The sequence below is a fragment of the Heptranchias perlo genome, unplaced genomic scaffold (assembly GCF_035084215.1).
Source record: "Heptranchias perlo isolate sHepPer1 unplaced genomic scaffold, sHepPer1.hap1 HAP1_SCAFFOLD_402, whole genome shotgun sequence".
NCBI lineage: Eukaryota > Metazoa > Chordata > Chondrichthyes > Hexanchiformes > Hexanchidae > Heptranchias > Heptranchias perlo.
In genome coordinates, this window is record NW_027139414.1 from 12,499 (window position 1) to 84,587 (window position 72,089).

At 44.7% G+C, this 72,089-nt stretch overlaps 4 non-coding genes across 4 annotated transcripts; 1 reads left to right on the forward strand and 3 right to left on the reverse strand.

The window, feature by feature from the left end:
- The first annotated feature begins 2,980 nt into the window (after positions 1-2,980).
- Positions 2,981-3,052, forward strand: trnaw-cca (transfer RNA tryptophan (anticodon CCA)). Its single transcript has one exon. It is a non-coding gene; the product is annotated as a tRNA-Trp (tRNA).
- A 21,390-nt stretch (positions 3,053-24,442) lies between these two features.
- On the reverse strand, positions 24,443-24,536 carry trnay-gua (transfer RNA tyrosine (anticodon GUA)). The gene is made up of 2 exons: positions 24,500-24,536; positions 24,443-24,478 (listed from the first exon to the last, which is right to left on the reverse strand). It is a non-coding gene; the product is annotated as a tRNA-Tyr (tRNA).
- Positions 24,537-50,422: 25,886 nt separating this feature from the next.
- Positions 50,423-50,516, reverse strand: trnay-gua (transfer RNA tyrosine (anticodon GUA)). The gene is made up of 2 exons: positions 50,480-50,516; positions 50,423-50,458 (listed from the first exon to the last, which is right to left on the reverse strand). It is a non-coding gene; the product is annotated as a tRNA-Tyr (tRNA).
- Positions 50,517-66,797: 16,281 nt separating this feature from the next.
- trnay-gua (transfer RNA tyrosine (anticodon GUA)) lies at positions 66,798-66,891 on the reverse strand. The gene is made up of 2 exons: positions 66,855-66,891; positions 66,798-66,833 (listed from the first exon to the last, which is right to left on the reverse strand). It is a non-coding gene; the product is annotated as a tRNA-Tyr (tRNA).
- Positions 66,892-72,089: the final 5,198 nt, after the last annotated feature.

Here is a 72,089-nt window from a genome sequence, read left to right on the forward strand (position 1 = left end):
CTCAATCTCCCGAGTCATCCAAGGTTCCCTACTTCTACCAGCCTTGCCCTTCACTTTATAAGGAATGTGCTTACCCTGAACCCTGGTTAACACACTTTTGAAAGCCTCCCACTTACCAGACGTCCCTTTTCCTGCCAACAGACTCTCCCAATCAACTTCTGAAAGTTCCTGTCTTATACCATCAAAATTGGCCTTTCCCCAATTTAGAATTTTAACTTTTGGGCCAGACCTATCCTTCTCCATAGCTATCTTAAAACTAATGGAATTATGATCACTGGTCCCAAAGTGATCCCTCACTAACACTTCTGTCACCTGCCCTTCCTTATTTCCCAAGAGGAGGTCAAGTTTTGCCCCCTCTCTAGTCGGGCCATCCACATACTGATTGAGAAATTCCTCCTGAATACACTCAACAAATTTCTCTCCATCCAAGCCCCTAATGCTATGGCTGTCCCAGTCAATGTTGGGAAAGTTAAAGTCCCCTACTATTACCACTCTATTTTTCTTGCAGCTGTCTGTAATCTCCTTACATATTTGCTCCTCAATTTCCCGTTGACTATTTGGGGGTCTGTAGTACAATCCTATCAAAGTGATCTCTCCCTTCTTATTTTTCAGTTCTACCCATATAGACTCAGTGGGCGAACCCTCGGATATATCCCCTCTCACGACTGCCGTGATGTTCTCCCTAATCAAGAACGCAACTCCCCCTCCTCTCTTACCTCCTGCTCTATCTTTCCTATAGCATCTGTACCCTGGAACATTGAGCTGCCAGTCCTGCCCCACCTCACTGTTCTCTACCCTTCCAAGTTTTGTGTCATCTGCAAATTTTGATATTGTACCCTTTACTCCCAAGTCCAAGTCATTAATATATATCAAGAAAAGTAGTGGTTCCAGCACCGACCCCTATGGAACACCATTGGCCACCTCCCTCCTGTCCGAAAAACAACCATTCACCACAACTCTCTGTTTCCTGTCATTTAGCCAGTGCTGCATCCATATTGCTATTGCCCCCTTTATTCCATGGGCTGCAATCTTGATAGCAAGCCTACCACGTGGCACTTTATCAAACGCTTTTTGAAAGTCCATATACACCACGTCAACTGCATTGACCTCATCTACCCTCTCTGTTACCTCATCAAACTACTCTATCAAGTTGGTTAAACACGATTTGCCTTTAACAAATCCGTGCTGGAATTCCCTGATCAATCCACACTCGTCCAAGTGACTGTTAATTCTGTCCCGGATTATCATTTCCAAAACTTTCCCCATCACCGAGGTTAAACTGACTGGCCTATAGTTGCTGGGTTTAACTTTATACCCTTTTTTTGAACAAGGTTGTAACATTTGCAATTCTCCAGTCTTCCGGCACCATCCCCATATCGAAGGATGTCTGGAAGATTATGGCCAGTACCTGTGCAATCTCCCCCTTTACTTCCCTCAGCATCCTCGGGTGCATCCCATCTGGATCAGGTGACTTATCTATTTTAAGTACAGCAAGCCTTTCTAGTACCTCTTCTTTCTCATTTTTTAGCCCATCCAGTATCTTAACTATATCTTCCTTTATCGAGAATCTGGCAGCATCTTCTTCCTTGGTAAAGAACAATGCAAAGTTCTCATTTAGTACCTCAGGCCATGCCCACTGCATCCATGAGTAGATCTCCTTTATGGTCCCTAATCGTCCCCGCCCCTCCTCTTACTACCCGTTTACTGTTAACATGTCTGCAGAAGACTTTTTGATTCCCTTTTATGTTTTCCGCGATTCTTATACTCTCTCTTTGCCCCTCTTATTTCCTTTTTCACTTCCCCTCTGAACTTTCTATAGTCTCTCTGGTTGGTACTTGTGTTATCAACCTGACACCTGTCATAGGCCACTTTTCCCAGCTTCATCTTACTCTCTATCTCTCTTATTATCCAGGGAGCTCTGGCTTTAGTTGCCCTACCTTTCTACCTCGTTGGAATGTACCTTGTCTGTACCCGAATCATCTTTTTAAAAGCCGCCCACTGCTCAATTATAATTTTGCCTGACAATCTTTAATTCCAATTTACCGGGGCCAGATCTGTTCTCATCCCACTGAAATTGACCCTCCTCCAATTGAGTACTTTTACTTTAGAGTGGACAGTGTCCATTTCCATAGCTATTCCATTCCTTATGATACTGATCGCTGCTCCCTAAATGCTCCCCCACTGACACTTGCTCCACTTGGCCCGCCTCATTCCCTTGCACCAAGTCCAGCAATGCCTCCTTCCTCAGTGGGCCAGAAACGTACTGGTCGAGAAAGTTATCCTGAACACATTTCAAAAATTCCTCCCCTTCTTTGTGCCTTATATTATTGTTATCCCAGTCTATATTAGGATAGTTGAAATTCCCGGTTATTACTATTTTATGGCTTTTGCACCTCTCTGTAATTTCCCTGCAAATTTGCTCCTCTGTATCCGTCCCCCGAGCTGTTGGCCTATAGAATACACCAAGTAGTGTAATCGCATCTCTATTGTTCCTTAACTCGAACTCAGTACCCAGGAGAAATTGCCTAGTTCCTGGGAACTTTGTATTAAGCAGAAGTTAGCAGCAAAAAGTGTTCGTGGTGGGACTGAGAAATGCTTTAACAGCCGGCACCCTGTGAAACAGAGCTCCAAGTGTCGGTTTAAATAAAGTCCTGAACTGACAGAGCGGAGGGCAGATGAGGATTGAATTAAATCCCAATTCACTGAATCTAAACAAGGTTTAAATAAGTGAACCTGTCAGGAGTGGGATTCCTGAGCTTGTGTGTGAGCTGAAACTGGATCGGTCCCGTTCTGTAAAGACTGAATGGCAGGCGGCTCCCAGACAGGGCTCAGGCCGGGACTGGCAGCTCTCCGCTGGGAACGGCTGGATTGGAGAGCGGGGCTCCTGCGCTGTTGCTGCTGCTGCTTCCGCCTCTTCGAGACCCTGTGGCGGTCGGTACCGATCTCCCTCCTATGGATCCGGCTCCAGGTGGGCGCTGTGGACCTCGTGGCGCAACGGTAGCGCGTCTGACTCCAGATCAGAAGGATGCGTGTTCGAATCACGTCGGGGTCATTGCATTTTCACAACGTTTCAGTGTCGCTCTGTTTTATCGCGGGGCAGTCTTTCAGGGATGGTCTGTTCACTGTGTGTAAAATAATATTTATCACAGAATGAACACACCACAGAAGGAGGCCATTCAACCCATCAATCCCTTACCTGCCTTTTGTAAGATTAGTCCCATTCCCCGTCCCTTTCCCCGTGGCCCTGCATTTTCCCCTTCAAGTATTTATCAAATTCCTTTTTGAAAGCCACGATTGAATCTGCTTCCACCGCCCTTTCAGGCAGCGCATTCCAGATCATAACTATTGGCTGCGTAAAAAAGATTTTCCTCATGTCGCCTTTGGTTCTTTTGCAATCACCTCAAATCTGTGTCCTCTGGTTCTCGACACCTCCGCCAATGAGAACAGCTTCTCTTTATTAACTTTATCTGAACCCTTCATGACTTTGAACACTTCTATCAAATCTCCTCTGAACCTTCTCTGCTCTAAGAAGAACAACCCCAGCACGGCGTAAATGCGGTCAATTAGCTCCAATTTATTTATTTGGGCATTAAACAAAATGTGAAAGACTGGCGAGGCGTTGTGTGAACGGAGCTCACTGCTTTAAGACAATAAATCCAATCACTGTGTGGGCGCTGGGTTCAAATGTCACTGTTGAGAGAATTTCTGACAATGTTCATTTTGATCTGTTCGCAGAAAACCCGATTGTCGTGCGATGGAGCAGAGGATGTGAAAGAAGCTGAAAGTGGAAGTGCAGATATTAGTTTCATCACAGTGACTGGACACGTTTCCACAGGTTCGGGCCTCTCACCTTAAGATTCTTTCCAGCAGAGCGGGACAGGTGATCAGAGTGACCGGGCTCCAGCGGCGCAATCGGTCAGTGCGCGGTCCTTATCTGACAGGACAGGGTCGGGAAATACCGAGGTTGTTAATTCGAGTCTCACCGAGATCAAACCATCCTTTTGCTTGTAAACATTTCGACCGGAGTTGAAGGTATAATTAGTTTGTTCCAAAATGCATCTTATTTGTAATGCCATGTGGTTCCTCCGGACTGCGCTGTTGCAATAGCAGATGAGATGTTCAGTATTACTTGTTTACAGGAGAGAGGCTGCAGTTTTGGAGACACAAACTATGATTTTGATCCATCTACAAATCGTGGGATTTAACTGGAGTTTTAAACCAGCGCCTTAGACCGCTCAGCCAGGATACTTTCCATCCGACACGTCAGGAGCTAGTTTTACAGGAATAGAATTACTACAAGCAAGAATTCTACCCCTCCAGCACCAATGCTCACACGGCAGCAGGATGCATGTGTCCAGTGAGAAACCTGTCTGAAGGAACATTCAGACTGACAGAGCCGGAAGTCCAGCAGATTGACTTTCGGTCTGAGCAGATGATGAGTCTCCTCCTTGAGAGAGTTTCTCCAATCCAGCTCAGAGTGGATTTAGAATCATAAATCCGGGTGTGACTGGAGCCACTTGTGTAAGATGAAGTGTCGGGGGCAGTTTCCCGTCCTTGACGGACATTCATGATCCGGTTGCAGTTTTGCTGCAAAATTTCACTTCCCAGCTCCCGATCCGTGAACTAAAATCCAACTCTGGTGGGACCCACAACCTTTGAATGTCTCTGCCAACCACGAAGTAGAATCCAACACGCTATCCATTGCGCCACAGAGTCAGTTATACAATGTGAGGGAGAGCGGGGATCCTGTGCTGTGGTTGAGGCGGTCAGGCTGCTCCTGCTTCCGCCTCTCACATTCCGAGAGCCGCGGCGGCAGTCTGCACCGATCGCCCTCCAATGGATCCGGCTCCAGCCGCTTGTTGTGGGCCTGGTGCAAGAACAGTCGCGTCTGACTCCACATCAGAAGGCTGCGTGTTTTGAACCAGGTTGAAATCACAACATTTTCACTGTGGCTCAGGGTCCTGCCGCCGTGTTTACCGATACTCTGCAACTCTCCCTGTGTTTATCTCTGTGTCAATCCGTGGGCAGATTCTGAATGAACAATGAAATAAATGAAGGGTTCAGACAATTCTCCCATCTGACACTTAGGAACCAATGAGCGAAACTTTATAATAAGATATTGCTTATTGTGATGCAGCAAAGAAAACATTGCATTTTGAATGTTTTAGGTTCAGTTATGAACAAAAAGAAACTGTGACCACAACGTGTTTACAACACGCCGCCTTTTAATTTGATGTCAGGCTCGCTAACATTATATCACGAGGTGTGGGCACCGCACTGATAACCTTCATGTTTATCCGGGCCTTTCAGACACTTCGTGTGACACAAGAGCTTTCCAATCCCCGCCAGCTCCTGGACACCGAGACTTCCGTTCGAAGCAGCATTCACCGGCAGGACCGATATCGCGCCCCCTTTGCCGGACTTCAGCAAATTTAACGCTGAAAATACAAAACAGGATGGACAGTATCTGGAAAACAGTTAAACGTTCAGTGTTCAGACTTTAGTGAGAACAATAAACAGGACTTTGGGTAGATATTAAGTGGATGTGCAGTAAGAGTGCGCTCTTGTTTTGTAAACTGTGGGAGTGTAGATATGAGTGTGATGTTTTTCTATGAACTATGAATGTGTATATATGAGTGTGATGTTTATATATGAACTGTGGGTGTGTATATATGAGTGTGATGTTTATATATGAACTGTGGGTGTGTATATATGAGTGCGGTGTTTATATATGAACTGTGGGTGTGTATATATGAGTGTGATGTTTATATATGAACTGTGGGTGTGTATATATGAGTGTGATGTTTATATATGAACTGTGGGTGTGTATATATGAGTGCGATGTTTATATATGAACTGTGGGTGTGTATATATGAGTGTGATGTTTATATATGAACTGTGGGTGTGTATATATGAGTGTGATGTTTATATATGAACTGTGGGTGTGTATATATGAGTGTGATGTTTATATATGAACTGTGGGTCTGTATATATGAGGTTTTTTTTTATTCGTTCACGGGATGTGGGCGTCGCTGGCAAGGCCGGCATTTATTGCCCATCCCTAATTGCCCTTGAGAAGGTGGTGGTGAGCCGCCTTCTTGAACCGCTGCAGTCCGTGTGGTGAAGGTTCTCCCACAGTACTGTTCGGAAGGGAGTTCCAGGATTTTGACCCAGCGACAATGAAGGAACGGCGATATATTTCCAAGTCGGGATGGTGTGTGACTTGGAGGGGAACGTGCAGGTGGTGTTGTTCCCATGCGCCTGCTGCTCTTGTCCTTCTAGGTGGTAGAGGTCGCGGGTTTGGGAGGTGCTGTCGAAGAAGCCTTAGCGAGTTGCTGCAGTGCATCCTGTGGATGGTGCACACTGCAGCCACAGTGCGCCGGTGGTGAAGGGAGTGAATGTTTAGGGTGGTGGATGGGGTGCCAATCAAGCGGGTTGCTTTATCTTGGATGGTGTCGAGCTTCTTGAGTGTTGTTGGAGCTGCACTCATCCAGGCAAGTGGAGAGTATTCCATCACACTCCTGACTTGTGCCTTGTAGATGGTGGAAAGGCTTTGGGGAGTCAGGAGGTGAGTCACTCGCCGCAGAATACCCAGCCTCTGACCTGCTCTCATAGCCACAGTATTTATATGGCTGGTCCAGTTAAGTTTCTGATCAATGGTGACCCCCAGGATGTTGATGGTGGGGGATTTGGCGATGGTAATGCCGTTGAATGTCAAGGGGAGGTGGTTAGACTCTCTCTTGTTGGAGATGGTCATTGCCTGGCACTTATCTGGCGCGAATGTTACTTGCCACTTATGAGCCCAAGCCTGGATGTTGTCCAGGTCTTGCTGCATGCAGGCTCGGACTGCTTCATTATCTGAGGGGTTGCGAATGGAACTGAACATTGTGCAGTCATCTGCGAACATCCCCATTTCTGACCTTATGATGGAGGGAAGGTCATTGATGAAGCAGCTGAAGATGGTTGGGCCTCCGACACTGCCCTGAGGAACTCCTGCAGCAATGCCCTGGGGCTGAGATGATTGGCCTCCAACAACCACTACCATCTTCCTTTGTGCTCGGTATGACTCCAGCCACTGGAGAGTTTTCCCCCTGATTCCCATTGACTTCAATTTTACTCGGGCTCCTTGGTGCCACACTCGGTCAAATGCTGCCTTGATGTCAAGGGCAGTCACTCTCACCTCACCTCTGGAATTCAGCTCTTTTGTCCATGTTTGGACCAAGGCTGAATGAGGTCTGGAGCCGAGTGGTCCTGGCGGAACCCAAACTGAGCATCGGTGAACAGGTTATTGGTGAGTAAGTGCCGCTTGATAGCACTGTCGACGACACCTTCCATCACTTTGCTGATGATTGAGAGTAGACTGATGGGGCGGTAATTGGCCGGATTGGATTTGTCCTGCTTTTTGTGGACAGGACATACCATACCTGGGCAATTTTCCACATTGTCGGGTGGATGCCAGTGTTGTAGCTGTACTGGAACAGCTTGGCTAGAGGCGCAGCTAGTTCTGGAGCACAAGGCTTCAGCACTACAGCTGGGATGTTGTCAGGGCCCATAGCCTTTGCTGTATCAAGTGCGACATGAGTGCGATGTTTATATATGAACTGTGGGGTGTATATATGAGTGCGATGTTTATTCATGAAGTGCGGATTGACCGGGAGGGGCAATTCCTCCTGGGGTTTTATTTTCTTCCAACATAATGACACAAAGTTCAATTTGCAGTGGGACGGAAATCGCTCAGTTGGGAGGGCGTTAGAATAAAGATCTAAAGGTCTCGGGTTTCACAAGTTTGAGTTATTTAGTTTCTGCCTCTTTGAATCCCAGAATCATTGAATGGTGACAGCACGGAGGGAGACCGTTCGGCACGTCGAGTCCGTGCTGGCACTCTGCAAGAGCAATCCAGCTTGTCACAACCCCCCGCCCCACTCCCCCAGTTTACCCGTAGCCCTGCATTTTTTCCCTTCAAGTACTTATCCAATTCTCTTTTGAAAGCCACGATTGAATCTGCCTACAGCACTCACTTAGGCAGTGAATTCCAGATCTTAACCACTCGCTGTGTAAAAGCGTTTTTCCTCATGTTGACTTTGATTCTTTTGCAATCTCCATAAATCTTTGTCCTCTGGTTCTTGACCCTTCCGCCCATGGGAGCAGTTTCTCTCGATCCACTCTGTCTGGAATCTTCATGTTTTTAAAAACATCGACGAAATATCCTCTCAACATTCTCTGCTCTGAGGAGAACAACCCCAGCTTCTCCAGTCTATCCACGTTACTGAAGTCCTTCATTCCTGGAACCTTTCTAATAAATCTGTTCTGCACCTTCTCAAAGGCCTTCACATCCTTCCTAAAGTGCGGTGCCAAGAACTGGACACAATACTCCAGTTGTGGCCGAACAAGTGTTTTATAAAGGTTCATCATAACTTCCTTCCTTATGTACTCTATGCCTCTATTTGTAAAGCCCGCGATCCTGTATGCTTCTTTAACCGCTTTCTCAATCTGCCCGGCCATCTTTAAAGATTTGTTCACATGAACCCCCAGATTTCTCGGTTCCTGCAGCTCCTTTCGAATTGTGCCCTTCAGTTTATTTCTCCTCTCCTCGTTCTTCCACCAAAATGTATCGCTTCGCACTTCTCTGCGTTAAATTTCATCTGCCATGTTTCTGCCCATTCCACCAACCTGTCTTTGTCCTGTCACTCTCCTCCTCACTGTTGTTGGACTGGAAAAATACGCTTGTGAACACAGATCCAAAACCTCCAGCCTCCCCTCACCTAACCTGATATATATATAATAAAGAATGATTAGCCACTCCTATCCTCACAAAAATTCGATAGTTAAATCGCACATGTCGCATTGAGGTAGCAGCAAAGTATGATGGGATACTTGACCATTATGGGAGCAGTTCGTAACCCACACTGTAAGAGCTGACAAAGGCAGGTTTGTTGGATTTATGGCCACCCCCTCGATTATCTCCAGAACACACTAAGGAATGTTTACCCAAGGACATTGTTTATCCGAACTAACTCACTTGGGATGATTAAGGGAGAAGCGGTGGATATCTCCAAGGTCATCCCAGCACAAAAGGGAGTGAGGGATGAGCTGCTCAGGACTTGTGAAGACCCCCGCCCAGTCTCAATGTTTGGGACTTATGTGTTCACTGATAAGGGTCCTCCTCAGGAATGTGAGATGTTTAATGTCATGGGACGATCCAAGGTAGCACCTGACAAGTGAGTGGCAGACTATACCACCCAATGAAACCCACTGTAGTTATGTAAACATGTACCCTCACCTTTCACAGCAGGTGGGTGTTGCTTATTGAAAGGTATTAACATGCTTGTAGTGCTGATGTTCCTTTGAGAGTTAGTCACGAGCTTGAGGAAGCTGACCACTCTCCCTTTGTGCACAAAGCTTTCGAATAAACTTTAACTTTGTCAGCAGTTCCGTCTCCGTCTGGTTTTGCTCCAAAAATTCGAGTCTAACAGTTGATGTCAGAAGTGGGATACTGCGCTGCAGGTCGGCTAACGGATCCTGTATTGGAGGGTACATGGTATAGTGAAACAGGATAGCCCTGTACTCGAGATGGGGGCTGCCCCTGTATAAAGCCCTCGAGGGTGAGGCCGGTAGCCTATGGTAGGGGCTCGGCTCATCATTGGAGACAGGATTGGCAGTGGCACTTGCCGCAGTATTAAAATTATCCACGTAGTAAAATTCCTCACGGAGACCAGGGATTGACGGAATTGACTTGACCTGTAGGTATATAAGATATAGTGTAAGTGTTTGTTTGCTTAGAGTATAAGTTTATGCCGCTATTCCGATACAGTATAAGGTTGGATTTTGAGAGTCACGTGGTGATCGACACGGACAAGGGTGGTGGTTTATCTCAAACACCGAGCCTGAGCCTGAATTAAGAGGACCAAGTCCCACGTGACGGCCAGGATTAAGTAGGCGAAGGGAACGACAACCACCACAGGATCGTGATCCGGGGACCAGTGAGTGTGTATAAATTAGACTATAAGATGATACGTTTGTGCCGATTAAAGTATAAGATCAGAGTAAAATAAATTAAAGTATAAAATAGAGCATAAGGATATACATAACGATTGACATGAGTAACGAGGGGAAACCCCTTCCTCCGGACGTCCCGGCTCTGCCCACCAGTGTCTCTGTTGTAAAACGAGTCCAAGAGGCTAATTTAAAATATCAAAGTGAAATGATCAGGAACGGATGGAAGGAAACGAGTCCAGTCGTCGATCAAATAAAGTGGTGGGCGGGACACAAGGCTGCTAAACAAATTAATTATGGCACCGTTCTGCTCGCTCGTTGGGCAGATCACACAGGATATTTAATCGTGGACAAATGGGGGAGACCGTCTCCTCTGCAGGACTTTTTGAGATCTGTACAAGAGGTTAAAGTTCGAGTTTTCAGTCTGTTGGATCTGGAAGTGCCAGCAACGGAGGAGTTAGACGATTTACAGGAATGTGGGGGGAATGGTTAAGGCAATGGAGGCTCTGCAGCACAAAACGCCGCAGACCGAGGGCCTGCCCGAATACAACCGTATCTGCCCTTCGGCACCGGGACAACCTGGAAATGGGGAGCCGAAGTCCATGGCCCCTGTCCGAGTAAACCCAGCCGGAGGGGCAGCAAATGGGGAAATGGGAGGCATGGGGCACACTGGGGGGAATCTCAACCTTTAACACCACAGGAGAGATCCAGCCTGATCCTTCTCATTACTGACCTGAAGTGATATAATCCCAATGTCGATGTATGGGCAAAGATACAAAGCGCCGCCCGACATTATAATCTGTCCATGTAGGACATAAAATATATCATTGAGGTTAAGTGCCCCTCCGCTGTCCATGGGGCATTGCCCCCTTGGGATTTGCAGGTCCCAGCTACTATGGTCGAGTATGACACCCAATTTGAAGCTCTAAAGACCTGGGTTCAAGATGGATTGGGTAACGGCACTGCCACCTGGACAGAACTCACGGCCCCACGACAAAACCCGGGGGAAGACCCCAGTGCGTATATTGACCGGATAATTGAACGGTATGAACATTGGGGACTGAATATACAGATCCATCCTTGGATTAGATGAATTTCACATGTATTAGTCGTAGTGCAGTTTGTTGTAATGTGCTTCTTGATTTTCATGGCATGTAATAAATGTAAGCAGAGGATGAAGGGTTTGGCAAAGGTAGTAAAACAGAGCCTGGGTGAGAATGTCCCCATTGTCTCTGTGATTTCAACTAAGAAAACATCTTAATGGTACCGGGACTAGCACCCGCTGGGGTAAGGTGCATGTAAAAGGGGAGACAATCATAGTTTGATAGGATTATCAGATGCTCTGCCTCTCTTCCACCCGGACTGGTGGCCAACACGAAGGGAACCTGGTTAAGATGAGGTCCAGCATCTTGCATATGTCAATATCCAGGGGATGCCTCGGTGCTTGCAAGAGGGCAACACTGAGCGGGGCATACCTATGGGCAACCATGGGTGACGGATAAAGGTTGGATATCTTGGGCTTAGCCAAGAGCCCAAGGGGGGATATTGTAGGGATAAAATTTGGATTAAGGGCTGTAAAGGGGTGGGCCCCAATTCACCGGTATAAAACGGTCTGAAAGGTACCATTCAGTCTAGTTAGGCTGGAAACAAAACACAAAGCACCATGGGATACTTGACTATGTTAGCCCTTTTCAAACTAACATGGATAGGTTTAGCTGACCAAGGACATTCCCAGCTTACTTGAGAAATGTTTAGAAGGAGTCTGTTCTAGAGAAGAGATAAGAGTTCAAATGCGTATTGATGAAACATCTGCTGATGGCATGGGAAAGAAGTCAGTTTGGCTGCATAACTCAATAAAACTTTGTATTCCAGCAGACCATGTTCCCACTGAAGATCCCTCCCGATAGTGATAACAAGGGGAAGAGATAGCTCAAGAATGCGAAGTTAGAGTGAAGCTTCTGCAGCCCATCAGCTTCTCACAGGGAGGTATTCGAGTTCAAAGGGCAGGCCTAGTAGTTGATTGATTGATTAACCCTATAAACCAATGATGTGTTAATATTACCATGTATACACCCCCATTAGTAATTAGTGGGTGTTGTCTAATAAACTGTATAAACTAAGTTGTATTGTCACTTTTCCTTCGAGAACGAGGTCTCCAGCTGGGGTGGTTGAGACTGTTCTCCTGTGTGCACTCGTAATAAACTATTGATCTGGGTAACACCTGAGTCTGTTAGTTCTGTTTTACCTTCCGGATTTTCCTCGCTTACGGTTTGGTGTCAGAAGAGGGCTCCTCGGGTTGGTACTAATAATACCCGGTGATGGCACCCGGGGAAGGGAGTTCCCCTAATCCCTGAAAGAAAACCTTTCAGCTCTCTTGTTTTTCCAGGACCAAGGTCAGAAGATCGAGTCAATTGTTTCGGGTGTTATGTATCTCTCTCTCTTCCTTACAGGTACACGGGCCGGCCCCGGTACTGTCACCACTACCGGACATATTGACTCTCCAACGCTCCATGCTATTGGTCACCCAGACTGGAATATAACTAACCTCGTCCCGGGACATGCATCTTAAATTTTGAGCTCACGTCATTTTTTTTCTTTCTCCTTCCCCTCCTCTCTATTTCTTTCCCCCTTTTCCCAGGTCTATCGGACCCCTCTCCGCCGACCCCGGCCCAGCACTGGTCCCTGAACCTGAGACAGTAACGACTTGAACACTATGAAATGGTCTGTATCAGGGACGATAGGATTGTTGGGACTGCTGGTTGAAAGACATACTTGCTCTCGAGGCAGTACAAAGAAGGTTCACTCGGTTAATCCCGGGGATGAGGGGGCGGACATATGAGGAGAGGTTGAGTAGATTGGGACTCTACTCATTGGAGTTCAGAAGAATGAGAGGTGATCTTATTGAAACATATAAGATTGTGAAGGGTCTTGATCGGGTGGATGCAGTAAGGATGTTCCCAAGGATGGGTGAAACTAGAACTAGGGGGCATAATCTTAGAATAAGGGGCTGCTCTTTCAAAACTGAGATGAGGAGAAACTTCTTCACTCAGAGGGTAGTAGGTCTGTGGAATTTGCTGCCCCAGGAAGCTGTGGAAGCTACATCATTAAATAAATTTAAAACAGAAATAGACAGTTTCCTCGAAGTAAAGGGAATTAGGGGTTACGGGGAGCGGGCAGGAAATTGGACATGAATTTAAATTTGAGGTTAGGATCAGATCAGCCATGATCTTATTGAATGGCGGAGCAGGCTCGAGGGGCCGATTGGCCTACTCCTGCTCCTATTTCTTATGTTCTTAAAGCTGCTGACTCGGAGTTGGGATGGTGTAGGGATGGGTTTGGTACACACACAGGCTATATGGATGATAACCGAGGCGGGGTGGGTATGCGTTAGTTGTGATACCGGGGAGCGGAGGGCCATGTGCTGCCAAAACAATCAAGGGATTTGGCATCCCTCCTGTACCCCCACCAGGGTTGAGTGTTAAGAATACGGAAAAATAGTGGAGCTTAACGGTCCTACCCCACCCAAGTGGAGTGCAAACCGGATGGGGGAGGGCTCCTGGGTCTGTTTCTGGTCATCCCAGTCCTGACCCCGGAGACTCAGGAGCGAGAGGTGTATCGGGTGCAGAATATTGGTGTAATAAAAGACGGCATGCATGTATCTCATCACAATGTGTTACCTTTTGCAGTGATAATAAACGAAAATTTGGTCGGAACCAAATTGGAAGGATGTGTCACTCGACATGCCATCATAGTCTGTCCACAGACGATCAGCCGAAGCCCACAAGCCCAATGCGGATTTAACAACACTGACCTGGAAATTAATTGCACCATGGAGGCACTGGACGCCGACACAAAACCCACTCAAGTGGCTTACACCGGAAAAGGCAAATATTGTGTGACGACTCATTTAAGCTCGTTCGAGTCGGCCTACTTAATGTGTGCCAGCCCCAGTCCGGAGTTTAGCTTCACCCCGGAAATTCCCGTACGAATTGGACACGAGGAGCTGGTGGACATACACCAGGACAACACGACCTTTCTTCAAGTGTCTGAAGACATTAGGAACGACGTATGGAACTACATCAACACGTTTGGATATCCAATACCTCCATTGCCCGAACACCTGAGACAGTTACGAGAGAAGGTTGAACATTCCCAGCAGGTGTATTATACCATGGAACAGGGGAGCAAGGAGTTGAGGAAAGACATAGACGCGATCAAGGTGACCATGTGGTGGGATCACTTATGGGACTGGGAACTAAATGGATCCGACTAATTTCCCATGTTTTGGTCATGGTGCAGTTAATACTGGTCTTTATTCTGCTACGTGTGGCATGCAAGAAATGTAAACGGGCTGCGGCAAAACATCTGGCTGGACAAGTGGTTAAAACAGCTGGTGTATGCGCCCCTCCCCCACCCGTGATTCAGATGATTTCAGCCGCTTGTGGGAAAAATCAAGTGTGTGGGTGAGGAGAGCAGCAGGAGATTGAATCGGGAATGGTTTTAATGTAAATAACTAATTACCCTCTTTTGATGCAGACCCGGTGCCTCGACGGGCGGCCGCCTCGACAGGACTCATGTCGGATCATATGGGACCAATAGAGGATCCCCCTGGAATAGCCAGTGGGCTGGGGAGGGGAGAGGGGGAGTAAATTAGGTTGATTATTATACAAAACCTCAGTCACTTGCGCTCTAGCTTTTCCCTGAATAATCCAATTTCCAACCCCACTGTAAAGGTGTTTTTCGGGGGTTGGAGGGGGGACTGTTGGACTGGAAAATAGGCTTGTGAACAGAAATCCAAAACCTCCAGCCCCCCCTCACCTAACCTGATATGTATATATATATATATTAAAGAATGATTAGCCACTCTTATCCTCACACACATAAGTAGTTAAATCGCACATGCAGCATTTAGGTAGCAGCAAAGCATGATGGGATACTTGACCATTATGGGAGCAGCTCGTAACCCACACTGTAAAAGCTGACAAAGGCAGGTTTGTTGGATTTGTGTCCACCACCTCGCTTATCTCCAGAACACACGAGGGAATGTTTATCCAAGGCCGAAGCCGACATTGTTTATCCTAACTAGCTCACTTCAGATGATTAAGGGAGGAGCGGTGGATATCTCCAAGGTTACCCCAGCTCAAAAGGGAGTCAGATAGGAAGCAGCTGCTCAGGGCTTTGTGAAGACCCTTTGTGTAGTTTCAATGTCTGGGACTTGTGTTTATTGATAAGTGTCCTCCTCAGGAATGTGAGATGTTTAAAGTCATGGGACGACCCAAGGTAGCACCTGACAAATGAGTGGCAGAGACCACCCAATGAAACCCACTGTAGTTACGGAGACCTGTACCACATTCTACGGCAGGTGGGTGTTGCTTATTGAAAGGTATAAACATGCTTGTAGTGCTGACGTTCCTTTGAGAGTTAGTCACGAGCTTGAGGAAGCTGACCACTCTCCCTTTGTGCACAAGGTTTTCTAATAAACTTTAACTTGGTCAGCAGTTCCGTCTCCGTCTGGTTTTGCTCCAAAAATTCGAGTCTAATAAGGCTGAGGATTGATTTAATTGAGGTGTACAAAACTATGTGTGGCCTAGATAGGCTGGATAGGAAGAATCGATTTTCCTTAGCAGAGAGGTCAATAAACAAGGGGCACGGCATTGATTTAAAGTGATTGGTAGAAGGATTATTGAGGAGTTGAGGAAAACATTTTTCATCCAGAGGCTGGTAGGTGTCTGGAACTCACTGCCTGAAAGGGTGGTAGAGGCAGAAACCCTCAACTCATTTAAAAGACACCCGAATATGCACCTGAAGTGCCGTGACCTACAAGGCTATGGACCAAGTGCTGGAAAGTGGGATTAGGCTGGGTGGCTCATTTTCGGCTGGCGCGGACACGATGGCATGAATGGCCTCCTTCTGTGCTGTAAATTTTCTATGATTCTATGATTCTAATTAACAGTAAGCAGGGTAGTTCAGGGATCATGAGAACACTACTGAAGAAAAGTAACTGCTGGGAACCAAGCAATGTGTCCTTGTAAACCACAGATTAGGGAAGTTCCAGCTCCAGTGACAGAGATGGATCACAACAGGGTATAAAAGTGAGGGGATACTGATGTAAGTGGCAGTTGGGACTGGAGACACCGGAGATCAAGCTCAGGGAGTCCGTGGTTCTATCCAGAGGGCTGATCTCGTCTACACGGGGGATTTGCATGTTTAGTCTGGTATGGGAGAGGAAAGAGAATTTGCTCATATATTTCTTCATGAGGTATTAAAGTTGCTGACTCTCAGACTTGTTAAATAATAAGACAATGCATTATTTCGAACCTTCCATCCCTAAGTCTCTCTGCTTCTCTACTTTTAAACTTTGACCATTTAGTTTACATTTCATCTCATTTTTCTTCCTCTCAAAATGCATCACGTCACATTTCTCTGCATTAAATTTCACCTGGCCCATTTACGAACCCGTGGACGCCACAGTGAAGTCTCTGACACTCCTCTTCACAGTTGCCCCGGTGCCAATTTTGGCGTCATCTAGAAATTTTCACCCTGTGTCCCACATACCCACGGTCAGATCATTCTCTATATTGAGGTTAGTAATGGTTCCAACACTGACCCTGGGGCACACCAATGTTTACATCCCTCCAGTCTGGAGAACATCCATTAACCACTACTTTCTGTTTTCTGCCCTTTGCACAACTTCCGATACACACTGCCTCATTCCTTTTAATACGGTAAGTACTAATTTTATCAACAAGCCTCCTGTCCGGCATCTTACCAAACACCCTTTCACAATCAATGTACACAACATCCACTACATTCCCTTTATCAGGAGACGTGAGTTATCTCAAATGATCCATGTTGGCTGTTGTTAATGAATGTGTTTTTCTAACAAATGTTGAAATGTTTGCTCCACCTCATCTGGTTTGATCTGTTTCAAGACGCAACAGAAAGGTCGAGTTGTCTCCTGGAGTTTAAGATAAATTAGGATTTAAAAATTATGTTTCAGACAATGAGGGGCATCTGGGCTGAGACCCGCCCATTGTGTGCTGCAACTCCCGCCCCTCACACACTCCGATTGGTTGGAGGACCAACTCACCCTGTCACCCCTCCAGTCAATTTCCGCTCCTCCTATTGGTCCGGAACTCTCCTTAATCACCAGGGTGGGATTAGTGGTGAGACTGACATCCTGAGGTGCAGTTCGAAAATGAACATAAATTGACCCCGTCAGTTGCAACATTTAATAAAACGAAATTAATAAAAGTTACCAAAAATATTTTTTGGAGTACATCAAAGTGGCGGAGCGTCTGCGCTGTGTGTTTGTGCCGGTTGAAATGGCACGAAGAGCTGGGGTTTCAGTTTATTTTATTTTCCTTTCTCCAAACGCGCTCTTCCTGCTTCCAATGTCTTTGTTTTTCGGCCTGATATGAAGGATCATCAATGGCGGCGGCATCACCCAGCATGCAGCGCGGTACAGATTGTGCCCTATCTGAATCAGTGGAGCCCAGTGCGCAGGCGCAGTAGTGACTCATTATCGGTCAGTGTGTCCTGAGCATGCGCGGCCAGTCGAGGCTGCGGGAGGAGCGCGTTCGGTGCAGGTCAGAGGATCGGAGCAAGAGGCTCAATAAACCCCGGGGCCCGGGTCCGGGCTCAGGCCCAGGCTCAGGCTTTACAAACCCCGAGTGCGGCCCCAGACCCGAATATAAAACAGTGAACATTATCCCCCCCTCACTACCCGCCGGGAAATGAAGGGGAAATGGGGATCGGTCAGGGAGCGTCTGTAAATGAAGGGGAAATGGTGATCGGTCAGGGAGCGTCTGTAAATGAAGGAGAAATGGTGATCGGTCAGGGAGCGTCTGTAAATGAAGGAGAAATGGCGATCGGTCAGGGAGCGTCTGTAAATGAAGTAGAAATGGCGATCGGTCGGGGAGCGTCTGTAAATGAAGGAGAAATGGCGATCGGTCAGGGAGCGTTTGTAAATGAAGGAAAAATGCTGATCGGTCGGGGAGCGTCTGCAAATGAAGGAGAAATGGTGATCGGTCGGGGAGCGTCTGTAAATGAAGGGGAAATGATGATCGGTCGGGGAGCGTCTGTAAATGAAGGAGAATTGGAGATCGGTCAGGGAGCGTCTGTAAATGAAGGAGAAATGGAGATCGGTCAGGGAGTGTCTGTAAATGAAGGAAAAATGCTGATCGGTCGGGGAGCGTCTGTAAATGAAGGAGAAATGGTGATCGGTCGGGGAGCGTCTGGAAATGAAGGGGAAATGGTGATCGGTCGGGGAGTGTCTGTAAATGAAAGAGAAATGGAGATCGGTCAAGGAGCGTCTGTAAATGAAGGAGAAATGGCGATTGGTCAGGGAACGTCTGTAAATGGAGGAGAAATGGCGATTGGTCAGGGAACGTCTGTAAATGGAGGAGAAATGGTTATCGGTCGTGGAGCGTCTGTAAATGAAGGAGAAATGGTGATCGGTCGGGGAGCGTTTGTAAACGAAGGAGAAATGGAGATCGGTCAGGGAGCATCTGTAAATGACGGAAAAATGGCGATCGGTCAGGGAGCGTCTGCAAATGGACGAGAAATGTTGATCGGTCAGGGAGCGTTTGTAAACGACGGAGAAATGGTGATCGGTCAGGGAGCGTCTGGAAATGAAGGAAAAATGGTGATCGGCCAGGGAGCGTCTGTAAATGAAGGAAAAATGGTGATCTCGATATCTTCAGTCATCCAGAGAGCTCTAGCTTTGGATGCCGTTCCTTTCCTCCTCGTGGGAATCTGTCTACTCTGTACCCGAACCAACTCCTCCTTGAAGGCCTCCCACTGTTCAATTACTGTTCTGCCTGCCAATTTTTGATTCCAATCCACCTGGACAAGATCCCTTTTTAACTCACTGGAATTAGCCCTCCTCCAGTTAAGAATTTTCACATTTGACTGTCCCCTGTCCTTTTCCATAACTCTTCTAAACCGAATGAGATTATGATCACTGCTGCCCCACTGAAACATGCTCCACCTGCCCCACTTCATTCTCCACACCGAGCCCACTGCTGTACTCACACTCTCTCACACTCTCTCTCACATTCACTCTCACATTCTTCTCTCACCCTTTCACTCATGGTTTAGGGCCACTGAAAGGTGATGCGATGGGTTTGGATTTCAGCACAGGGAGGAGGGAGAATGTGCGGGACGGGGATTTACAGCTTTGAGGAATGAGAGAGGAAATAATGTTCCATAGAAAGTAGAGTTATCTGATCTGAATTTCTATCCTGTTCTTACAGTGATAACTTTGATAAACTCCTTTTACAGGGGAGGATTTGCAGAGGGAAACTCAAACCAAAGATCACGTCAAGATCTGACAGAGTCACTCGATTCATCAGGACCTGAATATCATCGGCCTTTGAATGTGGAAGGAGAAATGTTTGTCTGTTCTGTCTGTGGAAGAAGATTTCAAACATCAGTGTGAGTGGAAAAGCACCGAGACACACACACCCGAGTGAGAGTGTTCCAGTGCACTGACTGTGGAAAGAGCTTTAACCAGTTACACAGCCAGAAAAAACATCGCACCATTCACAGCGGGGAGAAACCGTACACGTGTTCTGTGTGTGGACGAGGCTTCAACTGATCGTCCAACCTGGAGACACACAAGGACACCCGGACCATGGAGAAACCGTGGAAATGTGGGGACTGTGGGAAGGGATTCAATTGCCCGGCACAGCTGGAAACTCATCGACACACTCACACTGGGGAGAGGCCGTTCTCCTGCTCCGTGTGTGGGAAGGGATTCACTCAGTCATCCAACCTGCTGAGACACCAGCGAGTTCACACTGATGAGAGACCTTTTAAATGTTCTGACTGTGAGAAGAGGTTTAAAAGCAAAATTGATCTGATGAGACACCAACGTACCCACACTGGGGAGAGGCTGTTCACCTGCTCCGTGTGTGGGAAGGGATTCACTCAGACATCCCACCTGCTGAAACACCAGCGAGTTCACACTGGGGAGAGGCCGTTCTCCTGCTCCGTGTGTAAGAAGCGATTCACTCGGTCCTCCCTCCTTCTGTCACACCAGCGAGTTCACACTGAAGAGAGACCTTTAAATGTTCTGACTGTGAGAAAAGATTTTAAATCAGAAATGATCTGCTGAGACATCGACGCACTCACACTGGGGAGAGACTGTTCACCTGCTCCGTGTGTGGGAAGAGATTCACTCGATCATCCCACCTTCTGAAACATCAACTTGTTCATACTATTGAGTGACATTTTAACTCAGTGACTGTGAGAAGAGCTTTAAAAGCAGAAATGAACTGCTGACACATCAACGCATGCCCATTGGTTGAGAGACTGTTCACCTGCTCCGTGTGTGGGAAGGGATTCACTCAGTCATCACACGTGCTGAGACACCAGCGAGTTCACATATGACTGCAGGGGTTGGATTCTGCTGTTAATCCCATCCAGGACTGAACCATGTTCATTCTGATAGTTGGGGTTTGTTTCTCCCAGATCGGATCAGGATGAATTCAGTTTACAGGAGAATTGGGTCAAATATCACCCACAATCGAGGGAGACAAAAGCAGCCATTAGAGAAGCTCAGAGATCTTTGGGAAAGAAGATGGTGCCCAATTCTGAGAATAATAGCAAATGTGGATGAGGCTCAGATTCCAGCTGTGGGATGTGCTGTCAACAATAACATCATAAATATTAAAATAGAATGGGATGTCACTTTGGATAAAATATGAACTCTCAAAATGCATTGTGCTCCAGGTCCAGATGATATCCACCCCCGGGTGTTTAAAGAGATGGGACGGGTGCTCTGTGAGCCCCTTGCCTGTATCTTCAACAGCTCAATAGAGTCAGGGATTGTCCCCTGAGATTGGAAGGGAGCTCATGTAGTTCCCATTTTCATTAAAGGGGACAAATCAGAGCCGGGGAATGACAGGCCCATCAGTGTGACCACGATCAGAGGGAAGATGCTTGAAGGGATCCTAAGAGATGCTGTTTATGATCACGGGGAAAGAGAGGGAGCCATTAGAGATACTCAACACGGCTTCTGGGAAAGAAAATGGTGTCTGACAAACTTGCTTGAGTTTTTTGAAGAAGTTGCTGGGTTAGTGGATGAGGGTAATCCGGTTCACATTGTCTATCTCAGGGATGTCAAACTCATTTCCTATGGTGAACCTGACCCGATATCCTGGCACTTGGCCTGGGCCACATTCAGCAAAAGTTATTAAACTAGAAATAGATGAAGATGAATTGTATTGGTATTTACTTACATTTAGATTTTATTTACAGCTACTGCTGCTCCCGATACCTGGCACCTCTGAGCTTGAACTATTGCACCAACATTTAGAGTAAATGACTGGGCTGAGGCCTGTCTTGGATAAAAACATGAGGACCACTTGTCATTACAGAACTGTGTGCCCCAAACACTAACCGTGGAAGTGAATTCCACAGACTGCCTACTCCCGATGTAAAGAAGTTTCTCTTGACTACTGCTCTAAAACAGAGAGTGGGGTTAATTGTAGCGACTCACACTGTATAAGGTGGAAAGTGGGGCTCCACAAGGATTGGTTCTGGGACCACTGTTCACAATTCACATCAACGAATTGGACTCGGGAATCGGAAGTACAATTTCAAAATTTACAGAAGACACCAGATTGGCGGGGTGGGGTGGAGTTTGGATAATATTGATGAAGATTGCGACCAAATACAAAATACATTAATAAACTTGCAAAATGGGTGTATAATTGGCCAATGAATTTTAATGCAGATGACAGTGAAGTGGAGCATTTTGGTAGCAAGAATTTGGAAATTGTGCCCTGTATCCCCAAGTCCAAGTCATTAATGTATATCAAGGAAAGCAGTGGTCCCAGCACCGACCCCTGGGGAACACCACTGTACACATCCCTCCATTCCGAAAAACAACCGTTCACCACTACACTCTGTTTCCTGTTATTTAGCCAATTCTGTATCCATGTTGCTACTGCCCCTTTTATTCCATGGGCTTCAATCTTGATGACAAACCCATTCTGCGGCACTTTATCTGACGCCTTTTCGAAGTCCATACACACCACATTAACTGCATTGCCCTCATCTACTCTCTGTTACCTCATCAAAAAACTGTATCAATTTAATTAAACACGATTTGCCTTTAACAAATCCGTGCTGGCTTTCCCTAATCCTTGTCCAATTGACTGCTAATTCTGTCCCGGATTATCGTTGCTCGAACTTTCTCCACTACCGAGGTTAAACTGACTGGTCAGTAGTTGCTGATTTTTTCTTTCACCCTTTCTTGAACAGGGGTGTAACATTTGCAATTCTCCAGTCCTCTGGCATCACCCCCATATCTAAGGATGTTTGGAGGTTTTTTGCCAGTACCTCTGCAATTTCCACCGTTACTTCCCTCAGCAACCGAGGATGCATCCCATCCGGACCAGATGACGTATCTACTTTAAGTACAGCCAGCCTTTCCAGTACCTCCTGTTTATGAATTTTGAGCCAATCCAGTATCTCTACAACATCTTCCTTTACTGACACTCTGGCAGCGTCTTCTTCCTTGGGAAAGACAGATGCAATGTATTTATTTAGTACCTCCGCCATGCCCACTGCCTCCCACTGCTACCAATTCGTTATAATCTGGGCCAGTGGTGCAATGGATAACGCATTAGGTTCGATTCCTACCTGGCTTGGATTTTTTAATGCAAAATTTGATGGCCTTCAATACCTTGCAAGCTGTCCTACTTGGTGGTGCTGCCTGGCTCCATACCTGGTAAGTGCCTTCTCAGTGCAGCAAGCAGTGCATCAGTGTCATAATCTGAAGGTCCTGAATTCAATCTTCAGAGAAGGCATCAAGGATTACGAAGCTTTTTTTCCATCTCTCACCTCATCTTTCCATCTTTGCTGCATAGCAAAATCAAGAACTTTTGCTTCCTGCAGCGCATCAAAAGATTCACTGCCCCTTGATCTCTCTGTATCCAAACACACAGTGAAGTTTAGGAAGTCCATGGGCGATGGACTCACTGACAACACTCTTGTTTCTGTATAATTATAGAATCATAGAATCATAGAAGTTACAACATGGAAACAGGCCCTTCGGCCCAACATGTCCACGTCGCCCAGTTTATACCACTAAGCTAGTCCCAATTGCCTGCACTTGGCCCATATCCCTCGATACCCATCTTCCCCATGTAACTGTCCAAATGCTTTTTAAAAGACAAAATTGTACCCGCCTCTACTACTGCCTCTGGCAGCTCGTTCCAGACACTCACCACCCTTTGAGTGAAAAAATTGCCCCTCTGGATCCTTTTGTATCTCTCCCCTCTCACCTTAAATCTGTGCCCCCTCGTTATAGACTCCCCTACCTTTGGGAAAAGATTTTGACTATCGACCTTATCTATGCCCCTCATTATTTTATAGACTTCTATAAGATCACCCCTTAACCTCCTACTCTCCAGGGAATAAAGTCCCAGTCTGTCTAACCTCTCCCTGTAAGTCAAACCATCAAGTCCCGGTAGCATCCTAGTAAATCTTTTCTGCACTCTTTCTAGTTTAATAATATCCTTTCTATAATAGGGTGACCAGAACTGTACACAGTACTCCAAGTGTGGCCTCACCAATGCCCTGTACAACTTCAACAAGACATCCCAACTCCTGCATTCAATGTTCTGACCAATGAAACCAAGCATGCTGAATGCCTTCTTCACCACCCTATCCACCTGTGACTCCACTTTCAAGGAGCTATGAATCTGTACTCCTAGATCTCTTTGTTCTATAACTCTCCCCAACGCCCTACCATTAACGGAGTAGGTCCTGGCCCGATTCGATCTACCAAAATGCATCACCTCACATTTATCAAACGGTGAGTGGAGAATATAATCAACGATCCCGCTACTTCTCACAGGCCAAGTGAGCGCTCCACCAGTTGAGCTAATTCCTCGTTTGCTGTTTGTAAATCGCCCCTCACAGTTCCTGCCTCACACTCGCCTTCAAGCTGCTCCGAGACCAGCAGAGAAATCTTGCCTTGGGTTTCCGCTCCCTGAATATATTAAATACTTTGCTCCAATCGGCGGTATCGAGCATCAGCAAGTGAGGAACAGCAGAACGGGAAGCTGCAGTAATCATGAATGATGCTGAGAAGAGCCCGAGCCTTCGGAAGGAAGACGAGGTCACCAGAAAGCAACAGCCGCCCGAGCTCGAGGAGCAGCGAGAGCCCTGACTGACTGACTGATCGAAGACCATTTTGCCTGAAATTGAGGGCGATTTGAAGTGTTGCTGCTCAAAGGCACTCCCTGCTGGTGAGCAGAGGGAAATGCTCGAGTGAAACAGCCGCGCTCGGGCAGACACAGAAAGCTTTTCGGCTTTGGAAAGGAAAAGTGGTGTCCTGTGCCTGAGTGACAACATGTTAATCTGTGAGCTGCCTGTGAAGTTCAGAGAGTGACCTTGAGGTAATTGCTGCTTATTCCAAAATCACACTCACTCCTTCGAGCCGGAATTGAACCAGCGACCTAAGGATGACTTTATTTTGTTTTATTCACTACAGTCCTCCGCTCTACCAGCTGAGCTATCGAAGGGAAGTGATAAACAGTGCTGTCTTTGGTGATTGTTCACCGTGCGCCTGTTGACACGTTCAGACTCGTGGAGTCCGGTGCTGATCGAAGACTTCTTTTGCCTGAAAGCGAGAGCTGAGTGTTTTGAAGTGTTGCTGCTCAAAAGCGCTCCCTGCTGGTGAGCAGAGGCAGAGCAGCCTTGTTTGGGCAGACACAGAAAGTTTTCAGGTTTGAGAAAGGAAAAGAGGCATCCTGTGCCTTCATGGCAACATGTTAATCTGTGAGGTGCCTGTAAAGTTAAGAGAGCGACCTTGAACTAATTGCTGCTTATTGCAAAATCACGCGTTCTCCTTCGAGCAGGAATTGAACAAATGACGGAAGGATGACTTTGTCTTATTTTCCACGACAGTCTTGTCGCTCGACCAGCTGAGGTATCGAAGGGAAGCGGCAAAAATGTTTCACTTTGGTGATTGTTCACCGTGCACCTTTGACACACCCGGACTCGTGGATTCCAGTGCTCATGACTGAGGCTGACTCGGTACCTGCTCATACCGCAGTGCTGTGGGAGTGGGAGCTGCTCCGTGTTCTCCACAGCCTGGGCCAGTGACACAATGAATAATGGGACTGATTATTGATCTGGAGATTGTGGGTTCAAGTTTACGGAGGGTGTAAAGTGGAAGGCCGGGCCTGGAGAGCATTGGAATAGTCGAGTCTGGAGGTAAACAAAGGCACGGATGAGGGTTTCAGCAGCAGAACTTCATTCTGGAAGTTGGGATTTGTTTCTGCTGATGTTAATAACCGCTACAACTGGGCTGAAATTCAATATTCTGGATCGATGTCAAATAAATCAACTTTGTTTCAAACAGAATGGGTCAATTACTTGATGAATTCAAGATAAGAGACTAATTGATGTCCTCATTACCGATTATTTTGCCTTTTCTCCTTTCTCACTGCAGATTATTTCAGTTCTCATACCTTCAATTACTCTCATGGCCAAGTCCCAGCTCCCCGGTCCTTCCCGAGTGCCTCTCCCAGCCTTGGGATCCAGGGAAGGTATCAGTAATGTACCCGGGATCACTAAACACAAAACCCAGTCTGTGAATCACTTTCAGCTACTGGACTTATCGTGTGTCCCACAGCATCTCTCTCACCTTCGATGTGTGAATAGAGCATCAGGCCTGGGAATCTCGTCTTCAATTTAAATACACTCAGCAAATGTATTTAACAAAATACAAACAAGTAAACACATCACGGCCCAATAATCCAGCACTAAATTCAAAGGAGTAAGTCTGTTATCAAACTCCTTGAGTGGACAGAATAAAGAAAAATCCCAACTCTGAGATCCCCTCGAATCCTTTGCAAATACCTTACAAATCTTGACAATAATCAACAAGTCTAATTGAATGTTGACCTTTATCTTGAGTGGGGTTGGAATACAGAAGTGATGCTTCAGTTGTCATGAACCTTGGTCAGACCCCACCTGGAGAACTGGGCACCGAACCGAGGGAGAGATAAATCGGCCTTAGAAAAGGTACAGTGCAGATTCACCAGAATGATGCCGGGGTTAAAAGAGTTAAATTATGAGGAGAGGTGGCATAAACTTGGTTTTTATAACACTGAGTTTGGAACATTGAGATGTGACCTCATCGAGGTGTTTAAAATAATAAAGGGATTCAATAAGTTAGATACAGAGAAATGATTTCTTCTGGAGGGGAATCCAGAACAAGAGAGCACAAGAAATCGGAGCAGGAGTGGGCCATACGGCCCCTCGAGCCTGCTCTGCCATTCAGTCAGAACGTGGCTGATCTTCTACCTTAACTCCACTTTCCTGCCCGATTCCTTGATTCACTTGGTGTCCAAAAATCTCTCGATCTCATTCTTGAATATATTCAATGACTGAGCATCCACAGCCCTCTGGGGTAGAGAATTCCAAAGATTCACCACCCTCTGAGTGAAGAAATTTTTCCTCATCTCAGTCCTAAATGGCCGATCCCTTATCCTGAGACTATGCCCCCTCGTTCTAGACTCTCCAGCCAGGGGAAACTTCCTCTCAGCATCAACCCTGTCAAGCCCTCTAAGAATTTTAGACGTTTCAATGAGATCACCTCTCATTCTTCTAAAATCCAGAGAATATCGGGCCATTCTGCTCAATCTCCCCTCATACAACAACCCTCTCATCCCAGGAATCAATCTAGTGAACCTTCGTTGCACCCCCTCTAAGGCAAGTATATCCTTCCTCAGGTAAGGAGACCAAAACTGTACACAGTGCTCCAGGTGTGGTCTCACCAAGGCCCAATATAATTGCAGCAAGACTTCCTCACTCTTATACTCCAACACACTTGCAATAAAGGCCAACATAATATTTGCTTTCTTAATTGTTTGCTGCACCTGCATATTAACTTTCTGTGATCCATGTACAAGGACACCCAAATCCCTCTGAACACCAACATTTCTTAGACTCTCACTTTTCAAAAAAATATTCTGCTTTTCTATTCTTCCGACCAAAGTGAATAATTTCCACATTTCCCCACATTATACTCCATCTGCCACCTTCTTGATAATCTTAAAATTAGAGCTCGGTCATTTACGAGCAAAATAAGGTGGCAATTTTTCAAACAAAGGTTAGTGGAAATTACAAACTCACTTCTCCGAAAGGCTGTGGATGCTCGGGCTCGATTGAAATTTTCAATATTGAGATTGATAGATTTGTGTTGTGTGAGGGGTGAAAGGGACGTGGAGCAAAGAAGAGCAAATGGAGTTGTGGTACAGATTAGTCCTGATCCAATTGAATGGCGGAGTGGACTTCAGGGGCTAAATGGTTAATTCCAGTTCCTGAAACAAGAAACTGACATCAATCACCTCCAGTCTGATATAAAAAAAACACAGTCACTGACACCAATCTCCTCCTGTTTGATATAAACCAACCCCACAGTCACTGACACCAATCACCTCCACACTGATATAAACCAATCCCACAGTCACTGACACCAATCACCTCCACTCTGATATAAACCAATCCCACAGTCACTGACACCAATCTCCTCCTGTCTGATATAAACCAACCCCACAGTCACTGACACAAATCGCACTGAATGGTGGAACAGGCTCGAGGGGCTGAATGGCCGACTCCTGTTCCTAATGTTCCGATGTCACACTGAAGTTGCGAACATTCCTCTTCACAGTTCTTAATGCTCCCAATCTTGGTGTTGTCAGGAAATGTTGATCTTATGCCCTTGTACCCAAGCCCAGGTCATTGCTCTGTATTGAGAAGAGCAATGGTCCCAACACTGCCCCTGGGGGACACCACTGTTTACATCCCCACAGTCTGAAAAACATCCATTAACCAATACTCTGCCCTTTATCAAACTTCCCATCCACACTGACCCATTCCCTGTAACACCGTGAGCTTTAATCTGATCAACAAGCCTCCTGTCCGGCATCTGATCAAACACTTTTTAACAATCCATCTTCACAACATCCATTGAATTTTATCCCTACACTGTGATATTTCCAACAATATTCCCTGCTCTCTGTCCTGAATTAATCCATTTTATCCCGACACTGTGTTATTCCCTCCAATAATCCCTGCTGTCTGTCCTGAATTAATCCATTTTATCCCTACACTGTGTTATTTCCAACAATAATCCCTGCTGTCTGTCCTGAATTAATCCATTTTATCCCTACACTGTGTTATTTCCTCCAATAATCCCTGCTGTCTGTCCTGAATTAATCCATTTTATCCCTACACTGTGTTATTCCCTCCAATAATCCCTGCTGTCTGTCCTGAATTAATCCATTTTATCCCTACACTGTTATTTCCTCCAATAATCCCTGCTGTCTGTCCTGAATTAATCCATTTTATCCCTACACTGTTATTTCCTCCAATAATCCCTGCTGTCTGTCCTGAATTAATCCATTTTATCCCTACACTGTTATTTCCTCCAATAATCCCTGCTGTCTGTCCTGAATTAATCCATTTTATCCCTACACTGTGTTATTTCCTCCAATAATCCCTGCTGTCTGTCCTGAATTAATCCATTTTATCCCCACACTGTGTTATTCCCTCCAATATTCCCTGCTGTCTGTCCTGAATTAATCCATTTTATCCCTACACTGTGTTATTCCCTCCAATATTCCCTGCTGTCTGTCCTGAATTAATCCATTTTATCCCTACACTGTGTTATTTCCTCCAAAATTCCCTGCTGTCTGTCCTGAATTAATCCATTTTATCCCTACACTGTGTTATTTCCTCCAATAATCCCTGCTGTCTGTCCTGAATTAATCCATTTTATCCCTACACTGTGTTATTTCCTCCAATAATCCCTGCTGTCTGTCCTGAATTAATCCATTTTATCCTTACACTGTGTTATTTCCTCCAATAATCCCTGCTGTCTGTCCTGAATTAATCCATTTTATCCCTACACTGTGTTATTTCCTCCAATAATCCCTGCTGTCTGTCCTGAATTAATCCATTTTATCCCTACACTGTGTTATTCCCTCCAATAATCCCTGCTGTCTGTCCTGAATTAATCCATTTTATCCCTACACTGTGTTATTCCCTCCAATAATCCCTGCTGTCTGTCCTGAATTAATCCATTTTATCCCTACACTGTGTTATTCCCTCCAATAATCCCTGCTGTCTGTCCTGAATTAATCCATTTTATCCCTACACTGTGTTATTTCCACCAATAATCCCTGCTGTCTGTCCTGAATTAATCCATTTTATCCCTACACTGGGTTATGTCCTCCAATAATCCCTGCTGTCTGTCCTGAATTAATCCATTTTATCCCTACACTGTGTTATTCCCTCCAATATTCCCTGCTGTCTGTCCTGAATTAATCCATTTTATCCCTACACTGTGTTATTCCCTCCAATGATCCCTGCTGTCTGTCCTGAATTAATCCATTTTATCCCTACACTGTGTTATTCCCTCCAATAATCCCTGCTGTCTGTCCTGAATTAATCCATTTTATCCCTACACTGTGTTATTTCCTCCAATATTCACTGCTGTCTGTCTTGAATTAATCCATTTTATCCCTACACTGTGTTATTCCCTCCAATATTCCCTGCTGTCTGTCCTGAATTAATCCATTTTATCCCCACACTGTGTTATTCCCTCCAATATTCCCTGCTGTCTGTCCTGAATTAATCCATTTTATCCCTACACTGTGTTATTTCCTCCAATAATCCCTGCTGTCTGTCCTGAATTAATCCATTTTATCCCTCCACTGTGTTATTTCCTCCAATATTCCCTGCTGTCTGTCCTGAATTAATCCATTTTATACCTACACTGTGTTATTTCCTCCAATATTCCCTGCTGTCTGTCCTGAATTAATCCATTTTATCCCGACACTGTGTTATTTCCTCCAATATTCCCTGCTGTCTGTCCTGAATTAATCCATTTTATCCCTACACTGTGTTATTCCCTCCAATATTCCCTGCTGTCTGTCCTGAATTAATCCATTTTATCCCTACACTGTGTTATTCCCTCCAATATTCCCTGCTGTCTGTCCTGAATTAATCCATTTTATCCCTACACTGTGTTATTTCCTCCAATATTCCCTGCTGTCTGTCCTGAATTAATCCATTTTATCCCTACACTGTTTTATTTCCTCCAATAATCCCTGCTGTCTGTCCTGAATTAATCCATTTTATACCTACACTGTGTTATTTCCTCCAATAATCCCTGCTGTCTGTCCTGAATTAATCCATTTTATCCCTACACTGTGTTATTCCCTCCAATATTCCCTGCTGTCTGCCCTGAATTAATCCATTTTATCCCTACACTGTGTTATTCCCTCCAATAATCCCTGCTGTCTGTCCTGAATTAATCCATTTTATACCTACACTGTGTTATTTCCTCCAATATTCCCTGCTGTCTGTCCTGAATTAATCCATTTTATCCCTGCACTGTGTTATTTCCTCCAATAATCCCTGCTGTCTGTCCTGAATTAATCCATTTTATCCCTACACTGTGTTATTTCCTCCAATAATCCCTGCTGTCTGTCCTGAATTAATCCATTTTATCCTTACACTGTGTTATTTCCTCCAATAATCCCTGCTGTCTGTCCTGAATTAATCCATTTTATCCCTACACTGTGTTATTTCCTCCAATAATCCCTGCTGTCTGTCCTGAATTCATCCATTTTATCCCTACACTGTGTTATTTCCTCCAATATTCCCTGCTGTCTGTCCTGAATTAATCCATTTTATCCCTACACTGTGTTATTTCCTCCAATAATCCCTGCTGTCTGTCCTGAATTAATCCATTTTATCCCTACACTGTGTTATTTCCTCCAATAATCCCTGCTGTCTGTCCTGAATTAATCCATTTTATCCTTACACTGTGTTATTTCCTCCAATAATCCCTGCTGTCTGTCCTGAATTAATCTATTTTATCCCTGCACTGTGTTATTCCCTCCAATAATCCCTGCTGTCTGTCCTGAATTAATCCATTTTATCCCTACACTGTGTTATTCCCTCCAATAATCCCTGCTGTCTGTCCTGAATTAATCCATTTTATCCCTACACTGTGTTATTCCCTCCAATATTCCCTGCTGTCTGCCCTGAATTAATCCATTTTATCCCTACACTGTGTTATTCCCTCCAATAATCCCTGCTGTCTGTCCTGAATTAATCCATTTTATCCCTACACTGTGTTATTCCCTCCAATAATCCCTGCTGTCTGTCCTGAATTAATCCATTTTATCCCTACACTGTGTTATTTCCTCCAATAATCCCTGCTGTCTGTCCTGAATTAATCCATTTTATCCCTACACTGTGTTATTTCCTCCAATATTCCCTGCTGTCTGTCCTGAATTAATCCATTTTATCCCTACACTGTGTTATTTCCTCCAATATTCCCTGCTGTCTGTCCTGAATTAATGCATTTTATCCCTACACTGTGTTATTTCCTCCAATATTCCCTGCTGTCTGTCCTGAATTAATCCATTTTATCCCTACACTGTGTTATTTCCTCCAATATTCCCTGCTGTCTGTCCTGAATTAATCCATTTTATCCCTACACTGTGTTATTTCCTCCAATAATCCCTGCTGTCTGTCCTGAATTAATCCATTTTATCCCTACACTGTGTTATTTCCTCCAATAATCCCTGCTGTCTGTCCTGAATTAATCCATTTGATCCCTACACTGTGTTATTTCCTCCAATAATCCCTGCTGTCTGTCCCGAATTAATCCATTTTATCCCTACACTGTGTTATTTCCTCCAATATTCCCTGCTGTCTGTCCTGAATTAATCCATTTGATCCCTACACTGTGTTATTTCCTCCAATAATCCCTGCTGTCTGTCCTGAATTAATCCATTTTATCCCTACACTGTGTTATTTCCTCCAATATTCCCTGCTGTCTGTCCTGAATTAATCCATTTTATCACTACACTGTGTTATTTCCTCCAATAATCCCCCCTGTCTGTCCTGAATTAATCCATTTTATCCCTACACTGTGTTATTTCCTCCAATATTCCCTGCTGTCTGTCCTGAATTAATCCATTTTATCCCTACACTGTGTTATTTCCTCCAATAATCCCCGCTGTCTGTCCTGAATTAATCCATTTTATCCCTACACTGTGTTATTTCCTCCAATAATCCCTGCTGTCTGTCCTGAATTAATCCATTTTATCCCTACACTGTGTTATTCCCTCCAATAATCCCTGCTGTCTGTCCTGAATTAATCCATTTTATCCCTACACTGTGTTATTCCCTCCAATATTCCCTGCTGTCTGTCCTGAATTGATCCATTTTATCCCTACACTGTGTTATTTCCTCCAATAATCCCCGCTGTCTGTCCTGAATTAATCCATTTTATCCCTACACTGTGTTATTCCCTCCAATATTCCCTGCTGTCTGTCCTGAATTAATCCATTTTATCCCTACACTGTGTTATTCCCTCCAATAATCCCTGCTGTCTGTCCTGAATTAATCCATTTTATCCCTACACTGTGTTATTCCCTCCAATAATCCCTGCTGTCTGTCCTGAATTAATCCATTTTATCCCTACACTGTGTTATTCCCTCCAATAATCCCTGCTGTCTGTCCTGAATTAATCCATTTTATCCCTACACTGTGTTATTTCCTCCAATAATCCCTGCTGTCTGTCCTGAATTAATCCATTTTATCCCTACACTGTGTTATTTCCTCCAATATTCACTGCTGTCTGTCCTGAATTAATCCATTTTATCCCTACACTGTGTTATTCCCTCCAATATTCCCTGCTGTCTGTCCTGAATTAATCCATTTTATCCCTACACTGTGTTATTCCCTCCAATAATCCCTGCTGTCTGTCCTGAATTAATCCATTTTATCCCTACACTGTGTTATTTCCTCCAATAATCCGTGCTGTCTGTCCTGAATTAATCCATTTTATCCCTACACTGTGTTATTTCCTCCAATATTCCCTGCTGTCTGTCCTGAATTAATCCATTTTCTCCCCACACTGTGTTATTTCCTCCAATAATCCCTGCTGTCTGTCCTGAATTAATCCATTTTATCCCTACACTGTGTTATTCCCTCCAATATTCCCTGCTGTCTGTCCTGAATTAATCCATTTTATCCCTACACTGTGTTATTTCCTCCAATATTCCCTGCTGTCTGTCCTGAATTAATCCATTTTATCCCTACACTGTGTTATTTCCTCCAATATTCCCTGCTGTCTGTCCTGAATTAATCCATTTTATCCCTACACTGTGTTATTTCCTCCAATAATCCCTGCTGTCTGTCCTGAATTCATCCATTTTATCCCTACACTGTGTTATTTCCTCCAATATTCCCTGCTGTCTGTCCTGAATTAATCCATTTTATCCCTACACTGTGTTATTTCCTCCAATATTCCCTGCTGTCTGTCCTGAATTAATCCATTTTATCCCGACACTGTGTTATTTCCTCCAATATTCCCTGCTGTCTGTCCTGAATTAATCCATTTTATCCCTACACTGTGTTATTTCCTCCAATATTCCCTGCTGTCTGTCCTGAATTAATCCATTTTATCCCTACACTGTGTTATTTCCTCCAATATTCCCTGCTGTCTGTCCTGAATTAATCCATTTTATCCCTACACTGTGTTATTTCCTCCAATAATCCCTGCTGTCTGTCCTGAATTAATCCATTTTATACCTACACTGTGTTATTTCCTCCAATAATCCCTGCTGTCTGTCCTGAATTAATCCATTTTATCCCTACACTGTGTTATTCCCTCCAATATTCCCTGCTGTCTGCCCTGAATTAATCCATTTTATCCCTACACTGTGTTATTCCCTCCAATAATCCCTGCTGTCTGTCCTGAATTAATCCATTTTATACCTACACTGTGTTATTTCCTCCAATATTCCCTGCTGTCTGCCCTGAATTAATCCATTTTATCCCTACACTGTGTTATTCCCTCCAATAATCCCTGCTGTCTGTCCTGAATTAATCCATTTTATCCCTACACTGTGTTATTTCCTCCAATAATCCCTGCTGTCTGTCCTGAATTAATCCATTTTATCCCTGCACTGTGTTATTTCCTCCAATAATCCCTGCTGTCTGTCCTGAATTAATCCATTTTATCCCTACACTGTGTTATTTCCTCCAATATTCCCTGCTGTCTGTCCTGAATTAATCCATTTTATCCCTACACTGTGTTATTTCCTCCAATAATCCCTGCTGCCTGTCCTGAATTAATCCATTTTATCCCAACACTGTGTTATTCCCTCCAATAATCCCTGCTGTCTGTCCTGAATTAATCCATTTTATCCCTACACTGTGTTATTTCCACCAATAATCCCTGCTGTCTGTCCTGAATTAATCCATTTTATCCCTACACTGTGTTATTTCCTCCAATAATCCCTGCTGTCTGTCCTGAATTAATCCATTTTATCCCTACACTGTGTTATTTCCTCCAATAATCCCTGCTGTCTGTCCTGAATTAATCCATTTTATCCCTACACTGGGTTATGTCCTCCAATAATCCCTGCTGTCTGTCCTGAATTAATCCATTTTATCCCTGCACTGTGTTATTTCCTCCAATATTCCCTGCTGTCTGTCCTGAATTAATCCATTTTATCCCTACACTGTGTTATTTCCTCCAATAATCCCTGCTGTCTGTCCTGAATTAATCCATTTTATCCCTACACTGTGTTATTTCCTCCAATAATCCCTGCTGTCTGTCCTGAATTAATCCATTTTATCCCTACACTGGGTTATTTCCTCCAATAATCCCTGCTGTCTGTCCTGAATTAATCCATTTTATCCCTACACTGTGTTATTTCCTCCAATATTCCCTGCTGTCTGTCCTGAATTAATCCATTTGATCCCTACACTGTGTTATTTCCTCCAATAATCCCTGCTGTCTGTCCTGAATTAATCCATTTTATCCCTACACTGTGTTATTTCCTCCAATATTCCCTGCTGTCTGTCCTGAATTAATCCATTTTATCCCGACACTGTGTTATTTCCTCCAATATTCCCTGCTGTCTGTCCTGAATTAATCCATTTTATCCCTACACTGTGTTATTTCCTCCAATATTCCCTGCTGTCTGTCCTGAATTAATCCATTTTATCCCTACACTGTGTTATTTCCTCCAATAATCCCTGCTGTCTGTCCTGAATTACTCCATTTTATCCCTACACTGTGTTATTTCCTCCAATAATCCCCCCTGTCTGTCCTGAATTAATCCATTTTATCCCTACACTGTGTTATTTCCTCCAATATTCCCTGCTGTCTGTCCTGAATTAATCCATTTTATCCCTACACTGTGTTATTTCCTCCAATAATCCCCCCTGTCTGTCCTGAATTAATCCATTTTATCCCTACACTGTGTTATTTCCTCCAATATTCCCTGCTGTCTGTCCTGAATTAATCCATTTTATCCCTACACTGTGTTATTTCCTCCAATATTCCCTGCTGTCTGTCCTGAATTAATCCATTTTATCCCTACACTGTGTTATTTCCTCCAATATTCCCTGCTGTCTGTCCTGAATTAATCCATTTTATCCCTACACTGTGTTATTTCCTCCAATAATCCCCCCTGTCTGTCCTGAATTAATCCATTTTATCCCTACACTGTGTTATTTCCTCCAATATTCCCTGCTGTCTGTCCTGAATTAATCCATTTTATCCCTACACTGTGTTATTTCCTCCAATAATCCCCGCTGTCTATCCTGAATTAATCCATTTTATCCCTACACTGTGATATTCCCTCCAATAATCCCTGCTGTCTGTCCTGAATTAATCCATTTTATCCCTACACTGTGTTATTTCCTCCAATATTCCCTGCTGTCTGTCCTGAATTAATCCATTTTATCCCTACACTGTGTTATTTCCTCCAATAATCCCTGCTGCCTGTCCTGAATTAATCCATTTTATCCCAACACTGTGTTATTCCCTCCAATAATCCCTGCTGTCTGTCCTGAATTAATCCATTTTATCCCTACACTGTGTTATTTCCACCAATAATCCCTGCTGTCTGTCCTGAATTAATCCATTTTATCCCTACACTGTGTTATTTCCTCCAATAATCCCTGCTGTCTGTCCTGAATTAATCCATTTTATCCCTACACTGTGTTATTTCCTCCAATAATCCCTGCTGTCTGTCCTGAATTAATCCATTTTATCCCTACACTGGGTTATGTCCTCCAATAATCCCTGCTGTCTGTCCTGAATTAATCCATTTTATCCCTGCACTGTGTTATTTCCTCCAATATTCCCTGCTGTCTGTCCTGAATTAATCCATTTTATCCCTACACTGTGTTATTTCCTCCAATAATCCCTGCTGTCTGTCCTGAATTAATCCATTTTATCCCTACACTGTGTTATTTCCTCCAATAATCCCTGCTGTCTGTCCTGAATTAATCCATTTTATCCCTACACTGGGTTATTTCCTCCAATAATCCCTGCTGTCTGTCCTGAATTAATCCATTTTATCCCTACACTGTGTTATTTCCTCCAATATTCCCTGCTGTCTGTCCTGAATTAATCCATTTGATCCCTACACTGTGTTATTTCCTCCAATAATCCCTGCTGTCTGTCCTGAATTAATCCATTTTATCCCTACACTGTGTTATTTCCTCCAATATTCCCTGCTGTCTGTCCTGAATTAATCCATTTTATCCCGACACTGTGTTATTTCCTCCAATATTCCCTGCTGTCTGTCCTGAATTAATCCATTTTATCCCTACACTGTGTTATTTCCTCCAATATTCCCTGCTGTCTGTCCTGAATTAATCCATTTTATCCCTACACTGTGTTATTTCCTCCAATAATCCCTGCTGTCTGTCCTGAATTACTCCATTTTATCCCTACACTGTGTTATTTCCTCCAATAATCCCCCCTGTCTGTCCTGAATTAATCCATTTTATCCCTACACTGTGTTATTTCCTCCAATATTCCCTGCTGTCTGTCCTGAATTAATCCATTTTATCCCTACACTGTGTTATTTCCTCCAATAATCCCCCCTGTCTGTCCTGAATTAATCCATTTTATCCCTACACTGTGTTATTTCCTCCAATATTCCCTGCTGTCTGTCCTGAATTAATCCATTTTATCCCTACACTGTGTTATTTCCTCCAATATTCCCTGCTGTCTGTCCTGAATTAATCCATTTTATCCCTACACTGTGTTATTTCCTCCAATATTCCCTGCTGTCTGTCCTGAATTAATCCATTTTATCCCTACACTGTGTTATTTCCTCCAATAATCCCCCCTGTCTGTCCTGAATTAATCCATTTTATCCCTACACTGTGTTATTTCCTCCAATATTCCCTGCTGTCTGTCCTGAATTAATCCATTTTATCCCTACACTGTGTTATTTCCTCCAATAATCCCCGCTGTCTATCCTGAATTAATCCATTTTATCCCTACACTGTGATATTCCCTCCAATAATCCCTGCTGTCTATCCTGAATTAATCCATTTTATCCCTACACTGTGTTATTCCCTCCAATAATCCCTGCTGTCTGTCCTGAATTAATCCATTTTATCCCTACACTGTGTTATTTCCTCCAATAATCCCTGCTGTCTGTCCTGAATTAATCCATTTTATCCCTACACTGTGTTATTCCCTCCAATAATCCCTGCTGTCTGTCCTGAATTATTCCATTTTATCCCTACACTGTGTTATTTCCTCCAATATTCCCTGCTGTCTGTCCTGAATTAATCCATTTTATCCCTACACTGTGTTATTCCCTCCAATATTCCCTGCTGTTTGTCCTGAATTAATCCATTTTATCCCTACACTGTGTTATTCCCTCCAATAATCCCTGCTGTCTGTCCTGAATTAATCCATTTTATCCCTACACTGTGTTATTTCCTCCAATAATCCCTGCTGTCTGTCCTGAATTAATCCATTTTATCCCTACACTGTGTTATTTCCTCCAATAATCCCTGCTGTCTGTCCTGAATTAATCCATTTTATCCCTACACTGTGTTATTTCCTCCAATATTCCCTGCTGTCTGTCCTGAATTAATCCATTTTATCCCTACACTGTGTTATTTCCTCCATTATTCCCTGCTGTCTGTCCTGAATTAATCCATTTTATCCCTACACTGTGTTATTTCCTCCAATAATCCCTGCTGTCTGTCCTGAATTAATCCATTTTATCCCGACACTGTGTTATTTCCTCCAATATTCCCTGCTGTCTGTCCTGAATTAATCCATTTTATACCTACACTGTGTTATTTCCTCCAATATTCCCTGCTGTCTGTCCTGAATTAATCCATTTTATCCCTACACTGTGTTATTTCCTCCAATATTCCCTGCTGTCTGTCCTGAATTAATCCATTTTATCCCTACACTGTGTTATTTCCTCCAATATTCCCTGCTGTCTGTCCTGAATTAATCCATTTTATCCCTACACTGTGTTATTTCCTCCAATATTCCCTGCTGTCTGTCCTGAATTAATCCATTTTATCCCTACACTGTGTTATTTCCTCCAATAATCCCTGCTGTCTGTCCTGAATTAATCCATTTTATACCTACACTGTGTTATTTCCTCCAATAATCCCTGCTGTCTGTCCTGAATTAATCCATTTTATCCCTACACTGTGTTATTCCCTCCAATATTCCCTGCTGTCTGCCCTGAATTAATCCATTTTATCCCGACACTGTGTTATTCCCTCCAATATTCCCTGCTGTCTGTCCTGAATTATTCCATTTTATCCCTACACTGTGTTATTCCCTCCAATATTCCCTGCTGTCTGTCCTGAATTAATCCATTTTATCCCTACACTGTGTTATTTCCTCCAATAATCCCTGCTGTCTGTCCTGAATTAATCCATTTTATCCCTACACTGTGTTATTTCCTCCAATAATCCCTGCTGTCTGTCCTGAATTAATCCATTTTATCCCTACACTGTGTTATTCCCTCCAATATTCCCTGCTGTCTGTCCTGAATTAATCCATTTTATCCCTACAATGTGTTATTCCCTCCAATATTCCCTGCTGTCTGTCCTGAATTAATCCATTTTATCCCTACACTGTGTTATTCCCTCCAATATTCCCTGCTGTCTGTCCTGAATTAATCCATTTTATCCCTACACTGTGTTATTCCCTCCAATAATCCCTGCTGTCTGTCCTGAATTAATCCATTTTATCCCTACACTGTGTTATTCCCTCCAATATTCCCTGCTGTCTGTCCTGAATTAATCCATTTTATCCCGACACTGTGTTATTCCCTCCAATATTCCCTGCTGTCTGTCCTGAATTAATCCATTTTTTCCCTACACTGTGTTATTCCCTCCAATAATCCCTGCTGTCTGTCCTGAATTAATCCATTTTATCCCTACACTGTGTTATTTCCTCCAATATTCCCTGCTGTCTGTCCTGAATTAATCCATTTTATCCCTACACTGTGTTATTTCCTCCAATAATCCCTGCTGTCTGTCCTGAATTAATCCATTTTATCCCTACACTGTGTTATTCCCTCCAATAATCCCTGCTGTCTGTCCTGAATTAATCCATTTTATCCCTACACTGTGTTATTTCCTCCAATATTCCCTGCTGTCTGTCCTGAATTAATCCATTTTATCCCTACACTGTGTTATTTCCTCCAATAATCCCTGCTGTCTGTCCTGAATTAATCCATTTTATCCCTACACTGTGTTATTCCCTCCAATAATCCCTGCTGTCTGTCCTGAATTAATCCATTTTATCCCTACACTGTGTTATTCCCTCCAATATTCCCTGCTGTCTGTCCTGAATTAATCCATTTTATCCCTACACTGTGTTATTTCCTCCAATAATCCCTGCTGTCTGTCCTGAATTAATCCATTTTATCCCTACACTGTGTTATTCCCTCCAATATTCCCTGCTGTCTGTCCTGAATTAATCCATTTTATCCCTACACTGTGTTATTCCCTCCAATAATCCCTGCTGTCTGTCCTGAATTAATCCATTTTATCCCTACACTGTGTTATTCCCTCCAATAATCCCTGCTGTCTGTCCTGAATTAATCCATTTTATCCCTACACTGTGTTATTTCCTCCAATAATCCCTGCTGTCTGTCCTGAATTAATCCATTTTATCACCACACTGTGTTATTTCCTCCAATAATCCCTGCTGTCTGTCCTGAATTAATCCATTTTATCCCTACACTGTGTTATTCCCTCCAATATTCCCTGCTGTCTGACCTGAATTAATCCATTTTATCCCTACACTGTGTTATTCCCTCCAATAATCCCTGCTGTCTGTCCTGAATTAATCCATTTTATCCCTACACTGTATTATTTCCTCCAATATTCCCTGCTGTCTGTCCTGAATTAATCCATTTTATCCCTACACTGTGTTATTCCCTCCAATAATCCCTGCTGTCTGTCCTGAATTAATCCATTTTATCCCTGCACTGTGTTATTTCCTCCAATATTCCCTGCTGTCTGTCCTGAATTAATCCATTTTATCCCTACACTGTGTTATTTCCTCCAATATTCCCTGCTGTCTGTCCTGAATTAATCCATTTTATCCCTACACTGTGTTATTTCCTCCAATATTCCCTGCTGTCTGTCCTGAATTAATCCATTTTATCCCTACACTGTGTTATTCCCTCCAATAATCCCTGCTGTCTGTCCTGAATTAATCCATTTTATCCCTACACTGTGTTATTCCCTCCAATATTCCCTGCTGTCTGTCCTGAATTAATCCATTTTATCCCTACACTGTGTTATTTCCTCCAATAATCCCTGCTGTCTGTCCTGAATTAATCCATTTTATCCCTACACTGTGTTATTTCCTCCAATATTCCCTGCTGTCTGTCCTGAATTAATCCATTTTATCCCTACACTGTGTTATTCCCTCCAATATTCCCTGCTGTCTGTCCTGAATTAATCCATTTTATCCCTACACTGTGTTATTCCCTCCAATATTCCCTGCTGTCTGTCCTGAATTAATCCATTTTATCCCTACACTGTGTTATTCCCTCCAATATTCCCTGCTGTCTGTCCTGAATTAATCCATTTTATCCCTACACTGTGTTATTCCCTCCAATATTCCCTGCTGTCTGTCCTGAATTAATCCATTTTATCCCTACACTGTGTTATTCCCTCCAATAATCCCTGCTGTCTGTCCTGAATTAATCCATTTTATCCCTACACTGTGTTATTCCCTCCAATATTCCCTGCTGTCTGTCCTGAATTAATCCATTTTATCCCTACACTGTGTTATTCCCTCCAATAATCCCTGCTGTCTGTCCTGAATTAATCCATTTTATCCCCACACTGTGTTATTTCCTCCAATATTCCCTGCTGTCTGTCCTGAATTAATCCATTTTATCCCTACACTGTGTTATTTCCTCCAATATTCCCTGCTGTCTGTCCTGAATTAATCCATTTTATCCCTACACTGTGTTATTCCCTCCAATATTCCCTGCTGTCTGTCCTGAATTAATCCATTTTATCCCTACACTGTGTTATTCCCTCCAATAATCCCTGCTGTCTGTCCTGAATTAATCCATTTTATCCCCACACTGTGTTATTTCCTCCAATATTCCCTGCTGTCTGTCCTGAATTAATCCATTTTATCCCTACACTGTGTTATTTCCTCCAATATTCCCTGCTGTCTGTCCTGAATTAATCCATTTTATCCCTACACTGTGTTATTCCCTCCAATATTCCCTGCTGTCTGTCCTGAATTAATCCATTTTATCCCTACACTGTGTTATTCCCTCCAATAATCCCTGCTGTCTGTCCTGAATTAATCCATTTTATCCCTACACTGTGTTATTCCCTCCAATATTCCCTCCTCTTTGTCCTTTATTAAAGTCCAGTTTTTCCCTCGAGTTTGACATCAATCAGGTTTAAAATTGATGCAGAGTTTCAGCCAATGAGGGAGATCCGGGCGCAGCCCCGCCCACTCGGTGCCGCAAGTCCCGCCCCTCACCCACTCCCATTGGTTGGAGGACCAACCGCCCGCTCGGTCCTCCAGCCCCTCTCCGCTCTTCCTATTGGTCCGGAGCTCCCGTCAATCACCCGGGCAGTGTGAGCTGAGCATGCGCGGCGGGCGGGGAGTGAGGCCGAGATCGTGTCGGCAACAGGTGAGAGATGGGCGGGGGGAGCGGGTTAATAAACCCCGGGGGAGGGGGCGGGGGCTTCACAAACCCCGAGTGCGGCCCCGGGCCCGAATATCAAACAGTGAACATTCTCCTCTCTCTCTCTACACTCCGGGGGCTCCGGTTTAGATCAGACCCGAAACTCAACACACGGCCCGCGGCCTCCGAGCATGCGCAGTGTCAGCGTCAAACCTCGTGACTCATCGAATCAGGGAGCGTCTGTAAATGAAGGAGAAATGGTGATCGGTCAGGGAGCGTCTGTAAATGAAGCGGAAATGGTGTTCGTTCGGGAGCGTCTGTTAATGAAGGAGATGCTGTGATCATCAGGGAGTGTCTGTAAATGAAGGAGAAACGGTGATCAGTCAGGGAGCATCTGTAAATGAAGGAGAAATTGTTATCGGTCAGGGAGCGTTTGTAAATGAAGGAGAAATGGTGATCGGTCAGGGAGCGTCTGTAAATGAAGGAGAAATTGTGATCGGTCAGGGAGCGTTTGTAAATGAAGGAGAAATGGTGATCGGTCAGGGAGCGTCTGTAAATGAAGGAGAAATGGTGACGGTCAGGGAGCGTTTGTAAATGAAGGAGAAATGGTGATCGGTCAGGGAGCGTCTGTAAATGAAGGAGAAATGGTGATCGGTCAGGGAGCGTCTGTAAATGAAGGAGAAATGGTGATTGGTCAGGGAGCGTCTGTCAATGAAGGAGAAATGGAGATCGGTCAGGGAGCGTCTGTAAATGAAGGAGAAATGGTGATCGGTCAGGGAGCGTCCATAAATGAAGGAGAAATGGAGATCGGTCAGGGAGCGTCTGTAAATGAAGGAGAAATGGGGATCGGTCAGGGAGCGTCCGTAAATGAAGGAGAAATGGAGATCGGTCAGGGAGCGTCTGTAAATGAAGGAGAAATGGTGATCGGTCAGGGAGCGTCCGTAAATGAAGGAGAAATGGAGATCGGTCAGGGAGCGTCTGTGAATGAAGGAGAAATCGTGATCAGTTGTGGAGCGTCTATAAAAGAAGGAGAAATGGTGATGAGTCGGGGAGCATCCGTTGATAAAGGACAAATGGTGATCGGTTCGGGAGCTACTCCAACCGCCTTGCAATAAATTCCATCATTCTATTTGCTTTCCTGATTGCTCGCTGTACCTGCAAGTTAACTTTCAGTGTTTCTTGTACGAGGACACCCAAATCCCTCTGAACACCAACATTTAATAGTTTCTCACCATTTAAAAAGTATTCTGTTTTTCTATTCTTCCTACCAAAGTGAATAACCTCACATTTCCCCACATAATACTCTATCTGCCACCTTCTCGCCCACTCACTTAACCTGTCCATATCCCTTTGCAGACTCTTTGTGTCCCCCTCACAACTTACTTTCCCACTTAGCTTTGTATTGTCAGCAAACTTGGATACATTACATTCGGTCCCATCATCTAAGTCATTGATATATATTGTAAACAGCTGAGGCCCAAGCACTGATCCTTGCGGCACCCACTGGTTACACTTCTCGGTCATTAATATATCTCAAAAAAGAGTCATGGTCCGAATACCAACCCCTGTGGAACATCACTGTATACTTCCTTCCAGTCTGTAAAACAACGGTTCATCACTGATCTCCACGTTCTGTCTCTCAGCCAATTTTGTATCCATTCTGCCATGGGCTTCAATTTTACCAACAGGTCCATTTGGTGGTACTTTACCAAATGCCTTTTAAATGTCCATGTGCACAACATCGAGTCACTACCCTCATCAACCCTCTCGTTATTTCATTGAAGAACTCAATCAAATTAGTCAGACATGATTTTACTTTTATCAAATCTATATTGGCTCTCATTTATTAACCCACGTTCTTCCAAGTGAGAATTAATTTTGTCCCAGATTCGGGTCTCTCGAAGTTTCCCACCACCGACGTTAGGCTGACTGGCCTGTAATTGCCGGGTTTATCCCTCTCCCACATTTATGAACAGGGGTGTGACACTTGCAATCCTCCAGTCCTCAGACACCACTCCCATATCCAAGGAGGATTGGAAGATTGTGGTCAGAGCCTCTGCTATCGACACCCTTACTTCCCTCAGTAATCGAGGAGGCATCCCATCTGGACCGAAAGACTTTTTACTTTGAGCACTGCCAATCTTTTAAGTACCTCCTCTTTATCGATTTTTATCGTCTCCAATATCAGAACTACCTCCTCCTTCACTGCTAAAATGGCAGAATCCTCTTCTCTTGTGAAGACGGATGTAAAGTAATCATTTAGTGCCTCAGCCATGCCCTCTGCCTCCACAAGAAGATCTCCTTTTTTGTCCCGAATCGACCCCGCCCTTCCTCTGACTCCCCTTTTACCATTTGTATGTTTATAAAAGACTTTTGGATTCCCTTTTATGTTTACCACCAATATATTCTCATACTCCCTCTTTGCACCTCTTATTCCCTTTTTTAGATCTCTGTACTTTCTTTGTTCAGCCTGGTTCACGACTGTATTATGAACCTTACATTCCTCATAAGCCTCCTTTTTCTGTTTCATTTTAATCTCTATCTCTTTCGTCATACAGGGAGCTCTAGCTTTGGATGCCCTTCCTTTCTCTCCCGTAGACATCTGTCTACTCTGCACCCAAACCAACTCCTCCTTGAAGGCCTCCAATCATTCAATTATTGTTCTGCCTGCCAATTTTTGATTCCAATCCACACGGACAAGATCCCTTTTTAACTCACTGGAATTTGCCCTCCTCCAGTTAAGAATTTTCACATTTGACTGCTCCTTGTCCTTTTCCGTAACTGTTCTAAACCTCATGAGATTATGATCACTGCTGCCCCACTGAAACATGCCCCACCTGCCCCACTTCATTCTCCACACCGAGCCCACTGCTGTACTCACACTTTCTCACACTCACTCTCTCACAATCACTCACACTCTCTCACACTTTCTCTCACACTCACTCTCTCACACTCACTCTCACACTCTCTCACACTCACTCTCACATTCCTCTCTCACCCTTTCACTCACGGTTTAGGGCCACTGAAAGATGATGCGATGGGTTTGGATTTCAGCACAGGGAGGAGGGAGAATGTGTGGGACGGGGATTTACAGCTTTGAGGAATGAGAGAGGAAATAATGTTCCATAGAAAGTCGAGTTATCTGATCTGAATTTCTATCCTGTACTTACATTGATAACTTTTATAAACTCCTTTAACAGGGGAGGATTTGCAGAGGGAAACTCAAATCAAAGATCACGTCAAGATCTGACAGAGTCACTCGATTCATCAGGACCTGAATATCATCGGCCTTTGAATGTGGAAGGAGAAATGTTTGTCTGTTCTATCCATGGGAGAAGATTTCAAACATCAGTGTGAGTGGAAAAGCACCGAGACACACACACACCCGAGTGAGAGTGTTCCAGTGCACTGACTGTGGAAAGAGCTTTAACCAGTTACACAGCCTGAAAAAACATCGCACCATTCACAGCGGGGAGAAACCGTACACGTGTTCTGTGTGTGGACGAGGCTTCAACTGATCGTCCAACCTGGAGAGACACAAGGACACCCGGACCATGGAGAAACCGTGGAAATGTGGGGACTGTGGGAAGGGATTCAATTACCCTTCAGAGCTGGAAACTCATCGACGCAATCACACTGGGGAGAGGCCGTTCACCTGCTCCGTGTGTGGGAAGGGATTCACTCAGTCATCCACCCTGCTGAGACACCAGCGAGTTCACTCTGATGAGAGACCTTTAAAATGTTCTGACTGTGAGAAGAGGTTTAAAAGGAAAAGTATTCTGCTGATACACCAACGCACTCACACTGGGGAGAGGCCGTTCACCTGCTCCGTGTGTGGGAAAGGATTCACTCAGTCATCCAACCTGCTGTCACACCAGCGAGTTCACACTGATGAGAGACCTTTTAAATGTTCTGACTGTAAGAAGAGGTTTAAAAGCAAAATTGAACTGCTGACACACCAACGCACTCACACTGGGGAGAGACCGTTCACCTGCTCCGTGTGTGGGAAAGGATTCACTCAGTCATCCAACCTGCTGTCACACCAGCGAGTTCACACTGATGAGAGACCTTTTAAATGTTCTGACTGTAAGAAGAGGTTTAAAAGCAAATTTAATCTGCTGAAACACCAACGCACTCACCAGCGAGTTCACACTAGGGAGAGGCCGTTCTCCTGCTCTGTGTGAAAGAAGAGATTCACTCGGTCATCCCTCCTTCTGTCACACCAGCGAGTTCACACTGAAGAGAGACCTTTAAATGTTCTGACTGTGAGAAAAGATTTAAAATCAGAAATGATCTGCTGAGACATCGACGCACTCACACTGGGGAGAGACTTTTCACCTGCTCCGTGTGTGGGAAGGGATTCACTCAGTCATCACATGTGCTGAGACACCAGCGAGTTCACATATGACTGCAGGGGTTGGATTCTGCTGTTAATCCCATCCAGGACTGAACCATGTTCATTCTGACAGTTGGGGTTTGTTTCTCTTGATGTTAATAACCCCGATAACTGGGCTAGAGTTTAATATTCTGGATATCTGTTCAATAAATCAGCTTTGTTTCAAACACTTTGTTGTAGATTTTGGTCTTTCCCACCTGAGTGTTTAACATCACCTGACTGGAGCTCAGAAAGGACAATCTGGGGGGAGGATCGTCCGGTGGGAACAGAACTTCAGCCTGGACACAGTCCTTCAGGGCCACACTGAGAGGGGCAAACGGCACTTTGGTCTTTCTCGTCTCTCTTCACTGACAGCAAAGTCACCGTGCGGCGTCCAGTCTAAAAATGACTGTGGTAATTATTCTATGAAGATTTAACCTGTTTGTGTGACAGTCCTGAGTCTACCATTTAAGGCAGGCGTTAACTCATTTAAAATAAACCCGTTTAAAATAAATGATTTAAAGTCTGAATTAAAATAGCAGAGGGAGGAGTTCCCAGGAGCCTGTTAACTGCTGGTACAATTATCCAACAGTCATTTGATCTCCAGATAAAGAAGGACCTGCAGTGTGTTTCCAGAATTCCCGGTTTTATTGATGTGTGCGTGTTAGACACCAGGATCACTAAAAATACACGATCCGGACCATCCACAGGGTGGGAGCGATCCCGACAGTTACTCTGGGATCACTCCCACTGCGGAACTCCACCACTGACCCTGCTGAAGGTTGCAGGCTCAGGGAGTGGGGCCTCCAGGAGTGGACTGTAAGATAGCTGACAAAGATATGCTGAGGTACCAGAGGAATCCTTACCAAGGAACCGTCTGGGGTTTTACCTCTCAGTGTGGGTCCAGCGGTGAATGATTCCTGACTCCCCGAACTGTCTTACATTTAACCCAGATCGGATCAGGATGAATTCAGTTTACAGGAGAATTGGGTCAAATATCACCCACAATCGAGGGAGACAAAAGCAGCCATTAGAGAAGCTCAGAGATCTTTGGAAAAGAAGATGGTGCCCAATTCTGAGAATATTAGCAAATGTCTTTCCAGCTACGTCAGGAGTCAGAAGACCATTAAAGATGCTTTAGGGCCACTGAAAGACAGTTCAGGACAGATTCCCGGGCTATGGCAGAGCTGTTGAATGACTATTTCTCATCAGTCTACACTCCTGTGGATGAGGCTCAGATTCCAGCTGTGGGATGTGCTGTCAACAATAACATCATAAATATTAAAATAGAATGGGATGTCACTTTGGATAAAATATGAACTCTCAAAATGCATTGTGCTCCAGGTCCAGATGATATCCACCCCCGGGTGTTTAAAGAGATGGGACGGGTGCTCTGTGAGCCCCTTGCCTGTATCTTCAACAGCTCAATAGAGTCAGGGATTGTCCCCTGAGATTGGAAGGGAGCTCATGTAGTTCCCATTTTCATTAAAGGGGACAAATCAGAGCCGGGGAATGACAGGCCCATCAGTGTGACCTCGATCAGAGGGAAGATGCTTGAAGGGATCCTAAGAGATGCTGTTTATGATCACGGGGAAAGAGAAGGGGCCATTAGAGATACTCAACACGGCTTCTGGGAAAGAAAATGGTGTCTTACAAACTTGCTTGAGTTTTTTGAAGAAGTTGCTGGGTTAGTGGATGAGGGTAATCCGGTTCACATTGTCTCTCTCAGGGATGTCAAACTCATTTCCTATGGTGAACCTGACCCGATATCCTGGCACTTGGCCTGGGCCACATTCAGCAAAAGTTATTAAACTCGAAATAGATGAAGATGAACTATATTGGTATTTACTTACATTTAGATTTTATTTACAGCTACTGCTGCTCCCGATACCTGGCACCTCTGAGCTTGAACTATTGCACCAACATTAAGAGTAAATGACTGGGCTGAGGCCTGTCTTGGATAAAAACATGAGGACCACTTGTCATTACAGAACTGTGTGCCCCAAACACTAACCGTGGAAGTGAATTCCACAGACTGCCTACTCCCGATGTAAAGAAGTTTTCCACACCGCCTGAGGAAGGGGAAAGCCCCCGAAAGCTTGTGGGATTAAAAATAAAATCGTTGGACTATAACTTGGTGTTGCAAAATTGTTTACAATTGTTAACCCCAGTCCATCACCGGCATCTCCACATTATATCAAGGAAAGCAGTGGTCCCAGCACCGACCCCTGGGGAACACCACTGTACACCTCCCTCCATTCCGAAAAACAACCGTTCACCTCTACACTCTGTTTCCTGTTATTTAGCCAATTCTGTATCCATGCTGCTACTGCCCCTTTTATTCCATGGGCTTCAATCTTGATGACAAACCCATTATGCGGCACATTATCTGATGCCTTTTCGAAGTCCATATACACCACATTAACTGCATTGCCCTCATCTACTCTCTGTTACCTCATCAAAAAACTGTATCAAGTTAATTAAACACGATTTGCCTTTAACAAATCCGTGCTGCCTTTCCCTAATCCTTGTCCAAGTGACTGCTAATTCTGTCCCGGATTATCGTTGCTCGAACTTTCTCCACTACCGAGGTTAAACTGACTGGTTAGCAGTTGCTGGATTTTTTCTTTCACCCTTTCTTGAACAGGGGTGTAACATTTGCAATTCTCCAGTCCTCTGGCATCACCCCCATATCTAAGGATGTTTGGAGGTTTTTTGCCAGTACCTCTGCAATTTCCACCGTTACTTCCCTCAGCAACCGAGGATGCATCCCATCCGGACCAGATGACGTATCTACTTTAAGCACAGCTCGTCTTTCCAGTACCTCCTCTTTATAAATTTTTAGCCAATCCAGTGTCTCAACTACATCTTCCTTTACTGACACTCTGGCAGCGTCTTCTTCCTTGGGAAAGACAGATGCAATGTATTTATTTAGTACCTCCGCCATGCCCACTGCCTCCCACTGCTACTAATTCGTTATAATCTGGGCCAGTGGTGCAATGGATAACGCATTCGGTTCGATTCCTACCTGGCTTGGATTTTTTTATGCAAAATTTTATGGCCTTCAATACCTTGCAAGCTGTCCTACTTGGTGGTGCTGCCTGGCTCCATACCTGGTAAGTGCCTTCTCAGTGCAGCAAGCAGTGCATCAGTGTCATAATCTGAAGGTCCTGAATTCAATCTTCAGAGAAGGTATCAAGGATTACGAAGCTTTTTTTCCATCTCTCACCTCATCTTTCCATCTTTGCTGCATCGCAAAATCAAGAACTTTTGCTTACTGCAGCACATCAAAAGATTTTCTGCCCCTTGATCTCTCTGTATCCAAACACACAGTGAAGTTTAGGAAGTCCATGGGCGATGGACTCACTGACAACACTCTTGTTTCTGTATAATTGCCCCAAGACAAACGGTGAGTGGAGAATATAATCAACGATCCCGCTACTTCTCACAGGCCAAGTGAGCGCTCCACCAGTTGAGCTAATTCCTCGTTTGCTGTTTGTAAATCGCACCTCACAGTTCCTGCCTCACACTCGCCTTCAAGCTGCTCCAAGACCAGCAGAGAAATCTTGCCTTGGGTTGCCGCTCCCTGAATATATGAAATACTTTGCTCCAATCGGCGGTATCGAGCATCAGCAAGTGAGGATCAGCAGAACGGGAAGCCGCAGTAATCATGAGTGATGCTGAGAAGAGCCCGAGCCTTCGGAAGGAAGACGAGGTCACCAGAAAGCAACAGCCGCCCGAGCTCGAGGAGCAGCGAGAGCCCTGACTGACTGACTGATCGAAGACCATTTTGCCTGAAATTGAGGGCGATTTGAAGTGTTGCTGCTCAAAGGCACTCCCTGCTGGTGAGCAGAGGGAAATGCTCGAGTGAAACAGCCGTGCTCGGGCAGACACAGAAAGCTTTTTGGTTTTGGAAAGGAAAAGAGGTGTCTTGTGCCTGAGTGGCAACATGTTAATTTGTGAGCTGCCTGTGAAGTTCAGAGAGTGACCTTGAGGTAATTGCTGCTTATTCTAAAATCACACTCACTCCTTCGAGCCGGAATTGAACCAGCGACCTAAGGATGACTTTATTTTGTTTAATTCACTACAGTCCTCCGCTCTACCAGCTGAGCTATCGAAGGGAAGTGATAAACAGTGCTGTCTTTGGTGATTGTTCACCGTGCGCCTGTTGACACGTTCAGACTCGTGGAGTCCGGTGCTGATCGAAGACTTCTTTTGCCTGAAAGCGAGAGCTGAGTGTTTTGAAGTATTGCTGCTCAAAAGCGCTCCCTGCTGGTGAGCAGAGGCAGAGCAGCCTTGTTTGGGCAGACACAGAAAGTTTTCAGGTTTGAGAAAGGAAAAGAGGCGTCCTGTGCCTTCATGGCAACATGTTAATCTGTGAGGTGCCTGTAAAGTTAAGAGAGCGACCTTGAACTAATTGCTGCTTATTGCAAAATCACACGTTCTCCTTCGATCAGGAATTGAACAAATGACGGAAGGATGACTTTGTCTTATTTTCCACGACAGTCTTGTCGCTCGACCAGCTGAGGTATCGAAGGGAAGCGGCAAAAATGTTTCACTTTGGTGATTGTTCACCGTGCACCTTTGACACACCCGGACTCGTGGATTCCAGTGCTCATGACTGAGGCTGACTCGGTACCTGCTCATACCGCAGTGCTGTGGGAGTGGGAGCTGCTCCGTGTTCTCCACAGCCTGGGCCAGTGACACAATGAATAATGGGACTGATTATTGATCTGGAGATTGTGGGTTCAAGTTTACGGAGGGTGTAAAGTGGGAGGCCGGGCCTGGAGAGCATTGGAATAGTCGAGTCTGGAGGGAAACAAAGGCACGGATGAGGGTTTCAGCAGCAGAACCTCATTCTGGAAGTTGGGATTTGTTTCTGCTGATGTTAATAACCGCTATAACTGGGCTGAAATTCAATATTCTGGATCGATGTCAAATAAATCAACTTTGTTTCAAACAGAATGGGTCAATTACTTGATGAATTCAAGATAAGAGACTAATTGATGTCCTCATTACCGATTATTCTGCCTTTTCTCCTTTCTCACTGTAGATTATTTCAGTTCTCATACCTTCAATTGCTCTCATGGCCAAGTCCCAGCTCCCCGGTCCTTCCCGAGTGCCTCTCCCAGCCTTGGGATCCAGGGAAGGTATCAGTAATGTACCCGGGATCACTAAACACAAAACCCAGTCTGTGAATCACTTTCAGCAACTGGACTTATCGTGTGTCCCACAGCATCTCTCTCACCTTCGATGTGTGAATAGAGCATCAGGCCTGGGAATCTCGTCTTAAATTTAAATACACTCAGCAAATGTATTTAACAAAATACAAACAAGTAAACACATCACGGCTCAATAATCCAGCACTAAATTCAAAGGAGTAAGTCTGTTATCAAACTCCTTGAGTGGACAGAATAAAGAAAAATCCCAACTCTAAGATCCCCTCGAATCCTTTGCAAATACCTTACAAATCTTGACAATAATCAACAAGTCTAATTGAATGTTGACCTTTATCTTGAGTGGGGTTGGAATACAGAAGTGATGCTTCAGTTGTAATGAACCTTGGTCAGACCCCACCTGGAGAACTGGGCACCGAACCGAGGGAGAGATAAATCGGCCTTAGAAAAGGTACAGTGCAGATTCACCAGAATGATGCCGGGGTTAAAAGGGTTAAATTATGAAGATAGGTGGCATAAACTTGGTTTTTATTCCCATGAGTTTAGAACATTGAGATGTGATCTCATCGAGATGTTTAAAATAATAAAGGGATTCAATAAGGTAGATACAGAGAAATGATTTCTTCTGGAGGGGGAATCCAGAACAAGAGGGCATAAGAAATAAGAGCAGGAGTGGGCCATACGGCCCCTCGAGCCTGCTCTGCCATTCAGTAAGGACATGGCTGATCTTCTACCTTAACTCCACTTTCCAGCCCGATTCCTTGATTCCCTTGGTGTCCAAAAATCTCTCGATCTCAGTCTTGAATATAATCAATGACTGAGCATCCACAGCCCTCTGGGGTAGAGAATTCCAAATATTCGCAACCCTCTGAGTGAAGAAATGTTTCCTTATCTCAGTCCTAAATGGCCGAACCCTTATCCTGAGACTATGCCCCCGAGTTCTCGACTCTGCAGCCAGGGGAAACAGCCTCTCAGCAACTACCCTGTCAAGCCCTCCAAGAATTTTAGGTGTTTCAATGAGATCACCTCTCATTCTTCAAAACTCCAGAGAATATAGAGCCATTCTGCTCACTCTCTCATACATCAACCCTCTCATCCCAGGAAATAATCTAGTGAACCTTCGTTGCACCCCCTCTAATCAAGTATATCCTTCCTCCGGTAAGGAGACCAAAACTGTACACAGTGTTCCAGGTGTGGTCTCACCAAAGCCCTATATAATTGCAGCAAGACTTCCTTACTCTTATACTCCAACCCCCTTGCAATAAAGGCCAACATACCATTTGCTTTCTTAATTGTTTGCTGTACGTGGATATTAACTTTCTGTGATCCGTGTACAAGGACACCCAAATCTCTGTGAACAACAACATTTCATAGTCTCTCACCTTTTACAAATATTCTGCTTTTCTATTCTTCCTACCAAAGTGAAAAAATTCACATTTCCCCACATTATACTCCATCTGCCACCTTCTTCATATTCTTACAATTCGAGCTCGGTCATTTAAGAGCAAAATAAGGTGGCAAATTTTCAAACAGAGGGTGGTGGAAATTACAAACTCACTTCCCCGAAAGGCTGTGGATGCTGGGGCTCGATTGAAATTTTCAATATTGAGATTGATAGATTTGTGTTGTGTGAGGGTTGAAAGAGACATGGAGCAAAGAAGAGTAAATGGAGTTGTGGCACAGATTAGTCTCAATCAACTTGAATGGCAGAGCAGGCTTGAGGGGCTAAATGGCTAATTCCAGTTCCTGAACCCAGTCACTGACACCAATCACCTCCTGCCTGATAAAAACCAACCCCACAGTCACTGACACCAATCACCTCCTGCCTGATAAAAACCAACCCCACAGTCACTGACACCAATCTCCTCTACTCTGATATAAACCAAACCCACAGTCACTGACACCAATCTCCTCCACTCTGATATAAACCAACCCCACAGTCACTGATACCAATCTCCTCCACTCTGATACAAACCAAACCCACAGTCACTGACACCAATCTCACTGATTGGTGGAACAGGATCGAGGGGCTGAATGGCCGACTCCTGTTCCTAATGTTCCGATGTCACACTGAAGTTGCTAAAATTCCTCTTCACAGTTCTTCATGCTCCCGATCTTGGTGTTGTCAGGAAATGTTGATCTTATGCCCTTGTACCCAAGCCCAGGTCATTGCTCTGTATTGAGAAGAGCAATGGTCCCAACACTGCCCCTGGGGACACCACTGTTTACATCCCCACAGTCTGAAAAACATCCATTAACCAATACTCTGCCCTTTATCCAACTTCCCATCCACACTGACCCACTCCCTGTAATACCGTGAGCTTTAATCTGATCAACAAGCCTCCTGTCCGGCATCTTATCAAACACTTTTTAACAATCCATCTTCACAACATGCATTGCATTTTATCACCACACTGTGTTATTTCCTCCAATAATCCCTGCTGTCTGTCCTGAATTAATCCATTTTATCACAACATTGTGTTATTTCCTCCAATAATCCCTGCTGTCTGTCCTGAATTCATCCATTTTATCCCTACACTGTGTTATTTCCTCCAATATTCCCTGCTGTCTGTCCTGAATTAATCCATTTTATCCCTACACTGTGTTATTCCCTCCAATAATCCCTGCTGTCTGTCCTGAATTAATCCATTTTATCCCTACACTGTGTTATTTCCTCCAATATTCCCTGCTGTCTGTCCTGAATTCATCCATTTTATCCCTACACTGTGTTATTTCCTCCAATATTCCCTGCTGTCTGTCCTGAATTCATCCATTTTATCCCTACACTGTGTTATTTCCTCCAATATTCCCTGCTGTCTGTCCTGAATTAATCCATTTTATCCCTACACTGTGTTATTCCCTCCAATATTCCCCCCTGTCTGTCCTGAATTAATCCCTTTTATCCCGACACTGTGTTATTCCCTCCAATATTCCCTGCTGTCTGTCCTGAATTAATCCATTTTATCCCTAAACTGTGTTATTTCCTCAAATAATCCCTGCTGTCTGTCCTGAATTAATCCATTTTATCCCTACACTGTGTTATTTCCTCCAACAATCCCTGCTGTCTGTCCTGAATTAATCCATTTTATCCCTACACTGTGTTATTTCCTCCAATAATCCCTGCTGTCTGTCCTGAATTAATCCATTTTATCCCTACACTGTGTTATTTCCTCCAATATTCCCTGTTGTCTGTCCTGAATTAATCCATTTTATCCCTACACTGTGTTATTTCCTCCAATATTCCCTGCTGTCTGTCCTGAATTAATCCATTTTATCCCTACACTGTGTTATTTCCTCCAATAATCCCTGCTGTCTGTCCTGAATTAATCCATTTTATCCCTACACTGTGTTATTTCCTCCAATATTCCCTGCTGTCTGTCCTGAATTAATCCATTTTATCCCTACACTGTGTTATTTCCTCCAATATTCCCTGTTGTCTGTCCTGAATTAATCCATTTTATCCCTACACTGTGTTATTTCCTCCAATAATCCCTGCTGTCTGTCCTGAATTAATCCATTTTATCCCTACACTGTGTTATTTCCTCCAATATTCCCTGCTGTCTGTCCTGAATTAATCCATTTTATCCCTACACTGTGTTATTTCCTCCAATATTCCCTGCTGTCTGTCCTGAATTAATCCATTTTATCCCTACACTGTGTTATTTCCTCCAATATTCCCTGCTGTCTGTCCTGAATTAATCCATTTTATCCCTACACTGTGTTATTTCCTCCAATATTCCCTGCTGTCAGTCCTGAATTAATCCATTTTATCCCTGCACTGTGTTATTTCCTCCAATATTCCCTGCTGTCTGTCCTGAATTAATCCATTTTATCCCTACACTGTGTTATTTCCTCCAATAATCCCTGCTGTCTGTCCTGAATTAATCCATTTTATCCCTACACTGTGTTATTTCCTCCAATAATCCCTGCTGTCTGTCCTGAATTAATCCATTTTATCCCTACACTGTGTTATTTCCTCCAATAATCCCTGCTGTCTGTCCTGAATTAATCCATTTTATCCCTACACTGTGTTATTTCCTCCAATAATCCCTGCTGTCTGTCCTGAATTAATCCATTTTATCCCTACACTGTGTTATTCCCTCCAATAATCCCTGCTGTCTGTCCTGAATTAATCCATTTTATCCCTACACTGTGTTATTTCCTCCAATAATCCCTGCTGTCTGTCCTGAATTAATCCATTTTATTCCTACACTGTGTTATTCCCTCCAATATTCCCTGCTGTCTGTCCTGAATTAATCCATTTTATCCCCATACTGTGTTATTTCCTCCAATATTCCCTGCTGTCTGTCCTGAATTAATCCATTTTATCCCTACACTGTGTTATTTCCTCCAATAATCCCTGCTGTCTGTCCTGAATTAATCCATTTTATCCCTACACTGTGTTATTCCCTCCAATATTCCCTGCTGTCTGTCCTGAATTAATCCATTTTATCCCCATACTGTGTTATTTCCTCCAATATTCCCTGCTGTCTGTCCTGAATTAATCCATTTTATCCCTACACTGTGTTATTCCCTCCAATATTCCCTGCTGTCTGTCCTGAATTAATCCATTTTATCCCCATACTGTGTTATTTCCTCCAATATTCCCTGCTGTCTGTCCTGAATTAATCCATTTTATCCCCACACTGTGTTATTTCCTCCAATAATCCCTGCTGTCTGTCCTGAATTAATCCATTTTATCCCTACACTGTGTTATTCCCTCCAATATTCCCTGCTGTCTGTCCTGAATTAATCCATTTTATCCCCATACTGTGTTATTTCCTCCAATATTCCCTGCTGTCTGTCCTGAATTAATCCATTTTATCCCCACACTGTGTTATTTCCTCCAATAATCCCTGCTGTCTGTCCTGAATTAATCCATTTTATCCCTACACTGTGTTATTCCCTCCAATATTCCCTGCTGTCTGTCCTGAATTAATCCATTTTATCCCCACACTGTGTTATTTCCTCCAATAATCCCTGCTGTCTGTCCTGAATTAATCCATTTTATCCCTACACTGTGTTATTCCCTCCAATAATCCCTGCTGTCTGTCCTGAATTAATCCATTTTGATCCCTACACTGTGTTATTCCCTCCAATATTCCCTGCTGTCTGTCCTGAATTAATCCATTTTATCCCTACACTGTGTTATTCCCTCCAATATTCCCTGCTGTCTGTCCTGAATTAATCCATTTTATCCCTACACTGTGTTATTTCCTCCAATAATCCCTGCTGTCTGTCCTGAATTAATCCATTTTATCCCTGCACTGTGTTATTCCCTCCAATATTCCCTGCTGTCTGTCCTGAATTAATCCATTTTATCCCTGCACTGTGTTATTTCCTCCAATATTCCCTGCTGTCTGTCCTGAATTAATCCATTTTATCCCTACACTGTGTTATTCCCTCCAATAATCCCTGCTGTCTCTCCTGAATTAATCCATTTTATCCCTACACTGTGTTATTTCCTCCAATAATCCCTGTCTGTCCTGAATTAATCAATTTTATCCCGACACTGTGTTATTTCCTCCAATAATCCCTGCTGTCTGTCCTGAATTAATCCATTTTATCCCTACACTGTGTTATTTCCTCCAATAATCCCTGCTGTCTGTCCTGAATTAATCCATTTTATCCCTACACTGTGTTATTTCCTCCAATAATCCCTGCTGTCTGTCCTGAATTAATCCATTTTATCCCTACACTGTGTTATTTCCTCCAATATTCCCTGCTGTCTGTCCTGAATTAATCCATTTTATCCCTACACTGTGTTATTTCCTCCAATATTCCCTGCTGTCTGTCCTGAATTAATCCATTTTATCCCTACACTGTGTTATTCCCTCCAATATTCCCTGCTGTCTGTCCTGAATTAATCCATTTTATCCCTACACTGTGTTATTCCCTCCAATATTCCCTGCTGTCTGTCCTGAATTAATCCATTTTATCCCTACACTGTGTTATTCCCTCCAATAATCCCTGCTGTCTGTCCTGAATTAATCCATTTTATCCCTACACTGTGTTATTTCCTCCAATAATCCCTGCTGTCTGTCCTGAATTAATCCATTTTATCCCTACACTGTGTTATTCCCTCCAATATTCCCTGCTGTCTGTCCTGAATTAATCCATTTTATCCCTACACTGTGTTATTCCCTCCAATATTCCCTGCTGTCTGTCCTGAATTAATCCATTTTATCCCTACACTGTGTTATTTCCTCCAATATTCCCTGCTGTCTGTCCTGAATTAATCCATTTTATCCCTACACTGTGTTATTCCCTCCAATATTCCCTGCTGTCTGTCCTGAATTAATCCATTTTATCCCTACACTGTGTTATTCCCTCCAATATTCCCTGCTGTCTGTCCTGAATTAATCCATTTTATCCCTACACTGTGTTATTTCCTCCAATAATCCCTGCTGTCTGTCCTGAATTAATCCATTTTATCCCTACACTGTGTTATTCCCTCCAATATTCCCTGCTGTCTGTCCTGAATTAATCCATTTTATCCCTACACTGTGTTATTCCCTCCAATATTCCCTGCTGTCTGTCCTGAATTAATCCATTTTATCCCCACACTGTGTTATTTCCTCCAATAATCCCTGCTGTCTGTCCTGAATTAATCCATTTTATCCCTACACTGTGTTATTCCCTCCAATATTCCCTGCTGTCTGTCCTGAATTAATCCATTTTATCCCTACACTGTGTTATTCCCTCCAATAATCCCTGCTGTCTGTCCTGAATTAATCCATTTTATCCCTACACTGTGTTATTCCCTCCAATATTCCCTGCTGTCTGTCCTGAATTAATCCATTTTATCCCTACACTGTGTTATTCCCTCCAATATTCCCTCCTCTTTGTCCTTTATTAAAGTCCAGTTTTTTCCCTCGAGTTTGACATCAATCAGGTTTAAAATTGATGCAGAGTTTCAGCCAATGAGGGAGATCCGGGCTCAGCCCCGCCCACTCGGTGCCGCAAGTCCCGCCCCTCACCCACTCCCATTGGTTGGAGGACCAACCGCCCGCTCGGTCCTCCAGCCCCTCTCCGCTCTTCCTATTGGTCCGGAGCTCCCGTCAATCACCCGGGCAGTGTGAGCTGAGCATGCGCGGCGGGCGGGGAGTGAGGCCGAGATCGTGTCGGCAACAGGTGAGAGATGGGCGGGGGGAGCGGGTTAATAAACCCCGGGGGAGGGGGCGGGGGCTTCACAAACCCCGAGTGCGGCCCCGGGCCCGAATATCAAACAGTGAACATTCTCCTCTCTCTCTCTACACTCCGGGGGCTCCGGTTCAGATCAGACCCGAAACTCAACACACGGCCCACGGCCTCCGAGCATGCGCAGTGTCAGCGTCAAACCTCGTGACTCATCGAATCAGGGAGCGTCTGTAAATGAAGGAGAAACGGTGATCGGTCAGGGAGCGTCTGTAAATGAAGGAGAAACGGTGATCGGTCAGGGAGCGTCTGTAAATGATGTAGAAACGGTGATCGGTCAGGGAACATCGGAGAACATTGGAGGATCGGGACAGGAGTCGACCATTCAGCCCCTCGTGCCTGCTCCGCCATTTGATAAGATCATGGCCAATCTGTGATTTAACTCCATATACCTGCCTTTGGCCCATATCCCTTAATACCTTTGGTTGCTAAAAAGCTATCTATCTCAGATTTAAATTTAGCAATTGAGCTAGTATCAATTGCCGTTTGCGGAAGAGAGTTCCAAACTTCTACCACCCTTCGTGTGTAGAAATGTTTTCTAATCTCACTCCTGAAAGGTCTGGCTCTAATTTTTAGACTGTGCCCCCTGCTCCTAAAATCCCCAACCAGTGGAAATAGTTTCTCTCTATCCACCCTATCTGTTCCCCTTAATATCTTATAAACTTCGATCAGATCACCCCTTAACCTTCGAAACTCGAGAGAATACAACCCCAATTTGTGTAATCTCTCCTCGTAACTTCAGCCTTGAAGTCCTGGTATCATTCTGCATCGATAAATGAATGAGAAATGGTGATCAGTCAGGGATCGTCTGTAAATGAATGAGAAATGGTGATCGGTCAGGGAGAGTCTGTAAATGAAGGAGAAATGGTGATCAGTCAGGGAGAGTCTGTAAATGAATGAGAAATGGTGATCGGTCAGGGAGAGTCTGTGAATGAATGAGAAATGGTGATCGGTCAGGGAGAGTCTGTAAATGAATGAGAAATGGTGATCGGTCAGGGAGAGTCTGTAAATGAATGAGAAATGGTGATCGGTCAGGGAGAGTCTGTAAATGAATGAGAAATGGTGATCGGTCAGGGAGAGTCTGTAAATGAATGAGAAATGGTGATCGGTCAGGGAGAGTCTGTAAATGAAGGAGAAATGGTGATCGGTCAGGGATCGTCTGTAAATGAATGAGAAATGGTGATCGGTCAGGGAGAGTCTGTGAATGAAGGAGAAATGGTGATCGGTCAGGGAGAGTCTGTAAATGAATGAGAAATGGTGATCGGTCAGGGAGCGTCTGTGAATGAAGGAGAAATGGTGATCGGTCAGGGATCGTTTGTAAATGAATGAGAAATGGTGATCGGTCAGGGAGAGTCTGCAAATGAAGGAGAAATGGTGATCGGTCAGGGAGCGTCTGTAAATGAAGGAGAAATGGTGATAGGTCAGGGAGAGCCTGTGAATGAAGGAGAAATGGTGATCGGTCAGGGAGCGTCTTTAAATGAAGGAGAAATGGTGATCGGTCAGGGAGAGTCTGTAAATGAAGGAGAAACAGTGATCAGTCAGGGAGAGTCTGCAAATGAAGGAGAAATGGTGATCTCTCTATCTTCAGTCATCCAGGGAGCTCCAGCTTTGGATGCTGTTCCTTTCCTCCTCGTGGGAATCTGTCTACTCTGTACCCAAACCCACTCCTCCTTGAAGGCCTCCCACTGTTCAATTACTGTTCTGCCTGCCAATTTTTGATTCCAATCCACCTGGACAAGATCCCTTTTTGACTCACTGGAATTATCCCTCCTCCAGTTAAGAATTTTCACATTTGACTGTCCCCTGTCCTTTTCCATAACTATTCTAAACCGAATGAGATTATGATCACTGCTGCCCCACTGAAAGATGCTCCACCTGCCCCACTTCATTCTCCACACCGAGCCCACTGCTGTACTCACATTCACTCTCTCGCGCTCTCTCACATTCGCTCTCTCGCGCTCTCTCACATTCGCTCTCTCGCGCTCTCTCACATTCGCTCTCTCGCGCTCTCACATTCGCTCTCTCGCGCTCTCTCACATTTGCTCTCTCGCGCTCTCTCACATTCGCTCCCTCGCGCTCTCTCACATTCGCTCTCTCGCGCTCTCTCACATTCGCTCTCTCGCGCTCTCTCACATTCGCTCTCTCGCGCTCTCACATTCGCTCTCTCGCGCTCTCTCACAATCGCTCTCTCGCGCTCTCTCACAATCACTCTCTCGCGCTCTCTCACATTCACTCTCTCGCGCTCTCCCACATTCCCTCTCTCGCGCTCTCTCACATTCACTCTCTCGCGCTCTCCCACATTCACTCTCTCACGTTCACTCTCTCACATTCGCTCTCTCACATTCGCTCTCTCGCGCTCTCTCACATTCACTCTCTCGCGCTCTCTCACATTCGCTCTCTCGCCCTTTCACTCATGGTTTAGGACCACTGAAAGATGATGCGATGGGTTTGGATTTCAGCACACGGAGGAGGGAGACTGTATGGGATGGGGATTTACAGCTTTGAGGAATAAGAGAGGAAAGAAAGTTCCATAGAAAGTAGAGTTATCTGATATAAATTTCTATCCTGTACTTACAGTGATAACTTTTATAAACTCCTTTTACAGGGTACTAGAAGGGGAGGATTTGCAGACAGGAAACTCAAACCAAAGATCATGTCAACATCTGACAGAGTCACTCGATTCATCAGGACCTGAATATCAACGGCCTTTGAATGTGGAAGGAGAAATGTTTGTCTGTTCTATCTGTGGGAGAAGATTTCAAACATCAGTGTGAGTGGGAAAGCACCGAGACACACACACCCGAGTGAGAGTGTTCCAGTGCACTGACTGTGGAAAGAGCTTTAACCAGTTACACAGCCCGAAAAAACATCGCACCATTCACAGCGGGGAGAAACCGTACACGTGTTCTGTGTGTGGACGAGGCTTCAACTGATCGTCCAACCTGGAGAGACACAAGGACACCCGGACCACGGAGAAACCGTGGAAATGTGGGGACTGTGGGAAGGGATTCAATTCCCCCTCCAGCCTGGAAATTCATCGACACAGTCACACTGGGGAGAGGCCGTTCACCTGCTCCGTGTGTGGGAAGGGATTCACTCAGTCATCCAACCTGCTGAAACACCAGCGAGTTCACTCTGATGAGAGACCTTTTAAATGTTCTGACTGTGAGAAGAGGTTTAAAAGCAAAACTATTCTGCTGAAACACCAACGCACTCACACTGGGGAGAGGCCGTTCACCTGCTCCTTGTGTGGGAAGGGATTCACTCAGTCATCCGACCTGCTGACACACCAGCGAGTTCACACTGGGGAGAGACCTTTTAAATGTTCTGACTGTGAGAAGAGGTTTAAAAGCAAAGGTATTCTGCTGACACACCAACGCACCCACACTGGGGAGAGGCCGTTCACCTGCTCCGTGTGTGGGAAGGGATTCACTCAGTCATCCGCCCTGCTGACACACCAGCGAGTTCACACTGGGGAGAGGCCATTCATCTGCTCTGTGTGTGGTAAAGGATTCACTCAGTCATCCGCCCTGCTGAAACACCAGCGAGTTCACACTGGGGAGAGACTGTTCACCTGCTCCGTGTGTGGGAAGGGATTCACTAATTCACCCCACCTTCTGAAACATCAACTTGTTCACACTATTGAGTGACCTTTTAACTCAGTGACTGTGAGAAGAGCTTTCGAAGCAGAAATGAACTGCTGACACATCAACGCATGCCCATTGGGGAGAGACTGTTCACCTGCTCCGTGTGTGGGAAGGGATTCACTCAGTCATCACACGTGCTGAGACACCAGCGAGTTCACATATGATTGCAGGGGTTGGATTCTGCTGTTAATCCCATCCAGGACTGAACCATGTTCATTCTGACAGTTGAGGTTTGTTTCTCCTGATGTTAATAACCCCTATAACTGGGCTGGAGTTTAATATTCTGGATATCTGTTAAATAAATCAGCTTTGTTTTAAACCCTTGTTGTAGATTTTGGCCTTTCCCACCTGAGTGTTTAGCATCACCTGACTGGAGCTCAGAAAGGACAATCTGGGGGGAGGATCGTCCGGTGGGAACAGAACTTCAGCCTGGACACAGTCCTTCAGGGCCACACTGAGAGGGGCAAACGGCACTTTGGTCTTTCTCGTCTCTCTTCACTGACAGCAAAGTCACTGTGCGGCGTCCAGTTTAAAAATGACCGTGGTAATTATTCTATGAAGATTTAACCTGTTTGTGTGACAGTCCTGAGTCTACCATTTAAGGCAGGCGTTAACTCATTTAAAATAAACCCATTTAAAATAAATGGGTTAAAGTCTGCATCAAAATAGCAGAGGGAGGAGTTCACAGGAGCCTGTTAACTGCTGGTACAATTATACAACAGTCATTTGATCTCCAGATAAAGAAGGACCTGCAGTGTGTTTCCAGAATTCCCGGTTTTATTGATGTGTGCGTGTTAGACACCAGGATCACTAAAAATACACGATCCGGACCATCCACAGGGTGGGAGCGATCCCGACAGTTACTCTGGGATCACTCCCACTGCGGAACTCCACCTCTGACCCTGCTGAAGGTTGCAGGCTCAGGGAGTGGGGCCTCCAGGAGTGGACTGTAAGATAGCTGACAAAGATATGCTGAGGTACCAGAGGAATCCTTACCAAGGAATCATCTGGGGTTTTACCTGTCAGTGTGGGTCCAGCGGTGAATGATTCCTGACTCCCCGAACTGTCTTACATTTAACCCAGATTGGATCAGGATGAATTCAGTTTACAGGAGAATTGGGTCAAATATCACCCACAATCGAGGGAGACAAAAGCAGCCATTAGAGAAGCTCAGAGATCTTTGGAAAAGAAGATGGTGCCCAATTCTGAGAATAATAGCAAATGTCTTTCCAGCTACGTCAGGAGTCAGAAGACCATTAAAGATGCTTTCGGGCCACTGAAAGACAGTTCAGGACAGATTCCCGGGCTATGGCAGAGCTGTTGAATGACTATTTCTCATCAGTCTACACTCCTATGGATGATGTTCAGATTCCAGCTGTGGGATGTGCTGTCAACAATAACATCATAAATATTAAAATAGAAAGGGATGTCACTTTGGATAAAATATGAACTCTCAAAATGCATTGTGCTCCAGGTCCAGATGATATCCACCCCCGGGTGTTTAAAGAGATGGGACGGGTGCTCTGTGAGCCCCTTGCCTGTATCTTCAACAGCTCAATAGAGTCAGGGATTGTCCCCTGAGATTGGAAGGGAGCTCATGTAGTTCCCATTTTCATTAAAGGGGACAAATCAGAGCCGGGGAATGACAGGCCCATCAGTGTGACCTCGATCAGAGGGAAGATGCTTGAAGGGATCCGAAGAGATGCTGTTTATGATCACGGGGAAAGAGAGGGAGCCATTAGAGATACTCAACACGGCTTCTGGGAAAGAAAATGGTGTCTTACAAACTTGCTTGAGTTTTTTGAAGAAGTTGCTGGGTTAGTGGATGAGGGTAATCCGGTTCACATTGTCTATCTCAGGGATGTCAAACTCATTTCCTGTGGTGAACCTGACCCGATATCCTGGCACTTGGCCTGGGCCACATTCAGCAAAAGTTATTAAACTAGAAATAGATGAAGATGAACTGTATTGGAATTTACTTACATTTAGATTTTATTTACAGCTACTGCTGCTCCCGATACCTGGCACCTCTGAGCTTGAACTATTGCACCAACATTTAGAGTAAATGACTGGGCTGAGGCCTGTCTTGGATAAAAACATGAGGACCACTTGTCATTACAGAACTGTGTGCCCCAAACACTAACCGTGGAAGTGAATTCCACAGACTGCCTACTCCCTATGTAAAGAAGTTTCTCTTGACGACTGCTCTAAAACAGAGAGTGGGGTTAATTGTAGTGACTCACACTGTATAAGGTGGAAAGTGGGGCTCCACAAGGATTGGTTCTGGGGCCACTGTTCACAATTCACATCAATGAATTGGACTCGGGAATCGGAAGTACAATTTCAAAATTTACAGATGACACCAGATTGGCGGGGTGGGGTGGAGTTTGGATAATATTGATGAAGATTGCGACCAAATACAAAATACATTCATAAACTTGCAAAATGGGTGTATAATTGGCCGATGAATTTTAATGCAGATGACAGTGAAGTGGAGCATTTTGGTAGCAAGAATTTGGAAATTGTGCCCTGTATCCCCAAGTCCAAGTCATTAATGTATATCAAGGAAAGCAGTGGTCCCAGCACCGACCCCTGGGGAACACCACTGTACACCTCCCTCCATTCCGAAAAACAACCGTTCACCACTACACTCTGTTTCCTGTTATTTAGCCAATTATGTATCCATGCTGCTACTTCCCCTTTTATTCCATGGGCTTCAATCTTGATGACAAACCCATTATGCGGCACTTTATCTGACGCCTTTTCGAAGTCCATACACACCACATTAACTGCATTGCCCTCATCTCCTCTCTGTTACCTCATCAAAAAACTGTATCAATTTAATTAAACACGATTTGCCTTTAACAAATCCGTGCTGGCTTTCCCTAATCCTTGTCCAATTGACTGCTAATTCTGTCCCGGATTATCGTTGCTGGAACTTTCTCCACTTCCGAGGTTAAACTGACTGGTCAGTAGTTGCTGGATTTTTTCTTTCACCCTTTCTTGAACAGGGGTGTAACATTTGCAATTCTCCAGTCCTCTGGCATCACCCCCATATCTATGGATGTTTGGAGGTTTTTTGCCAGGACCTCTGCAATTTCCACCGTTACTTCCCTCAGCAACCGAGGATGCATCCCATCCGGACCAGATGACGTATCTACTTTAAGTGCAGCCAGCCTTTCCAGTACCTCCTCTTTATAAATTTTTAGCCAATCCAGTATCTCTACAACATCTTCCTTCACTGACACTCTGGCAGCGTCTTCTTCCTTGGGAAAGACAGATGCAATGTATTTATTTAGTACCTCCGCCACGCCCACTGCCTCCCACTGCTACTAATTCGTTATAATCTGGGCCAGTGGTGCAATGGATAACGCATTAGGTTCGATTCCTACCTGGCTTGGATTTTTTAATGCAAAATTTTATGGCCTTCAATACCTTGCAAGCTGTCCGACTTGGTGGTGCTGCCTGGCTCCATACCTGGTAAGTGCCTTCTCAGTGCAGCAAGCAGTGCATCAGTGTCATAATCTGAAGGGCTTGAATTCAATCTTCAGAGAAGGCATCAAGGATTACGAAGCTTTTTTTCCATCTCTCACCTCATCTTTCCATCTTTGCTGCATTGCAAAATCAAGAACTTTTGCACATCAAAAGATTTGCTGCCCCTTGATCTCTCTGCACCCGAACACACAGTGAAGTTTAGGAAGTCCATGGGCGATGGACTCACTGACAACACTCTTGTTTCTGTATAATTGCACCAAGACAAACGGTGAGTGGAGAATATAATCAACGATCCCGCTACTTCTCACAGGCCAAGTGAGCGCTCCACCAGTTGAGCTAATTCCTCGTTTGCTGTTTGTAAATCGCCCCTCACAGTTCCTGCCTCACTCTCGCCTTCAAGCTGCTCCAAGACCAGCAGAGAAATCTTGCCTTGGGTTGCCGCTCCCTGAATATATTAAATACTTTGCTCCAATCGGCGGTATCGAGCATCAGCAAGTGAGGAACAGCAGAACAGGAAGCCGCAGTAATCATGAGTGATGCTGAGAAGAGCCCGAGCCTTCGGAAGGAAGACGAGGTCACCGGAAAGCAACAGCCGCCCGAGCTCGAGGAGCAGCGAGAGCCCTGACTGACTGACTGATCGAAGACCATTTTGCCTGAAATTGAGGGCGATTTGAAGTGTTGCTGCTCAAAGGCACTCCCTGCTGGTGAGCAGAGGGAAATGCTCGAGTGAAACAGCCGTGCTCGGGCAGACACAGAAAGCCTTTTGGTTTTGGAAAGGAAAAGTGGTGTCCTGTGCCTGAGTGGCAACATGTTAATCTGTGAGCTGCCTGTGAAGTTCAGAGAGTGACCTTGAGGTAATTGCTGCTTATTCCAAAATCACACTCACTCCTTCGAGCCGGAATTGAACCAGCGACCTAAGGATGACTTTATTTTGTTTAATTCACTACAGTCCTCCGCTCTACCAGCTGAGCTATCGAAGGGAAGTGATAAACAGTGCTGTCTTTGGTGATTGTTCACCGTGCGCCTGTTGACACGTTCAGACTCGTGGAGTCCGGTGCTGATCGAAGACTTCTTTTGCCTGAAAGCGAGAGCTGAGTGTTTTGAAGTATTGCTGCTCAAAAGCGCTCCCTGCTGGTGAGCAGAGGCAGAGCAGCCTTGTTTGGGCAGACACAGAAAGTTTTCAGGTTTGAGAAAGGAAAAGAGACGTCCTGTGCCTTCATGGCAACATGTTAATCTGTGAGGTGCCTGTAAAGTTCAGAGAGCGACCTTGAACTAATTGCTGCTTATTGCAAAATCACGCGTTCTCCTTCGAGCAGGAATTGAACAAATGACGGAAGGATGACTTTGTCTTATTTTCCACGACAGTCTTGTCGCTCGACCAGCTGAGGTATCGAAGGGAAGCGGAAAAATGTTTCACTTTGGTGATTGTTCACCGTGCACCTTTGACACACCCGGACTCGTGGATTCCAGTGCTCATGACTGAGGCTGACTCGGTACCTGCTCATACCGAGTGCTGTGGGAGTGGGAGCTGCTCCGTGTTCTCCACAGCCTGGGCCAGTGACACAATGAATAATGGGACTGATTATTGATCTGGAGATTGTGGGTTCAAGTTTACGGAGGGTGTAAAGTGGGAGGCCGGGCCTGGAGAGCATTGGAATAGTCGAGTCTGGAGGTAAACAAAGGCACGGATGAGGGTTTCAGCAGCAGAACATCATTCTGGAAGTTGGGATTTGTTTCTGCTGATGTTAATAACCGCTATAACTGGGCTGAAATTCAATATTCTGGATCTCTGTCAAATAAATCAACTTTGTTTCAAACAGAATGGGTCAATTACTTGATGAATTCAAGATAAGAGACTAATTGATGTCCTCATTACCGATTATTTTGCCTTTTCTCCTTTCTCACTGGAGATTATTTCAGTTCTCATACCTTCAATTACTCTCATGGCCAAGTCCCAGCTCCCCGGTCCTTCCCGAGTGCCTCTCCCAGCCTTGGGATCCAGGGAAGGTATCAGTAATGTACCCGGGATCACTAAACACAAAACCCAGTCTGTGAATCACTTTCAGCTACTGGACTTATCGTGTGTCCCACAGCATCTCTCTCACCTTCGATGTGTGAATAGAGCATCAGGCCTGGGAATCTCGTCTTCAATTTAACTACACTCAGCAAATGTATTTAACAAAATACAAACAAGTAAACACATCACGGCCCAATAATCCAGCACTAAATTCAAAGGAGTAAGTCTGTTATCAAACTCCTTGAGTGGACAGAATAAAGAAAAATCCCAACTCTAAGATCCCCTCGAATCCTTTGCAAATACCTTACAAATCTTGACAATAATCAACAAGTCTAATTGAATGTTGACCTTTATCTCGAGTGGGGTTGGAATACAGAAGTGATGCTTCAGTTGTAATGAACCTTGGTCAGACCCCACCTGGAGAACTGGGCACCGAACCGAGGGAGAGATAAATCGGCCTTAGAAAAGGTCCAGTGCAGATTCACCAGAATGATGCCGGGGTTAAAAGGGTTAAATTATGAGGAGAGGTGGCATAAACTTGGTTTTTATTCCCATGAGTTTAGAACATTGGGATGTGACCTCATCGAGGTGTTTAAAATAATAAAGGGATTCAATAAGGTCGATACAGAGAAATGATTTCTTCTTGGGGGGGGGGGGAATTCAGAACAAGAGGGAATAAGAAATCGGAGCAGGAGTGGGCCATACGGCCCCTCGAGGCTGCTCTGCCATTCAGTAAGAACATGGCTGATCTTCTACCTTAACTCCACTTTCCTGCCCGATTCCTTGATTCACTTGGTGTCTAAAAATCTCTCCATCTCATTCTTGAAAATACTTAACAACTGAGCATCCACAGCCCTCTGGGGTAGAGAATTCCAAAGATTCACAACCCTCTGAGTGAAGAAATATTTCCTCATTTCAGTCCCAAATGGCCGATCCCTTATCCTGAGACTATGCCCCCGAGTTCTAGACTCTCCAGCAAGGGGAAACAGCCTCTCAGCAACTATCCTGTCAAGCCCTCGAAGAATTTTTGACGTTTCAATGAGATCACCTCTCATTCTTCTAAACTTCAGACAATATCGGGACATTCGGCCCAATCTCTCCTCATGCAACAAACCTCTCATCCCAGGAATCAATCTAGTGAACCTTCATTGCACCCCCTCGAATCAAGTATATCCTTCCTCAGGTGAGGAGACCAAAACTGTACATAGTACTCCAGGTGTGGTCTCACCAAAGCCTGATATAATTGCAGCAAGACTTCCTTACTCTTATACTCCAACCCCCTTGCAATAAAGGCCAACGTACTATTTGCTTTCCTAATTGCTTGCTGGATCTGCATGTTAACTTTATGTGATCCGTGTACAAGGACACACAAATCCCTCTGAACACCAATAATTCTCAATCTCTCATCTATTAAATAATATTCCGCTTTTCTATTCTTCCTACCAAAGTGAATAATTTCACATTTCCCCACATTATACTCCATCTGCCACCTTCTTGATAACATTAAAATTAGAGCTGGGTCATTTATGCGCAAAATAAGGTAGCAATTTTTGACACAATGTGTTGTGGAAATTACAAACTCACTTCCCTGGAAGGCTGTGGATGCTGGGGCTCGACTGAAATTTTCATTGTTGAGATTGAAAGGTTTTTGTTGTGTGAGGTTTGCAAGGGATTTTTTAAAAATTCGTTCATGGGATGTGGGCGTCGCTGGCGAGGCCAGCATTTATTGCCCATCCCTAATTGCCCTTGAGAAGGTGGTGGTGAGCCGCCTTATTGAACCACTGCAGTCCGTGTGGTGAAGGTTCTCCCACAGTGCTGTTAGGAAGGGAGTTCCAGGATTTTGACCCAGCGACGATGAAGGAACGGCGATATATTTCCAAGTCGGGATGGTGTGTGAATTGGAGAGGTGGTGTTGTTCCCATATGCCTGCTGATCTTGATCTTCTAGATGGTAGAGATCACGAGTTTGGGATATGTGTCGAAGAAATCTTGGCGAGTTGCTGCAGTGCATCCTGTGGATGGTACACACTGCAGCCACGGTGCACCGGTGGTGAAGGGAGTGAATGTTTAAGGTGGTGGATGGGGTGCCAATCAATTGGGCTGCTTTGTCCTGGATGGTGTCGAGCTTCTTGAGTGTTGTTGGAGCTGCACTCATCCAGGCAAGTGGAGAGTATTCCATCACACTCCTGACTTGTGCCTTGTTGATGTGTAAAGGCTTTGGGGAGTCAGGAGGTGAGTTACTTGCCGCAGAATACCCAGCCTCTGACCTGCGATTGAAGCCACAGTATTTATATGGCTGATCCAGTTAAGTTTCTGGTCAATGAGGACCACCAGGATGTTGATGGTGGGGGATTTGGCGATGGTAATGCCTTTGAATGTCAAGGGGAGGTGGTTAGACTCTCTCTTGTTGGAGATGGTCATTGCCAGGCACTTGTCTGGCCCGAATGTTACTTGCCACTTATCAGTCCAAGGCTGGATGTTGTCCAGGTCTTGCTGCATGCGGGCTCGGACTGCTTCATTATCTGAGGGGTTGCGAATGGAACTGAACATGAAACAATCATCAGCGAACATCCCCATTTCTGACCTTATGATGGAGGGAAGGTCATTGATGAAGCAGCTGAAGATGATATGGAGCAAAGGCGAGTAAATGGAGTTGTGGTAGAGATTAGTCCTGATCTAATTGAATGGCGGAGCAGGATTGTGGGGCTAAATGACTCTTTCCAATTCCTGAACCCAGTCACTGACACCAATCTCCTCCACTTTGATAAAAAAAACACCAGTCACTGACACCAATCTCCTCCTGTCTGATATAAACCAACCCCACCGTCACTGATACCAATCTCATTCTGCCTGATATAAACCAACCCCATTCTCACTGACACCAATCGCACTGAATGGTGGAACAGGATCGAGGGGCTGAATGGCCTCCTACTGTTCCTAATGTTGCGATGTCACACTGAAGTTGCTAACATTCCTCTTCACAGTTCTTAATGCTCCCTATCTTGGTGTCGTCAGGAAATGTTGATTTTATGCCCTTGTACCCAAGCCCAGGTCATTGCTCTGTATTGAGAAGAGCAATGGTCCCAACACTGCCCCTGGGGGACACCACTGTTTACATCCCCACAGTCTGAAAAACATCCATTAACCAATACTCTGCCCTTTATCAAAATTCCCATCCACACTGACCCACTCCCTGTAATACCGTGAGCTTTAATCTGATCAACAAGCCTCCTGTCCGGCATCTTATCAAACACTTTTTAACAATCCATCTTCACAACATCCATTGCATTTTATCCCGACACTGTGTTATTCCCTCCAATAATCCCTGCTGTCTGTCCTGAATTAATCCATTTTATCCCCACACTGTGTTATTTCCTCCAATAATCCCTGCTGTCTGTCCTGAATTAATCCATTTTATCACTACACTGTGTTCTTTCCTCCAATAATCCCTGCTGTCTGTCCTGAATTAATCCATTTTATCCCCACACTGTGTTATTCCCTCCAATATTCCCTGCTCTCTGTCCTGAATTAATGCATTTTATCCCCACACTGTGTTATTCCCTCCAATATTCCCTGCTCTCTGTCCTGAATTAATCCATTTTATCCCTACACTGTGTTATTTCCTCCAATAATCCCTGCTGTCTGTCCTGAATTAATCCATTTTATCCCTACACTGTGTTATTCCCTCCAATATTCCCTGCTCTCTGTCCTGAATTAATGCATTTTATCCCTACACTGTGTTATTCCCTCCAATATTCCCTGCTGTCTGTCCTGAATTAATCCATTTTATCCCTACACTGTGTTATTTCCTCCAATAATCCCTGCTGTCTGTCCTGAATTAATCCATTTTATCCCCACACTGTGTTATTTCCTCCAATAATCCCTGCTGTCTGTCCTGAATTAATCCATTTTATCGCTACACTGTGTTATTTCCTCCAATAATCCCTGCTGTCTGTCCTGAATTAATCCATTTTATCCCTACACTGTGTTATTCCCTCCAATATTCCCTGCTGTCTGTCCTGAATTATCCATTTTATCCCGAAACTGTGTTATTTCCTCCAATATTCCCTGCTGTCTGTCCTGAATTAATCCATTTTATCCCTACACTGTGTTATTTCCTCCAATAATCCCTGCTGTCTGTCCTGAAATAATCCATTTTATC